Raw genomic sequence first — 72,089 nt, 5'->3', positions numbered from 1 at the left:
ATAGTTTCAATGTCTTTTGTACAACACTCTTCATCACCCATACTGCAAAGCTCCGCTTGAGCAAAAAAAGCAGAGACTGTGCACCTCCCCTCGAAGATCTCAGAATCCATACCTTGGAACAGCAAACAAACGGTTTGGTCTGAAGAGACTCTTGTGCTCAGAGTGCTCTCTACATGCAGTGGATTTGCAATCTGATTATCTGGTTACTCCTGTCAAGGCTCTGCCAAGCATCCCATGAGGAATTTACATTTGTCTATCAATTTACATTAGCTAAATCAGCTGTCCGTGTGAAGGATTTCAAGGTATTAAAATGAGGACCTACCCTCCAACACCAGTCAACTCTCCGAAATCCAGTGAAAACTGTGGCTCAATAGTGAACAAATTAAAAAAGCACATCCACCTTCCGGGTTTCCCTTATTGGGTTTGGTGATACATTTGTTTCAGCATACAGCAAACAAACTACTTAATTGAGCATTTGCTAAAATTTTTAAAAGTGCAAGAAAAAACCAAAATCAAATAACTTTTAATAATGCTTCACTGTCAGAGGAAAATAAAATCAGTGCTGTCCCTATAAAATAAAAAAAACAATTACCAACTTTTTTGGCTATTATTCCTATAACCATTTACCTTCAAGAAAGTGAGTTCAATGAAGCACAAGAGAAGAGAAGCCTTTCTGAAGCATTTCAACATAGCAGGCTCATGAAATAAGAAACTGGTTTTATTATCTGGCCTATCACAGAAAACTGCTTGTTGAAGTGCTTAGAAATTTTCCATCAGTTCTGGCCAGGGATAGTTGATATGCACACAGTGCAGTGATAAAGTATGGACCTGCTCAAGCCATGGATAAATACAAGTTCTGAAGAAACTAGCTTGGGAATTGGGAAAACCAGCTGCTTCCTGATAAGGACGGCAGAGCAAAATAGAGTCGTAGCAGTTTGAAAGCTACAGACCACCCTCAAAAGGATGGGGGAAAATATATTCTGGGCTGGTGCATGGCCAGAGTGCTGACAGAAGCAAAGGACAGCATGTGGTTGAGGTGGGGATAGGTCTACTGAGGAGCTCACTATCACTGGAGCCCCAGAGCCAAGCCATTGCCTTTCAGCCTTTCCTTGTGGGGAGCAACCCATGTACCAATGCCCCAGAGAAGAGACAATGACAGCAGGTTTCTCAGTGGCTCCTGGCAGGCTTCCTCTGTTTCTGCTCGGAATATCTCAGTACTTGCTTCTGAGCTATCTTCCTTGCCCTTGCCACGGCCACCTTCTAGCATTAAAATAATCAGGGTGCCAACAGCAGCCCAGTTGTGCCACATCTGCACAGTCTGCAAAAGCCACCTCAGAAGTAAGGTAAATACTCAATGAATTGTCCCATTTTGATTCCTCATTAGGCTGCTAGCAGTGTCTAGTCTAGCCAGTTTAAAGCTAGCGTGGCTATCTTTACACTACATTGCAGTCAAAACATTTACCTTAAGGGCAAGGAGAATGCCTACTACCAGTTTTATTAGGCTATACAAATTAAGCAACTTCCAGAACTGAAAAATTGGGTCTAAGTTTTATGTCAATAGCTTCTGGTTTATTTCACTCTGCAGGGCTCATGAGCTCAGATACAGCTCTGTGGCAAAGCCTCTGTACCGCTTGCTGCTCAGCAGCTTGATTCAGTGATCTGTGCATGAAGAAGTGTGTGGTGGGCCTATTGCTGTCGCTTATAATGGAAGACGGTCTCACAGGCACCAGGTTCTTCAGTCAAATCCCTACTGTTACAAAGACCAGACAATAACACAAATCATAATAATTTCCATGTTATTTTGCTCTTCCTGTCTTCGCTTAATGGTTTATTCTACAAGCTCTTCAGAGAAGGGACCCTCTTTTCATTATCATGCCTACATGATGAAGTCCTGATAACTGACTGTGGGTCTGAAGATACAAACATTAGCCTAACAATAAAGCCCTTAAAATTGAACTAATGACTAATTGGCCTTTGAAATAAACCTAGTGACCATCTACTGGAAAGGAGAGAGAACGGTAACCAACAGGAAGAGGTCCTGGTATTTGGATGGCAACTGCAGAGACATGAAAAAGAAGATACCAGCAAAACATTAATGCATTAGACAACAGGGTCAGGTGTGTGGAGCTGTAAAGACAGGAAAAAAAAACAAACCAGCCTGGCAGGAAAAGAAGCTCCATATTAATGGAAGAGTGGAGATTTGCAGACTTGGTTTTAACTTTCTTCCTATATCTGACTACAAAGTATTTTTAATGCCCTATTTTTTTTGTTATTATTAACAGTTTCCTCTTTTTTTTAAAGAACACATCCCCATGTACTGTGTTATGGGTCAGCATTCTTAGAGTTCAGTGTTGTCTTTCCTTCTTAACACAAAGCATATAGAAATTAAACGGTTTGCATTTGTTAATATCAATAAATTGACTTATTTTTGTTTAAGAGGTTCATAGAATAAAAAAACACCCACCCACATTAAGAATACATCTTGAAATTGTCGCTTTTCATGAGTTTTCAAGAGAAATATCTTGGTTTTGTCATACATTTTCATATGTTTTATCATAGGCGTATTTGCACTGGTTTAGTCCATCATTCAAGGACCATACAAAGACACTAACTGTATTCCCAGTCTGAAATATCCTGTCTCCATTGGTTATCCATGGTGGATGCTCAGGAAGAAGTCCAAGACGTAGGGTGTGCAAAGAGGATATCTGCACTAACTGTCCACCCAGTCTTATGCTGCTGCATTCAGCAGACAATGACATGAAAAGCTTTGGGACTCCAAAAGCTGTAGCAGCTCATTTTACTTCAATCTAACTAGAATCTTTAACTGTCCACAACGTGCTAGAGAGATCTGTGAAAAATTAGCTAATCATTTCATACGACTATCTTGATGGAGAAAGACATGTAATAACCAGTGAGTATTCTCCTTGCTTGCTGATAGCTCTGGAATGAGTGCTGCAATTTCAAAATGGAAACAAGTAAAAAGTTCAGACGAAAGGTATTTTCACTGTGCTTTTAGTACCCGCAGATCTCTTTTCCTCTAGTCCTTAAACAAGGACTATACTTTGGTAAAATACAAAATTTTATTACTACACAGGACTTAGTGTCTGTACCTTACATCACATAGTACCACAGAATGAATCACAGAATGGTTTGGGTTGGAAGGGGCTTTTTAATGATCATCTAGTCCACCCCCACCTGCCATGGCAGAGACATCTTTCACTAGACCAGCTTGCTCAAAGCCCTGTCTAACCTCACCTTGAACAGTTCCAGGGATGTGGCATCCACAACTTCTCTGGGCAACCTGTGCCAGTGTCTCACCATCCTTATTATAAAAGATTTCTTACTTGTAGCCAACCTAAATCTACCCTCTTTCAGGGTAGATTTCTACATCTAGAAGCAAGTTAAGCAAGTCATTAGTACTGTTAAACAACTTTGGTCCCTTTAAATAATATGCACATGGGTCTGACAAAATTTAAGGAGGGTTAGTAAGAAAAGAGTTTGTATAAATCAGCTGAAAATCAAAGATTGAGTGATGATGAACATCTGCAGCTTCCATTATGATCCACGGTAGCTATAGGTATGCAGCAAGTATTTAGTTGCTGTCTGGATTTGGCCCATACACAGTAAAGACACATTTCTCATTAGTGCACTATAGTTCATTAGTCTACAAATGGCAAATGCATAACAAATGTAGCAAATATGTGGTACATATTTGCTAAATTTGCTAAACAGCACAGCAGAGTCTTGCTTTGGTTCCTATTTTGATTTTTTGTTTTGGGTTTTGATGTTGCTCTCTGGTTTGTCATAAGAGCTAAATAATCTTGCCAATTGGGTGCTAATATATTCAGAGGAAATGTCAAGAATAATTGTCATTTTTTAAAATATCCCCCAAGCCACTGTATATACCTTTCTGGGCCTGTTAACAGGAACAGTTTTCAGACCGGCCTGCAACTGGAACACTTCCGTGCGTAAAGGTACTCAGGGCAGGCAGGTGGCAGGTTGTTAATTCACCCCCTGCTCATTCCTAGAGGTGGCGTGATAAAATGAGCCACATGCTTATGACTTTAATGTGCTTGGTGCTCAAAACCAAGACAATTTCAGGACAAAACAGCATCCTTGCTAGCAGTTGGCTGAGACATCAAGAACAAGAAGAAGAATTTCTAAGACCTTATTGGTGAACATATGGCAGACTCTGATTTCCTTACTAAATCAGATGATATTACTAGAACTGGGTCATTATGCACACATTGTAATCTATCGTTAAGCCCAACAAAGTAATATTTAGCTAGTGTTTTAATTGTACTACTGGGATTTATCTCTGCTTTTCAAAGAAAAAAAAAGTCCAGGAAGGAAGGAAGAGTGGTGAGCTTTCAATTTTAATAACAGGAGATTGCCAATTTTGACAAATGACACTAACAGCTTATTCAGATAATGTTTGTATATATACATATCTGCACATATTTTCAGTGTTATTTAGGAGATAGGAAATGTTTAAATTATTCCTTCTCTTCCATCTCGTCCCTGAAAAGCACATTTCTCCTCTCTGTATATGCTTTCAAAATGCAAGTTGGCATCATACATTTCAAATAATCTTCCAGTTTGTTCTACAAAGCCTACAGCCAAGCCATCATTACCTGCATTTCCAAATGACCACAAGGACAGTGTATTGCACGTGCACATGTTACAGAATGGATGACATACAGGAAGGAAATTAACCTCTTGGCCTAGAAATCAAGCAGTCCCTCGCAATGCCAATCCATATGGCTACAATCAATTAAAACAAAGATGCATCCTTCCCATCTAGGCTGCTGAGTGATCATACAGCAAGAGTTACAGGGTGGTAAAAACAGGGACTTCTAGTGTTTGGTTTTTTGTGGCTGTTTCTTGGTGTGTTTTTTTTCTTTACCAATCCTTCCTGCGTGATTTCTGAGACATACGCAGGCTGCTGCCACAGGTTCTGTTTAGCCAGGGTACGGGAGAGAAGGGAAAGGTGTGCAATTCAACTGCAGGCCAGCCACCCCAAATCTGTTAAACACATCCATTTTGCAACATGTTAAGCAAAACCACTCAGACACATCCCATATCTTTCTCCGACAGCTGGAGATAAAGAACCCTGTTTTCTTTTCTGTCAGGGTTAATAAAACAAGCAACTTATTAAATAGCATTTTGGCAAACACAATGGATAATGAATCCTATTCTATAGTTAAAGACTTTTAACAATTGAAAAGATTTATGAGCCGAGCACCGCAACACACGAGTGCTGGAGGAGCGAACCGGCTCCCGCCCAGCCACACGCGGCGCGGGCAAGCCGCACGTCCAGCCCATACCTGACGAGGACAGGCACCTTGAGAGGAGCCAGGAGAGTCGGGCAGGTAAACGTGCCGCTCAGGCCTGTGAGGACAGCAAGATGGACACCCCAGGAGCCTGGCCCTTTGATGGGGCTGGAACAGCCGGGTACGTCAGATACCGTGGCCCCCCAGCCCATTGTTCCCCATCAGCTACAGTACATGTCCAGCGTCTGGTTTGTCAATCATCGGATTCAATGGCTGTTTGCCTGGGAAGCTGCTGACAGGGGGCTAGGGGGGCTTGCCAGAGCTTAATTACCGTACCTCATTAAAGGGCTTCTCATTCATATTCAGTAAGGAATCATTCGAGCAGACAGATATGTCTTTGTTAGATGAACTGAAAAACATACTTTTAAAAAAATCCCTACCACTTACGTATTTACATTTGTTTGGTAAAGAACTCTTTTCATTCTGTTTAAGAGAGAGAGCGAAAAAAAAGGAGGGGGGGGGGGGCAAAAAGAACAGGAAAGAAATTAAATGAAAGGAAAATTAACTAGAAAGAGTTTGCGTTTATAACCTGACAGGCTTTTTTTTGAGGAAAAAATAAATTTCATTACATAGAGTCAAATTCTGCTTTCATTTCTACTTGGTTCACAAAGACACACTGATGTGTGCATGGGAGGCAAATCTAATTCTATGTATGAAGGCTGGAGGGGTTAAAATTAGCTACTTTTCTCCTGGCAAAGGCTTAGTTAAAAATGTCACTACTATTTTTCCTTGAAGAAAAAGGTTAGGAAAATTTTGTACCTAACTTTTTTGCGTGGGTTTTCTGTTGCTGTTAAAGTAAAAAACTGCAAAGCTAGAGCCTTAGCCAGCAAAGTTTAGTGCAGCCTCCCTGGCACTGTGTTGGCACTGGTAAGGTTGTGGATTGTAGTCTTGTGAACGCTGGTGATGTAGTTCCACCAAAGATAACACCGGCTTGTACTCATTGGCAAGCCTAACAACAACCCCATCCTTCTGTGGACAAATGGCCCAAAGAGGAAGAAAATACCTTAGTGCACAAAAGATTCCACCTGACAGGTCTCGGTGATATTTTTATAATCATTATTTTTAGCATGTATTTTCATTAAAATAGAGGTCCAAATCAGGATGGACCAAACCAGTGGTACAAACCTCAACAACTGAGCACTTCTGGCTCCCAAAGTAATATATTGGTGTCTTCCTGATTTCTGGTTACTAACGATATTGAGCTATTGAGTCTGAGAGGGCACAGTAAGCCTTTAGTCTGAGATACCTTGGTGCTAAGAAGATTGTCCTTATAAGATTTGTTTAAAAAATCATATAAAACTATATGTGTAATGCTGATACCACAGGAAGAATGACAATGTGAAAAGCCATTTGAGCTGGTGTAAGAGTGAGTCCTTAGTCCTGTTTACACGTGGCTGATTCGGGGTTAGAAGAATTAAAATTCCAAGGAAAAGAAGAGAGATGATATACACTCTCTTGTCCCAGGCTGCTGAACTGCACAAGGCCAAGGTTTTCAGTGCCCAGCAGTTTAGGCTGACTTTTTTTTGCCTTTGAGTCTGCACTTTTGGAAACGCAGCAAGACATGAAGAGAGAACTGTGAAGAGACCTTGTGTGGTTAATATAGTTTCCCCTTATTTCTTTCTCAGAAATGGTTTTAGAAGAAATTAAAAAGGACATTCGCCTAAAGGCAGACACAAGGCACAGGAAATTTAATCCTGCATGGCTAAAGTTTGGCCAAATTATGAGCATCTGATAACAGGGTCTGTTATATATAATGCAAAGGATTTGGCAACTTCAGCTACCAGCAGAGGAATACAGAAGTTGGGGACAACATATTTATTGCTGGTTTATGACAGGGAGCAGCCAATCAAACCACAGGATTTTCACAATGTATATTGACAGCTAACAACAGTCCAGCTCATTAGAGCCCCTCTGCCAGAAGAGTGCATCAATCCCATAATTGAGAAATAAGTGCATCACTCCAAGTCAGTAGTCCCTACACTCTGTTGCGCTGAAGCAATTCCATCTCAGTATAATAAGGCATGAAGCCTAACATCATGTACACTAATAAAAAATACTATCTTTTTATAATGTGATCAAATTTGAGTTCCTGTTGGGGCAATAACCTGGAGTTTCCTGATATCTCTGCATTTAAAACCTCAATTATAGCTCTATATTCTGCACAGTTTTGCCTTGAATACATAACAGATGTTTATATTGAGATGAATGCTTTGTGGACCCAGAACTGTCATCAGACTTTTCATAATCACATTTTCACCTATGCATATGGCGTACACCTGTGGCTTGTTGGAATCGTACTCAATTGCAGTGTGGGAGGTTTAAAGACGGCATTGTATTTTTACTCTTTTGTAATATTTTTCATTTACATTCTGTTATACTTTTTAATGCTCTTTTTTATGTTTAGTGTGTAAAGCAAATGCAGAAATACAAGAACAAGAAAGGTCTTTTTAACATGTGCATGCCTTTGTTTTGCATAGAAAAATTTAGGTTACTAATATAATATATAATAAAATATAATTTCAATACAGGCAAGATTTGAGTGTTCTGAGGAAACGTCACAAGACAGTGGTAGACTTCTCTGCTAAATATATAAAGAAGGATATTAAGAAAACCAGCCTAGAATACAAAGTAGAGGTGTATCATATACACATAGGTTTTGATGTTTATCTATTTTTGTAACACAAATACATCTTGAAATGTACTGCCGGGAAACCACCAGGATCTACTTTTCATTCTCCTATCTCTTTACAGATACATCTACTTCCCTGTGAAAGGTCTACAGTGGTGTGTTTCAACAGTGGTTTCCACACACCAAAACCACCCAACATTACAACAGCAAGGAATGGGATTTAGACTGCTGTAGTCCACCACTGCCCTCACAAAGGTGAAACACGAGATGTTTTTGGGAACTGGATCTGTATCATTTCAGAACTTAGTATGAAACACAGGGCAACTGCTGGGATGTGTGTGTTTGACTGTGAAGACCATTCTCACAAATGAAAAGCTTGACGCACAAAGAAACCAGCTACTACTAGTGGGGCAAAAGGACCAACACAGCCCTAAACACAAGGGTGGCTTCTCTTTGTTGCAGGCTTTTGTTATCAAGTATCTGTTTAATTGTGCATCAGGTGTCTGCCTAGTATAGTCAACTGAGCAAAGAGTTGACAAAAAGAAGAAAATGGAGTAAGAGAAGGAAAATACAAAAAGATACACCTAGTAGGCAGCTTCATTAAGGCCTTCACGTGAGAAGAACATTGAGAACATGGAGAACAGGCTGTTAGTGGAAAATAGTAAATTCCCTTGGATTCTGGATATTATTTTTGAAACTGTGTCCTGTGATTTTGCATTCGTGGTCTTACTATTGGCTTAACCCAACACCTAATGAAGCTGATGGGACTCCTTCCTTCAAAGTCAATGGGTCTGCAAGTAGTGCTCAAACCAAGCATTTTTAAATTTGTATGCAATTGAAGATAAAAGCAATTAGAGTAGTTTCCTTGGTTTGCAATTCCAATAGAAAAATCCTTCTTTGAATTAATTAAAATCCCAATGAAGAATCTATGGTAGCCCATCTTATCTAGCCCTTCTGCGTAAACTGAATATTAAATTATTTACAGGCCAAAATGTATGGCAGGTTCTTTAAAATATTCTACATTGTAGGGTTGTAATATCAAAAATTCACAATCCATACAATGAAGAAGCACTGGGGAAACCTGAATGATAAAAATTGCTCTTTTTCTTTATCATATGCTCAACTGTGTCTTCCTACAGTACAATTATACATGGAACAAAATCAACAGTGAAATCATGTGTAAGAGACATATGCTATAAACTTAATATTAGCCTTAGTAGGTCCACATCCATTTTCTGCAATAGGATTTTCAGGTGTGTATAAGCAAGAGATATGTTTCCCTGAACTGTATGGAATGCACCTCTGTAAGGCAAATGGGTTCAAGAGTACTCTAAAAGTTTTAAATGATTATACTGTGTGGCTAGTTCGTCAAGATCAGCTAGCAAATTGCTTTCTGTGCTCCTAGGCTTCTTTTGTGTGCAGACAGTTGTGCTAAGGAAAAAAAGACCCTAAAAACCAAAACCCCCAACAATATACATTTATTAAAGCCATCTCTTTAAAAAGGAAATATAACAATGATGTCTTAATAGCAGAGTTTTATATATAGTTTTATATTGAAGAGCAAAATTGGCCTATCCCTAGAGGCATAACAAAATTTGATATGCTTAGGCTTTTTCCTGCTGGTGCTTCTCTCTCTGGTATTTAATTTGCAACTTGTTAGCCATTACTCATGCTGTTTGCCATCTTCTCCTGTCTTTCATATACAGCCAAATTAACCCCTTTTTTTTTTTTACTATATGAAACATGAAAAAGAAGTAAATTGTTGTAAAATCTTCTCTCACTCAGAAGCATGAACTTTGGACTTAACCAGATGAGCAAGGGACTTACGATAGACAATAACAGATTCCAAGCATCCTTTTCAACAATAAACAAGGATAAAAATCCATAGCTGGGGATGTGGAGGACGGTTGTATACAACAGTTTCAGCGTTCAGTGGAATCTGCTCTGTGAGCTACCGACATATAAAGCCTTGCAAGCAAAACAGTTTCATGAATAAATTAGTTCAGTAATAAGAAGGATCTCATGACGTGTTCTGAGATTTTTGGAATAGTGATATATAACAGTATATTACATAAGTGAAGAAGTAAAGATGAGAAAGTTTTAGAAAAAGTACTGGGAAGGACCTTGAAATGATAAGCATTTAGTATCTCAATAACAAAAGTAGAAAAGGAAACGACCTTCATCATCTATTAAGCATGACATTTTGCAGGGGTTGCTAAATGAACATTGTATATGAATGAGTACCAAAAGGAAGTCTTCTGATTCAATCTACTGGTCATTTTGCTTTGTGAGTTCCCCAGTTAATGATCTCCTTAATGGTTAATGGTCTCCATCTGATTGGCAACTTCTGTAAGGTAGGAAGCACAAATAAACACTGCCTCCAGTCAGGCTCCAGAACTGCTAACTGAGCATGAATATGCGGATAGTCTCCAGTTTTGAGCAGAGTTTTATTACTTGATTTTACAGTGGTTCATTAGGTGGATGTCTGCATGTGGATACAAAACTTTTCCCTTTGCTCCAAACATCACAATTTGGTGCTACAACTCTCTATTGCCTGCATCAAAAGTAAGCGGCTTCTTGAATGCACTATCACTATACACAGTGTAGCCATTGCTCCTGTAAGTACCTAACTTTTGCGGCAAAAGGTCTTCTCCATGAGGTCATGAAATAGTAGCCTTGTTTAAGTTCAATAACACAATGAATTGGTATCTTCCTTCATTACCTTAAATCTTTTGTGGCCACTGCTACTTAAAAAGCACTATGCTAAATGGGTTTATTAGAGGACATTGTTATATGGTGTGTGCTGTAAGAATAACCCCTAATCCAGCAAAGCTTTGCTCACAGAGAGTTAAAGGAGTGATTACTGGAGTAAGTAATAATTTCTATTATCAATCTAGAAAACTGTTTTTCAATGTGAGATGCATAATTGTTTTAAATAAGTCCATCCTTTGAAAGAGATAAAGATCATACAATACGTAAAGAGATGCAAGTAATAATTATTTATCATCCGTCATTAATTTATTTTCTTCTTAAGGTCATTATTTTGTTTTTATAATAAAAGATGCTAATATTATATTACCATGTAATAATCTCATATATAATAACTTGGAATTAAAACCTCATTGCATCTAAAGGGCTGAGAGGATCTGAACTTCTGTTGCAGTTCATTATCATTAAGCATCTATCCAAGAGGAAAATTAATACCCAGACTGACTCAAAGTTTGTGGCATCCCAGCTAGTCACTTTGGAATAGCATCTTCCCAAATGGCTGAGCAGAAATATAAACTGGGAGAGGAGTGGCTGGAGGGCAGCCTGGAGAAAGGGATCTGGGGGTGCTCGATGCCAGCAAGCTCAACAGGAGTCAGCAGTGTGCCCTGGAAGCCAAAAGGGCAAACAGCATTCTGGGGTGCATCAAACACAGCATAACCAGCTGCTCAAGGGAGGTGATTATCCTACAGTATTTAGCGTTGGTGTGGTCTCACCCTGAATACTGTGTGCAGTTCTGGGCCTCACGATTTCAAAAAGATGTGAAGGTCCTTGAATGCATCCAGAGGAGGACAGGAAAGCTGGTGAAGCGGCTGGAAGGCATGTCCTCTGAGGAGCACTTGAGGACACTGCATTTGTCTAGTTTGGAGAGAAGGGGACTGAGGGATAACCTCATTGCTCTCTGCAGCTTCCTGAGGAGCAGAAGTGGAGATGGAGGTGCTGATCTCTTCTCCCTGGGATCCAGTAGCAGGGTGCTTGGGAATGGCTCAAAGCTGCATCCCTCAGGGGAGGTTTGGACTTGACATGAGGAAACATTTCTTTCCTGAGAAGGTACACAAACCCTGGAACAGGCTTCCTAGAGAGGTGGTCAATGCCCCATGATAGTCAGTTGCAAGAGGCATTTGGACAATGCCCTGAATAACATGCTTTAAGTTTCAGTCAGTCCTGAAGTGGTCAGGCAGTTGGAACTGATCATTGCTGTAGGTTCCTTCCAAACAACTCCCCTGTTTGATTAGATTCAATTAAACTCAATTTGATTCGATTCTTCTTCCTCCTTCCTTCTTTCCCTACCAGTACAGGTGAGGAAATATTCCCAGCCCTGCACTAGCGGAAGGGATTGAATGGGTAATCATGCCCCATTCTAGGCATTGGCTCTGTCACTTTGTGGGAAGGAGGCATGTACCTTCTGATGGAGGTGAGAGCTGTAGATCATCTCGAGATCATTTGACCAGCTGAACAAATTTGCTAAAAGCAGGTGTGAACTGTGGGTTTTGAAAGTCTTCTATGTTCATCCAGTTTAGCTGGGTTTCTAGAGGATGGCAAAACCCCATATCTCTGACCCTAGTGAGGCTCAAAGATCAAGCCCTCAGTTGGAAGCAGAAAGTGTACTGAAACTAAATGTTTGCAACCCTTTTTGATGTGAGCAATACTTGTTTATTTTCCTGTGGACGCTATTTTTCCCTGTACTCATTTTTAGAAATGCCTGAGCTGTTTCTCTTGGAAAAACGTGCTAAAACAAAAGAGCTAGAGAACAACAGTACGCCATCAGAGTGAAGGTCCATCTGGCTCAATAAGTCCTGTCTCCAAAGTGTCCAACCATAAACGCCTAAAGGAGAGCATATGAGCAGTGCAGGTCTGCTTCTGACAGGGTCCTGGGATGCTCATAGGCCTCAATGGCTGGGACCGGCCTCCCCTGGGCCCCCACCTCCACTGTCTCCTTCCTGCCAAGGGCTCAGGGGACGTGGTGTCTCAGCTCAACCTGGGGCCTTCAGTCCCTGCCAGAGCGATATTGTAGGTGTGCCTGTCTCTGACCCTCTCTCCTGGATGGGCCTGGGACCTGCACTGCAGAGAGAGCTGCTCTCCTGGATGGACCCCTCGGGCCTAGGTCATAGCTTGTCATGCATAAGAATATGCATAACATAGCATAACTATCCTACCCCACCTTACCCTACCTTACCCTACCTTACCCTACCTTACCCTACCTTACCCTACCTTACCCTACCCTATCCTATTCCCTGCATTCACCATGAGTCAAATAACGATGAGACTCTTATTTGTCTAAAATGCCAGGTGTTTTTCAGCTCCAAAAATACTTTTAAGGACGTAGAATCATAGAATGGTTTAGGTTGGAAGGGACCTTAAAGATTATCTCGTTCCAACCCCCTGCCATGGCCAGGGACACCTTCCACTAGAAGGTGGGGTTGGGACTCAAAGCCCCATCCAACCTGGCCTTGAACACTTCCAATAATGGGGCCTCCACAACTTCCCTGGGTAACCTGTTCCAGTGCCTCACCACCCTCATAGTGAAAAATTTCTTCCTAATATCTAATCTAAATCTACCCTCTTCCAGTTTGAAGCCATTACCCTTGGTCCTATCACTACATGCCCTTGTAAAAAGTCCCGCTCCAGCTTTCTTGTAGGCCCCCTTCAGGTACTGGAAGGCTGCTAGAAGGTCTTCCAAACCACTGTAAGGTCTTCAAAACCGCTATAAGGCCGATATAAGGTCTGCAAAACTATAAGCAATCTCATCATCAGTCTTCCTCTACAGGAGAGGACAAGAAAAAAAGTACCAAGAAGGATTAAAATTTCAAGTATGTTTTCCTTTCTACGTTTATTTTGCAAATATATCTTCTCTATTTGGGTACAGAGCTGCTTTTAACCTTCCACCTGCTAGATTAAAATCAGTGAACTTGCTGTATTACATTTTTTGCCTGTAAATCAGGAAAGATATTTGCTTACCTTAATACTAGCCATCCAGAGTCTGCTATGTGAAAGAGTGTGAAATAAATAAACACTTGCACTTACCTTTACCCGAATTCACAACTCATTGCTACTGTTTTCTGCAGTTCCACGATTACTGAAACTCCTATTACTGAAGGAATGTGTGCAAGAAACCCAAAAGGATTTTATTTACCTCCAGACTATGATGTCTTACTCTTAGGTATATATAGTTAGGTCTCAGATTGATTTATTCTGCTTCAGCTGTAGCCACCTAGGACCTTCTTTGTAAATACTGTATGATAAAAAACATCCCACCTGCAGCCTTACTAATATCTACTTGTTTTTGTATCATTGGTGTAATGCAACTTTGAAGTTGTCATTGTTGGTTTTTTATACCGCAGGAAAAAAGTAAGAGCAGGGGAGAGAGGGGGAAATACAGTAATGGATGTTGCAGCAGGTTCATTTTTCCTGTATCACATCAGACATACTTTTGGAGTCACAGTGATATCTTGGAAAGAAAAGAGTATCTTAATAGTATCTTTTCTTTTTCCTTAGCTAATTATTTAACAGTTAGTGCTACCCTGAAGGTAATTCTCTCTGAAATACTTTCTTACATGAAGGGAAGACCAAGGTATCCCACCAAAACAGGCTGACTTTCAAATTCTGAATGTCAAACTCAAAACAATGTTCTCTTTGAAGAATAACAGAATGTCAAACTCAAAACAAAGTTCTCTTTGAAGAATCACAGATCAGATCACTTTAGTTCAGTGAGTAACTTCAATTTACTGTGAATGATGCAGCAAAAAATTTAAAACCTTTTTTTGGCAATCTGGGAAAATTAATTAATCAGTAATAAAATTAATCCTTATTTGATGCTTTCCCAAATATGTCGTCATTCTGACATGATGGAGACATTCCTGGACTTCTCGTCAAAGCTCATCCTTTGAGGAGCAGTCTGCCATTATGACTGATGCTGAGTCTTATTTTACTGTTTAGTAACATTTTATTTTAAAGTAGCCTTTTTAAAAAAAAAAAAAATTCTGCTATGGAGCTACAGTGGAATTTCAGGCATATTGTCAATGTGAAGAAAGTTATCATACTGCCACATTGGAGATATGACAACATTGTTAGAAAAGACCACAGGATTTTGAGAAATCTACTTATATGTATATTTATTTTGCAGATCAGTGTATACCTGAAGTGGCCCAGACATGCATTCCATGTCATTTGTACATCAGTCAGAAATAGTCTATGTAGTACACAGGAGACTTTATGTTTTCAATATTGCCTGTCTTCTTGATAACTTTCTCAATACTGAACAGCTGGGTTGGTTTTTTTATGAGCTTTGCTTTTGGTGTTATCATATTCAGTCTTGATGTTTTTGCGATCCAGAAAGAGTAGATTCACAGAAAGCTCTTCTCAGCTAGGGGACAGCTATCTGGTAAGCATAGTGCAACTTTTACTTTTCCTCAATGTTTTTGTGTCCCATAAAATTGTCTTTAAAATGCACAAAACATGCCTCTGCTTGCTAGGTAATTTTGCACCCTCTTCTGGCCAAGACTTTCCTTTTTTAGGCATAAATCCTCTGATATAGGTGGATTCAACATGAAGTTATTCAGCATTAATACCAACTGTTCACACTGAAAAGCGTATGTTGCATATAGGCAACTCCTCTTTACTAGAAGAATACCTAATCACAAGCATTCAGATCCTGAAGGTCAGCCATTTTCTGACCTGTTGTATTCAAATGCTTCATAGCTACATCTAAGAAAGAAAAAATGGTATGTTGGAATAAACACTTCTCATGAAACTGTCTTCTAGATTATCCAGCAGTCCTCTTATCATGAAGATAAAAGCCTTCTCTTTTCCTACGGTGAGGGACAAGGTCCTTCCAAACTAGGCAAGCTTCTACACTGATTTTTTATCACCACATATATATCTTCAGCATGTATGGAAAAAAGAGAAAGTGCCATTTAAGCAAGTGACCCCCCCCCCCGCACTGTGGTTCTGTAACTCGTACACATATTTGAATAAACCAGTACCTGCTCCTATATTTCCCCTTGAGTCCTCCAACACTCACTGTATAAATATGAAAATAGCTGTAGCTCTGATGGCATAAGCACATAAGCAGGAAAAGGTCTGTAGCTACGTACTACCTTGAGCAATAAATCTTGGTTTGAAAACAGCTGAACAGTTTGACTACTAGCCCTTACACGTGTACTGCACCAGGATCTAAAGCAGCTGATGCTCAACTGTGGATTTCGTGACGCTGCACTCACTGAACGTCTACCAAATCTTTTTTAACTACAGGCATTTCTTTTCCTCTTTTGAAAGGCCACTGTTATTTTACATTGCTGTCAGCTGAGAGATCTCCAATTTTTGCTCCCAGCTCATTATCTCTAACAGTTTTCAAAAGATGCTCAATAATTACAGGTCATATTCAGTGCTAATAGTGGCCTCTCATTTTTACTTGAACAGAAAGATATTTTGTGAATTTTGGGGTTTTTTTATAGATCGTGCATGGCCTATGTTGACATTTGTGACTCAGCATGTTCCAAACATGCCTTAAAGCTCTTCTAATTTTGATGTTTCTGTTTCAATGCTGATCTGTATTTACTAGATGGTTCATGTTCTTCAACTCTTTTTCTGCTGCACTGCATATGGATGACTTACTTAAAATTAGAAACCAAACAGAACCTTGGAGTCTCCTTATCTAATGACCTACAAATACAGAAAATCCTTTGGAAGTATTTGTGGAAACTGCACCTCCGTTTCGTGGGCAATCAGGGAGGTGTTATTTGCTCTGCTGATTTTGCAGTTGAATTTAACACTAAAAAGGAATTATTCACATGGCCAGTGCACAAGACAAAATATAAGTAGAAAACACATTCAGAATCCAGGCCAGCACTGTTGGACAGGCATTTGAAAAACTCCACTGGTCATTGCTAAAATTTCCTGAAAGCAATACTAGTTTTTTTTCTGTCCGTTTCCCCCCTTTTTCCAAAGGCAGAAAATGCAGTAGACACTAAACAGTAATTTTATCCACCAGTCAAACTTTATACCCTAGTAAATTATTCCCTAATTCTTTTCTATTCTTTCTCTAGACTGCAGGTTTTAAAAATCAGGGGTCACCCCTAATAACTTGGAACTGAATTGCCGTCCTATCTTCCAGCTAGTCCAATGGCCTAAGGTGCTACTCAGCTGGATTAAAACTGGCAGCATCTGGCCTTAATCAGTGGCATCAGATCTTGCTTTTTTTCTTTCTGGAAAATCTTAATCTTTGATTAATAGCAATCTTCTCATGGAAGTGCTGAGGCAGGATTCAGGGTTTCACAAATGGCGGATACCTGGGTGAAAAACAATCATAGTACGGTACTGGGTTTTGAAATAGGGGGCTTTGTAGATTAAGCTAAGAGAAGCTCTAGTCCTCTGATCTGTTGTTATCAGGTAGAATTGGTCACCAACGCATGCTTTTAAAGAGAAAGGGTTTTATGATATTTCTACTTTTTAATTTACTGTATGTTTATATGGGAAAATCTATAATAAAATCATCTACACCAAAATCTGTATTTTTCCTCTAAAAGATCTTAATTTTGTTTTTTATTATCAGAAGAAATATGTGGCCAACACCACTCCAAGCTCCCGGCTAATCTGTATTTTAGGTATACTGTAGTTTACTGTTGAGTCACTGGGGGTTCTCACAAAAAGTAGACTGCCCGGGACTACAGCGCTCAGAAGTTACGGATGCTTTCCAAAGCCTCAATAAACTTTATACAGAAACTGTTTTTCTGCTATTCTGGATGACGGGGGCAGGGGCTAGAGGCTTGCACAGGATCAAAATGCCATCATTTTCACAACAGTAAATTTCACTGGTTCCAAGCTTGCTGCACTTCCCTTTTTATTGCAAATACATCAAACTGTCTCTGATATATCTAGCATGTCAAGGCTGAAAAAGGTTCACACATCAGATGCTGACTTTGAGGGGGTGTTTAGAGGCGGGGGGGAAGCTGACATAAGGTACAAGCAGTCTTTCAGATGCATTTAAAACATGCCATTTTTATGATCCTTTTTTTTATTTTTATTTTTTTAACAGACAAAGGGGGATAGGATAGCACTGTCAAGAAAGGTGGCAGTGTGCTCCTCTCACACAGGATCCATTGATTTCAAAGGACCTAGACATCTCTCCCTGAGCATACATCTTTTTCTTCCATTACGCATAAGCAGATTCTGCTGCCGGGTAAATCAACTTGTAGTTAATGATTACATTTCCATTACCGTTACTAATATTTTTAAGTGAGAATTTGATTTTTGATCACAATTTTTTTTCTCTTCAACAAAACTGTAGACTCAGCTATGATAGAAACTTTTCCATGTTTTTGAGAAGTCTAACTTTCTCTGTGCAGAAAAATGTTCTGTAATTTCATAACATTGCATATACAAATAGCATCTTTACCCCTTTAATGTACAGTCCTTTCATTCACACCTCATTTTCCTTCATTTGTCAACCTGACTGCAGGTTTTGTTCAGAAAGAAATATCTAGCAAAAAAATTTAAATTCATAAAAATATAATGACTTGATGATATGAACCTCTCTTTATCCATTAACATGTGCTTCTGAAACACCTGTGGTTTCTGCCTCTTATAGATAAAGTCTGTGCTATTAATTTATTTGTTAAATTCATCCTCCCTCTTTGTCACACCTAAATAACACTATGTACATTCAGGCAGACAATGAAAAGTAAACTGATGGCTGTGACTCACAGACAGAAGTCACTGGCAAGCTGTCATGATAACATTTGGAGTAACACATGGAAAGTTCTTCTCTGTCTTACTGTAATTCTTTTTGTGAGCTTCCTATATAATTTGATTTACATTTGTCAAAGGATATTGAGAAACCAAGCCCACAAATAGCAACAAAAAGTCACCAGCCTAAAGCAGCTTTGACACAAAGCCAGGACAGATACTTGCAGCTGTATTTTCTATATCTAGCTTGTAATGGTGGGCATATCTGAAGTTCAGACCTTCAAGGAAAAATATGATTGTTCCACTCTCAGATATGAATCCATCTTTTCTTCACACTACTTCTCTTTCCTTTTGTAAATAGGAAGATGTACCTCCAAAATGAAGATTTATCTGATGGTATGGGTAAAACAGTGAACAAAATATAGTCATTTTCATGGAAAACCTGCCCTATTAAACACAGATGACATGACAACAACCATTTTTTCCCCCTCTCTCTTTATTAATCTATTCATTAACTATATTCTTCTCCAGAAGGCAACGTCCCTAAAGGGAAGGAAATATTTATGAGAGGTCCAGCTGACAACATTAGCAGGTGAATCAGTTAATCATATGTTCTGGGTTAAACAGCATTACTGTTATATAGATGCTAGATCTCTGTTCTGGGGCACATATGCTGAAGAGAAGGAAAAGACAGCACCCCAGAGAAGAATGAAAGGTACCATTATTATAACTTGTATGACAGTACAATCTCATTGATTATTCTCAGTATCTTATTTCAGTTTCTATTTTAATTTCATTTAACAAAAATGCCAGCATATTTTCTGGGCTGACTGTCATTTATAGGATTTACCAATAGATGCAGAGTAATACTTAATTACTTCTGACTTCTTGCTATCTATAAATCTGAAGTTCATGAAACCAAATTTTTCAGTGTCTTTTCCCTCTCCTCTACTGTCACTTCACACCCATTACAAGCTAGTAACTTTAAAGCTTGGGAGGTCAGATTTCCTATTTTACCTAGGCTCTCTCCACTTGATTAAAGTAATCTGAATGGAATAAAGCAGTAAAGACATTTCTAAGTAGAACACGGGGGGCTAAGGGAGGAAAACAAACATGTAATGTTGGCTTGATATGAAGCATAGATTCAAAGAGTTTAAGGCTAGAAAGAATCATTTGATGATCTTATATGACTTTATATCTCAGGGCAGTAAATTTCACCCCATTGTCCCTATATTGACTCTATTAACTTCCAATTGCCTAAAACCAACCTGCCGAAATGACAACAAGAAATAGGGCAACCCCATCTCCACTGGTATTCTTTTTCACTGTGCAAACATCTTCACTGTTATTACACTTCATTTCATATTCAAATTCTGTGGTGTCATCTTCCAGCCACTGGATAATGCTGCATCCCTTTCTGCTAGATTACAGAGCCTCTCAATACCTGCCATTCATAAGTACAGAAATATATAAAAAATTATAAAGGTAAGCAATTAGCAACAAGGGCCTAACAGTTAATTAACCAAGCTCCATTTTAGGATCTTTATAGACCTAACTTCATGCTTGGTTTAAGATAGAGTTCCACTAAACACCTAAAATTAAACCTGAACAACATGAAACCTGCCTAGTTTCAGGTCACACAACTAACTCGTAACTCAGACTAGGTCACTGTTTCCCATATAAGCTCAACATCAGGTGAATGGTCATTGGCCTCATTTGTAAAAAGGCACTAAAAACTGGGGTGCCATATGCTTTCAGAGTTATGGTCAAGTAACACTACACAAGTACATACCTTGCACTTGCATCCTACGATCGTTGAAATAAAAGAACAGGAGACACTCTGTGTATTAACCTTGTTCATCTACCTCTTGATTTGTGGAATGATACACAATGAATCCCCTGATTTGGAGACTTAAAGGCCACAAAATTCCTTTAGATCATGCAGCATGGCCTCATATATATCAGAGATCACAGAATCATAGAATGGTTTGGGATGGAAGGGACCTTAAAGATCATCTGGTTCCAACCCCCCTGCTATGGCCTGGGACATCTTCCACTAGACCAGGCCGCTCAAAGCCCCATCCAGCCTGGCCTCGAACACTTCCAGGGATGGGGCATCCACAGCTTCTCTGGGCAACCTGTTCCAGTGCCTCACCACCCTCATAGTGAAAAATTTCTTCCTGATATCTAATCTAAACCCACCCTCTTCCAGTTTGAAGCCATTACCTCTGGTCCTATCACTACATGCCCTTGTAAAAAGTCCCGCTCCAGCTTTCTTGTAGGCCCCCTTCAGGTACTGGAAGGCCGCTAGAAGGTCTCTCCAGAACCTTCACCCAATTACCACTGTATTAAGTGCAGTAATGTATGTTTGACAAATGCATAATTTTGAGAAGTAACATGTCTTAATCTGGAGAAATCAAAAGACAGAATATCCAGCATTTCCCCTGATAGTTCCAGCTTTTAGTCATTTCACTCTTATTAACGCATGCCATACTTTTAATTCAAATTTGCCTTCTTTTAGCTTTCATCCATTAGCTTTTGTCATGCTCTTATTCATTAGGTTAAAAAACTTTTATTCAGCATTTTCTCCCTCTCTGTCTTATGCCCTGTAATTGAGTCACCTCTCAATTTCTCTTTTGATGAACTAAGTGGAACCAATTCTTAAGTTTCTCACTGTCAGGTATATTCTGCTAATCTCAACAACCTTTTTGTTTTGAAGTGAACCTCAAATTCACTTGTCCTTGGTGATTTGTCACTAATACTTTACCACAGCATTTGTCTCCAACATGGTTTCTTACAGTAAGCACCACAGTGCAGCTAACCTCATCTAGTCCTTTGCAACTGCAATATGCACATTAAATTATAGCGGGGGGAGGAAGATATAAACATCTAAGGCATTTTGAAAATCATAACAATGCAAAAATAGGCTACATATTTTTTAAAAAATAAAATTGGATAATTAATTTGCCTCAGCCTGCTCAGCTGCAAGTCTTCCAGAAGGAAGTGGTTATCTTCCCACTGGCCACAGAATGACATGAATAGGAGGTAAATACAATGTATTGCCAGGAAAGCACATTCCCACTTTATGTACAGAGATCTCTCTACTATGTGGGTGGAATACAACACTTCCTGTCTTTACTGAAAAATCAATTTCAGTATAAGGGCCACAGATTTAAGACCCTGCTTGTGTACATGATGAGTAACAGAGCTACAGAACGACACAGCCATGAGGAACTTCCTAGAGAAAATTCCACCTTCTATTAGACACCAGAGGAAGGAAAACTTCATCTTTGACTGTGAGAACTTGACAAGAGATCAGATGTAGCATGTGTTCAAGACCTATTTCTTCACAGTGACTCTATATCTGACCTCCTTGGCAGCCAATCAGTCATATGTTTTCCAAAGCTACTTCAGCTCAGTGGATAGCATCAGAATGTTTCAAGTTCAAGTTTGTGTCTTAAAGTCATTCAGTAGGAACTCAAATGCAGACAAAACCAGCAGGAGCAGAACTAGAGAATTTCTCCACGTATTATGTTTCCATCCTCCTGCAACAGCAGTGCAATCAACTGTCTATGTTATAATGAACATATGATGCAATGCAATCACTTATATGGTATGTTCTAAGGTCGTCTTCCACAAGCTTCTGAGAAAAAAAACCCATCAGGCTGAACGTGCAGAGAACAAAGAGATCAGAGGTCTGCATAGTACTAAATAAGCGTTCTTAGCTATCATTAATTCACCTCATGAGTGCTCCTCAGCATAGCTTCAAAAATCAGGCAAAGAAACACTGGAAAGTCGTCTCTGGACTTGCAACTCTTTGTGCCAGTTTCCTGCCAGTTTCCTGTTGCATTCACCTAGTTTTAGTCAATTAAGTTACACTTGATTTCCACATTTTTAAAAAGATCAGTAAGATCAGCTGCCGTATAAAATCACAGGGCCTGGAATGACAAAGAGAGTCTCAGAACATTAACCATTGCCAGATGATAAAATGTTGGCTTGAAATATGGATAACTGTGCACTACCTGTTGTAACACCATGCATACTTATTCACACAAGCAATGCCAGTTATTAAATATGCTCCTTCTATGCAAAAAACCACTGCTATTAAGAAAGAAGAAAATGAGGTGTTTTGTCAATTGTAGTTCTCTGGTTTCATTCTTCACATAGTCAGGTGTATGAAAGCCAGTACAACAGATCTATATCTTTATGTGCTAGTTTGACAGAAGAGAAAATCAGGTAGGTAGCTCAGGACCAGATAGGACTATGCTTTAAGTAACTAAAGAAAAATACTTCATATCTGAAAAAAAAAAAAAAGGACACCCAAATTGAAAACATCCTCTCCTCCTCCAGAAAAAAAAATAAAAATAAGTCATCATCATCATCTTTGATGGTCCTTTGTAGTGACACTGGAAACTGCAGGTGTTCAGTTTATTTTCTGCGTAAGATATTTAGCGTAGTAGTAATTTCTAAAGGCATTGACAACTACGTATCCTTTCAATAATGTATATATTTTGGTCTTCAAAATTAACTGTTTGCTTTCCCTTTAATTATCTGCTTTAATGTTTCCAGTGGTGGTATTTGTAATTATTTTGGATGATTTCATCTGCATCACAAAGTTTCTACTGCAGCTTGACATTGTGGAAATAAAAAAGTGTCAAATTCTCCAGAAAAATATGACAAACGCATATGTAAATGGATTTAAACAGTCACCCAGAGAAACAGGAGGAGATACTATATTTTCCACTAGCTGTATTTCCATTGCTTTCCCCTTGGAAAGCTTTCTGTTTTAATGTCTTCAAAGGAACCGACTAAGAGGTCCTAAGAGCTCCCATCCATTTACTAACTCCCTTTCCCAACCCAGTCAGCACAATTTTCCTTACCTGAGCTAAATTCACAGCGTTAGCTTCAAAATGCCTTTCCCAAACAGCAGATTTCCACAAGACTGCCAATGTTTGTACTGACAATCAGCAACAACACTGTAAAAGTTACCAAAAAAGAGCTTCTTAACCCACTGATTTCAAGCTTGTAGCTAAATTTTCTTCTCCTGCATTCAAGCCTTGTTCCATAAATGTCACATGTATTATGTTTGTTTGTTGAAATGTATCACTTCTGCAGATTTTGGTCAAAATTATTTAACAAAAATACCAGTCTTCATATTTTGAGATATGTTTAAAGCATCCAGTGGAATGATATTAAATATATTTTCTTTCTATTAGCTATTACAGACCTTCTTCCGTAAAGAAGTAATCAACACAAACCCCAGATCTAACCTAGCTCTGAAACAGGGCTGTTTAGTCCTGTTCTTTACTAAAGACCTGATCTTTGGTAATACTACAAGATTTGCCAGAACAGATGAGACTAAGTGTCAGTTTGCCCTAGTATTCCCTTTCCTGCAGAGGCAAGTGCCTGTGCTGCAGGAGAGGATGAAAATCTTTTTAGGTATTTGACTTCTTGTACAGTACTTCCAATGGCATGCCTTAATTTCTGATCCCCAAAGGCAAATGTTTGATCCCCTGAAGTGCTGGATTTGACTATCACTAGTTTGGATTACACAGTCGCAAATGTTGTTGGTAGTCACAACATGATGCCGTCCTTCTCTCCAGTCAGTTCCAGTAAATTGTCTCAGTGACCTCCACTGACAGAAGATACCACGATGACTAAACTCTGTGTAAATAAATGTTTCCTTTCATTGGCTTTAAATATAACAACCTGTGATGAGAGAGTCCAAAAGCAGAGCTGCATGAACTGCATCACGGAAGAAATGTATTACAAGAAGAGTCAGCAAGAATCTGAAGCTGAGTCCTGTGATTCCTCAATCAAGTTTTCCTTCATATTAACTGTTGTGTGGTTTTTTCTCTTCTAGGTCTAGAGTGGACCATGAACAGAAACATATCTGTCCTGATAAGATTTTGTGCCTATTGTTAAGAGACTGGAAATTAACAGAGAAGCAGGACACAGCTTGTCTGAGCCTCAGACCCTCTCAATTCTCACTCACCGTTACAAGGAAATGACACCGAATCATTTCTGCTGTGCTGCTCCCACCAGCAAATCATATAACAAAGAACATTTGGTCATACAAAACACATTTGGGGTCTAATGGTTATGTAGCAGAGGATGTCCATCTACCATATAGTTGTTAAGACTGTAAAGTTACTCAGAATAATCAGTCATCATTCATTTAAAGGGATGTTGCCCACACAAAACCTAAACCAGAAAAAAGCTGGCCCCACCACCCTCGAAAGTGTTTGGCATAACACCTTCAGATTATAACATAAGATTATTAACATACCTGATGTATTTTAAGTGTTTGAAATATATGTTTCTGCTTTGCTACTTCTCTAGGCCTCCAAATTGATAAATCCACGTTTAAGAACTTCCCCTGGTGAAATCCTCATCTAGATTGGACAATTTTATTAAACTAGGATGAATTGTTTTGCCATGAGGTTTTGGTTTGTTTCACCTTCAGCTTTTCATAAACAACAAAAAAGCAAACAAAAAATGTGTGATTCATTTTTTCCCAACTAATAAATTAGAGAAATATTCACTGAAAAGTTTATGTTTATTCCTGCTGGTGTGGAATCCTCTTTTAAAAGCACACTAAAGTTAGGACTACAGGAGTATCACAGGATTCCTTTAACACACAGAATTGGTCTAATAAAACTCAGTGTAACTCCTGGTTACAGTAAATGTCTTCAGGGATACCTTGTTTTAAGAGTTAACATCAGCTATTTATCCCTGTAATAAATGTACTGACCTTTTCCCAATTTCTAAGAAGAAGCAGGCCTGAAGTTTCAAAGTTATTTTAAGAATAAACAGTTAGGTAACCTCTGCAACAGAGGATCTTCACTTTGAAATGTCACAGCAATGGCTGGGTGCAGGCAGAGAGCACCCAGGAAGAGAGAACTAACTGTTCTGTGAGTTTTACTGCCATCTGAAGTCTTTCCGTGGATGATCTGAGGCATAAACTGAGACTCTTTTTCTCTTCCTTTCTTTCTTTCTTTTGCTTTTTATTTAAATTAGGATTGTAGAAAACAGGAATTCTGGGCCTCAGTGAAACTCACTTCAGTTCATCAGGAGAAAAAGTTATCAATTGATTTAAATTATTTAATTTTATTTCTACAGAGAATCTGGCGAGTTCTATGCAAGTAAAAAAATATAGAGGGAACAGTGTTTAGCTTCAAAGAGCATGGAGGTTGAGAGGGTGAAATGCAGTTTACTGTATGGAACCCTTTTTTTTTTTTTTAATTTGCCTTGATGGAAGTTGACAGCTCAGCCTGTATTTCAGCTCTGTCCACAGGCAGTGAAATGTGTGAGAAACCAATACTCTGAAAATTCTCATATGCATATGAAAAATCATGGTATGAAAAGGGGCCAAGGGATTAGGACAAGATAAATTTATACTAAGCTTTACACATTCCATTGACAAATTTGCTGTTTTTGCGTTGTTGCCTCCGACCTCCTGGTTACCGAGGGGATGACATTAAACTGGGAGAAAATGGCTTATTATGTGTGATAAATTCAAACAAAGATGACGCACTTTACCCACCAAGTATATCTAAGAAATTGTGAGGAAATGTCAAGCATTTCAAAAGAAAGCTGCCGTAAATTCTGATGCCGGAGACTTTAACGAATTTCTGCCAGAGTAGAAAGGTCTCTTTGTTTGGACTCAGCTGACACTCAGCGTGTGGAATATTATGAGCTCGGGGGTCACATAAAAGCTACGGGAGAAAGAAAGAAAACTGTGGATGTGACAAAACTCAGGCACTAGAGGGCTAAGAACTGGCACGAAGACTTTGCATTGACTCAGTGCAAACAGTACATGGGAATCAGCACTCGCGCAGCAAAAAAGGTTCAAAACACAAACATCCCTCCCCTTCTGCTCACTCTTGCTCATTCCCACTGCCCCCAGTATGTGCACTTGGTCTTTAGGCAAGGCTTGATTTGTCCCAATTTTCTTTTTCCTTTTGTTACAGTAAAGTTTTAGGAGAGAGGAAAGATTGGGGGGAAAGGGCGGGGGGATCCAGACCCCAGAAAACCTCCTGTCCTGCTGATGTTACATAATTGATGAACAAATGATCACACGTTGTGTCCCTGATTCAGGTCAGGAGGTGGCAGGAGGAGGAAGTGCTGTCAAATGTTTGAAAGAAAAAGGAGGTAGAGGAGTAGCAATGAGACCCCCTGCCACTGTGGCAAATTAGCTATTTCACAGTGATGTTTACACTATATAGTGCTTTTCACATTCTGACCCCTTGGGTACAGGCAAGATGGAAAGGGCAAAAATGACAAAAATGATAAGCTAAGGCAGTGAAGAAGAGCAAGTGAAACAAATTTGGAGCTCCCTTGCTCTCTTCCTGCTCCTGTACACCCAGCACTACTGGGTGTCATGGAGGAGAGCTGGTGGTAGCCTCCTTCACCTCCAAAAACACTTCAGCAAATGGCCTTTGTATGTGGCTTTGGAGGGCTTTTTGGTAACGTTACCTTCAAGCAGTGGAGCAGCATGACAAGACACACTTAATTTGAAATGTTTACAGACTGTGTAGCTAAAAAAATCAATAAGTAACTGACAATTCATTATGGAGAGAGGTTGTTTTAAATTTACAACTTTGTTTTAAATCTAAAATATCCTCCTTCTTATTTATTTATTTCAAGAAAAAAAAAGAAAAAGAAGGGCAAAATAATCCCAGCACAACAGCAGCACTGCGCTTCTGCCCCCTGGATATCCCTCAGTCAGTTCCAGAGACGTAAAATAGCCTGTGCCTGCCAGAGTAAGACACCTCAGTTTGGAGGTGGCATAATTTTTCCCAGCCGCTTTGACAACAGACTATTCATTACACTGTGAAAAGGGGACGTACGTACTGTGTAAAACAGCAGATTCCACCTCTCCTCGGGATTTAGCTTTATGAACGAACAAATAATAAACAGAACAATGCAAATTGCAGCTGAGGCTTTGCCATCCGCAAGATCTTTTGGGAGGGTCTCTCTGCTCCAGCCAATGGGTGCCTCTGCCCAGAGAGCCACATCTGCTTCTTTCCTATCCACAGTGTGTCAATAACAATCAGTCAGCGGCTTAACTTGGGCATCTAACACTTGTGAAGAAAGAGGATCAATGGGAGAGCCTATAGCCCTGTGCCACCCATGCATTTTGCACAGCTCTGAACCCTGTTGTACAAATCCTTTCTAAAAAAATGGTACTCAAAATTTAAATAACTTGCATATTGGCCTGGAAAGGCATTTTTAGTCTTTGTCATTACAATGGTTGTTAGATACCATTATAACGGCATTCATACACAACTAGGCTGTGCAAATTATGCATGACTGCATACTTTGTTATTAATAGGTGTATATTGCAGTATTCATGCCTGACACTTTGAGTCTGTAGGTAGTCTTAAAATGGGCATGTGAAAAGGATAAAAAATGATGGGCCTGAATCAACCTGTCTCCTGCAAAAGCAAAGGCAGTTGGTGAGACCCACTCTGGCTGACAAGCATTGATGACAATGGCAGCATTAGCCCAAGGCTGAAGTGTTTTGATAATCCCACCTATAATGACTGACTGGAAAGTTGCCAGAATTCATGAAAATGGGTTCATAATTTTCTTTTCTGCTTTATCAGCCTAGAGTTTTGATTCATAAACTGACTATATTAATAGCATTAATAAAATAATGAATGGCCATCTTACTGTTTACTTTGACACGAGGTTAAATATAACCCTTCCCTTACTTATGGAAAACCCATTAGCTTTTACAGACATTGTGCATTTTATGTGTGATCATTTAGCAGAACACAATTTGAATGTTGGGATAGAAAGCCCAAGTATCTCCACTTGAACTGACCAATCTTCCAGCTTAATTTGACAGGAACAGAGTCCTGTTCATTTGCTACTTTATTACACTGGAACAAATCCTCTTCATCCCCTGCTAAAGAACACTTTATATAGAAGACATTCTGTTTGCCAACCTCTTTTTAGGCATTTAAATATTATTTTTAATTCTCCAGGTCAATCCTTCCTCAACAACTGCAAGAGCTGAAACATCTGTCATTTCTCAATTCAGCAGTCCCTAAAGAGTCTTGTCCTTAAATAAAGAAACACAAAGGCTGATTTTTATCAGTGTGTTTGGCAAGATGTGACCACAATGTTTTCCACAAGACAGAAGTCTTCACATTCCTTCAGCGAATCTCTGTTAAGCCACAAATTGCACCCCTCTGTAGAGCAGGTACCATTGAGAACATTTCCCCATCTATTTTTACATAGACACACACTTGCATACAGAGAATTTACAGGATCACTGACAATTTCCTTGTCCAAAGACTTCAACTTGTTTTCCTAAAACAAGCATTATTTTTTTTTATTAATAATGATGAAGTAATGACAGGTTTCAGAAATCAAAGTTTTGGTGCTCCATTTAACTCCAGAATTTCAGTATTAAAAACACTGCAGATTGAGAATATTCTGGGCTAGATGAGGAGGGGGATGTACTGCTATCTTGTCCTTCCTAAATACATGCAAGAACAAAAGTCAGCAGTTTATCCCTCCCAATACCCATTGCTGTGCGTTGGGATAGTACTGATAGGAGAAAGACAACCTTTGTATGTGGTTAAGAGCAGTCAGAGACAAAACAGCAGGGAGATCATTAGAGAGGATGGAGCTGGAATGGCAGTGAGAAAAAAATGAGGACAAAATACTTCTGCAATTTTCCAGTAAGCAAGAAAAGTGGCTTTAATTAATGACTTGCGCCTGCAATCCCTTCTTTTATATATACTTTTGTAGATACATTATTCACATTTAATTTCTTTACATTACTGTGATAACTCTACAAAGGATCACTGCTGTGCTCTGGGTGACTGTATCAGAAACTAAAATCATAAATCATAAAATCATTCATACCTGCCTTGTCCTTCCCCTTCCCAACAGCCTTCCATTAAGAAAAACCACACCAGCGGACCAGGGAAGATGCTGCTCGCCTCAACTTTGCCCTGCTTTCAGTCACAGTCTCCATCTCCCCCTTGCCAGCAGCTCGTTACAACATCCCCCCAACTGTTCCCCTCCAGTTGGGTCTGGCTTCCTGATCTGCTTTCTCTTTTCTAGTCCGGTGCTTGTTTAGGTCCAGCAACTGGGCAATTGAGGGTACAGGAGAGGCAAATTCCATCCTCATTTCTGCTGCCCAGACCCATTCTCAGCCACAGGAACCAAAACAGCCTTTAGGGATCTAGTTTTCCTTATACAAATGCTATAGTAATTTTCTTCATCTGCTTCAGAAAAAAAGTCCAGTTTGAGAAAGGACGTAAGTATCAACAAAGAGCTTTAGTGCAGAAAGCATCAAATACTCCTTAATAATCAACAATGCTACCAGACCTACCTATAATATTTTAATTGGAATGACACAAAGGTGGTTCAGCTTCTTTTAATTGAAAAAGAACATTTCTTTCTGACTTTTTTTGGTTAATATTTTCCATTTTAACTCGTTCTACTCTAAATATCATTGTCAAGTCACAGATGGGTAATTAAATATCCAATAGAAACTGAAGGAGGGTGATATTCTAATTATAAAATTGAAATATATCTCCAAAAGGGGAACTGGCTCCTGAAAAAAAGGGCCTTAAACTTTGGGTGTAGTGGAATATCCATATTACTTGTCATCAATGCTTTGGAAGCAAAGCTATTGTTTACAAATAAACTAAAAGGAGGCCTCAGTTATTGACCTATCAGTCCCTATATTGTAAAATTTCCTCAATACAAAGAAGAAAATATAGAAACCAACTGTTCAGCGCTTGTACTGGAAGCAAGAAGGGTCAATACATTTATTCTCATCTTTCATAGAAGGAACTGAGGAAGACTAAGGAGGGATGAGAGTCTCATGTTTATTCAGTTGCATTTTATTTAACAAAAGTCCCTGATGTTGCAGAACACCAAGTCCTTGATTTGTTAAATAATTAAGGCTGTCTAGGAATCTGTTTCACAAGCCAGGTGCAAAATTAAAAAGTTCCAGCAGGAAACAGGAGATCACTGTACTCTTGAAAGCAAGTAGATACCAAGTAAAGATTACGTAGCAGTACTTACTAAATTTTTTAATGCCTTCCAACCAAAGCTGAAGCAATGAAACAAGGCAATTACACAAGAGCAACACAGAACAAGAGACGTCAGCGGTCATGCCCTGCCAATAATGTTCTGGGGATGAGGTGAAGTTCCCGATAAGGTGGAATAATTTAGAAAAATTTTAAATCATCACCTGCATAGCTACAGTTTCATTTTAAATCAATTCTCTTGAAGTGCCCCTCCTCCCTTATCTGATTGTGGCTCACTTTCCACCAACAGACATGTGACCAAGATTTATTAGAGGAAAAGTCTTATGAAAGCACATTTCAAAGTCTCCTGGGTGAGCTATCATAGAAGCTTCATTTTCAAGTCTTTCTGCCAGTATGCGATGTAATAAAGATGATGAGTCAAAAGCCTTTATGTGAAACTCAAATAGTAATTGTGTACTGGTTGCTTAACAGTGAAGCATTAAATAAAAAGATACGATATTAATATACACAGCACCTACTGAGCGTATTCAGAAACATTGGAGACACTCTCCAGCTACTCCTTGATACCACTTGAGCAAAACTGAGGCTTCATATAGATTTAGGTATTCATATGGAAAATTACAGCTATTTTGGGAGGTGTTCTGTAGTGAGACATTTGGTTTCACCTATTGCAGATTCAGTTTCAGTCCTTCTCTTGACTATAACGTGCATTGTACTTGGCCCCGTTTGAGTAACTGTGATTTTATTTGTCTTTCATAGAATCATCACAGAATCATCATAGAATCATCATAGAATGTGCTGGGTTGGAAAGGACCTTTAAAGATCATCTAGTCCAACCCCCCTGCAGTAAGCAGGGACATGTTCAACTAGATCAGGTTGCTCAGAGCCTCATCAAGCCTGGCCTTGAATGTCTCCAGGGATGGGGCCTCCACCACCTCTCTGCGCAACCTGTGCCAGTGTCTGACCACCTTCATTGTAAAGAACTTCCTAATGTCTAATCTAAACCTACCCTGCTCTAGTTTAAAACCATTGCCCCTTGTCCTATTGCTACATCCCCTTGCAAACAGCCCCTCCCCAACTTTCTTATAGGCCCCCTTCAGGTACTGGAAGGTCGCTATAAGGTCTCCTCTGAGCCTTCTCTTCTCCAGGCTGAACAATCCCAGTTCTCTCAGCCTGTCTTCATAGGAGGGGTGCTCCAGCGCTTGGATGATCTTTGTGGCCCTCCTCTGGACCTGCTCCAACAGGTCCATGTCTTTCTTGTGCTGAGGGTTCCAGAGCTGGATACAGTACTCCAGGTGGGGTTTCATGAGAGCAGAGTAGAGGGCAAGAATCACCTCTCTCGATCTGCTGGCCACAGTTCTTTTGATACAGGAAGGATGGGGAGGGACTCTTTATCAGGGAGTGTAATGACAGGACACGGGCTAATGGCCTCAAACTGAAAGAGGGTAGATTTATATTGGATATTAGGAAGAAATTCATTACTGTGAGGGTGGTGAGGCACTAGAACAGGTTGCCCAGGGAAGCTGTGGAGGCCCCATCCCTGGAAGTGTTCAAGGCCAGGCTGGATGAGGCTTTGAGCAGCCTGGTCTAGTGGGAGGTGTCCCTGCCCAGGGCAGGGGGTTGGAACTAGGTGATCTTTAAGGTCCCTTCCAACCCGAACCATTCTATGATTCTATGATTCTATGAATGGTTTATGTACTGTTGATTCTGCTTTGGGTATGAGAGATGGGGCAGGTGACCTACTGGGGTCTTCTCCAGCCCCTATTTTTCATGATTCCATGTGTGTTGAATAGGAAATAAGGATTATATTCCAGTACAAATACAAGCAGCAGCAAATCCACCACAATCTGTACATTAAAGTAGATGAGTGATGTTTCCTGCTCCTTCCAATAAAGGGAGATGGTAGAGTCATTTATAACTTCATCCTCCCTGTTTTCCCACCTCTCCTCCCTGCAGTGAAGAGACTGAAATCAGTTAAGAACTATGGCTTTCTCAGACATCAAAACATAACTGATATTTGATCAGACTCAAGACATGGAAATTACTTCATTTTTCCCCATGGACAACTATCCATAATCTCGACTTAGAATTAAAAGCATTAAAGGTGGTCAGCCTTTTTTCTTGATTAAAAAAGAAAAAAAATAAAGAAAACACTAATTCTGCCTTGATGGTATTTTATGATTTTTCTATAGGTAAAATTTAAATTGGAATCCTCAGTATCTAACTTTTCTGTCACTTCAGAAGACAATATCCTGAATTCTTTTGATGAACTTTCAATCACGTTGTGCAAAATAATACGTATATCTCACAGTTAAAGATTTGTCCTAGGGCTGATAAAATCTTCTGGTCAACCATAATCACCAAAATGACGGTCAGAGTAAATATTATAAACATTTTCATAAAACAATGTCTCTATTTTAAAGCAGATGTGCAGATGTCATAATTTATTAAAAAAGGATGCATAGATCCTGGCATGTTCTTGCATGTCAAGCCATTAAGACCTATACAGAAATAGTTCAATCCTTATGTTACATATTCAGTAGCAAGAACAGATTTACAAAATAATACAGTTGTACTATTACGCTATATAAAGCCTTTAGCTCAAATGAAAGTTCTGAGTAGTGACTTTCGTTTAAATTTTTAACTGTCCATATATAATTTTTCCCTAACATTTAAATTTAGTAATGAGTTTCACAAAGAAAATAAAATTTATTTGCTACTGTCTGATTAGCAAGTTCAAACAGGGCTTCCTACACCCTAATCAGTCAGTGTATAATGACTGTTGACAGATACCTAAATGAATTGTGTTTTTTTTTGAAACCTGTCCCTAAAGACATTAATCCAAAGTATTAATCATAAAGTATTAATCCAAATAAAAATTTACTAATATACAGCATATCACTCTTCATACACTGTCTTACTCAACATCATCTGTAAGTTAACAAGCTTTCTTATTATTGTTCCAGGTCCTTTCAGTGATGAATCCTTTCTTAGAATACAGACTTTCATAGAAGTTATTTCTGCAGTATTCAAATTCCGAAGTATAGGTGACAAAGAACAGAACACTTACAAGCAATGCAACCTGTAACAGAATTGAATTTGGGCTTTGAATCTTTGTCTCATTTCTCTCTGTAATTAGGTTTCAAAATTCCATTGAACTTGTATATATCCTTATTAAGTTGTTTAGAAAAAGTAAACACTAGTGTGTAGTCATAGTGCTCTTTCAAAATTTCTGTGAATATTTATGTACAATTTTTTTTTAAAACGCTTTCTACCTACTATCATTTAAAATTCCTCTGATTCTTTTATGTGAATCTCAACTGATTTCACCAGGCTAAAAAATATTATATCAACACACGGCTATCTCAGAATGAACATGAATATGACAGTGGGTTTGGAAAAGGAAGTAAGACAGAATTTTGCATAGTTTCTTTAAAATCTGTAGTAGGAATGCTAGTAAGAAGTTCCTGAAGAAAGCTTCTTTTCACAATGATTCAGAAACAAAACCGCATTATACTGATTCCTAGGAAAGTTCTAATTTCTGTCAAGATCCAGATACCATTGTTTACATTCATTCCCTAAAACAGATCTCAACTGAAGCAATTTCTAAACAGTTGTAAAACCAGCTGACATGCTACGAATCATATATCTTGCATTACAGCATTACATTTTTGATAGTCACGGTCTGCTGTGGAGTTTTAATTCACTCTAGTGGCTCAAATCCCTTGGTTACACCAGGTCATCGTGACCAAACTGCCCCTGTTCCCTTGCAAGTTCCTTATCTCCAGTATCATCAAGAGCTAAATCTCCAAAGCCAGACTTCTTAAAGAAGGTCTATCATCTTTTTGGCAACAGCCTTTGCTCCTTTCCATGTCACCTTCTCCTCAGAAAGAGGAGTGAACATCATGGGTCTAAGTGATGTTCACTCGTGAACATCCAATGACACTTCACCCATGAGCTGGGTAAGGAATTTCTTTTTGTGTTTTCTTGTTGTCTTCCATAATGGAGAATAGCTATGAGGGGGATGGATGCCAAAAGCAACGGACCTGATGCAGAGAGAGAAACTAGTTAAAACTTGAAGTTTAAGAGACTTCATTAATGTGAAAGTAACCAAGGCCCATCCACTAACTGGATGAAGCTGAAGTTGGAAGGGTGTTACATTCTGCTGTCAGGCACTATTTGGGGAGATTTTTTTCAAAATGGCAGTCTACTTCTAGACATTTGATGTTCCTCCAATACAACCGTTGGATCTTCACTGACTATAGCAGAATTATTGCTGAGTTTTTCCCTAACAGGACTATAAAGTTTCATTTGTCCTGCAAAATGATTACTTGATTCTCAATTATTTGGTAACAGGACTTTCAAAGAAGAAAAGAAAATTACTTTTGAAATATCAAGAACATCACTCTGCTCTTCAGCTATTATTGTATCCATAGACAAATTTTTGGTAAGCATAAGAAGAGAGATATAGGAAATCAAACCAGTGTTTTAAAATGGGAAATTTTGTTGAGGTTGTGTAGATAGTGAAAAGGAGATGTGAGCTATGGCTGTTGCAATCTCCTTGTGCAACTCAGAGTACCGTTGTCGACACTTCTTTACCCTTCCTGCTAAAGCTAGCAGCCATTTGTCGCTTCCAGCTTCCGCTTGCCGTATTTATTTTAGTAAAACAAAGCCCATTTTAAAATGTCGTAAGAAATGATTATATTTTCTTCTGTTAATGTTTTGTGAATAATTTATTCCACAGTCAAGACCCTGTGTACCTAGTTTCAGCCTGGGAGGAATTTTTATCAGATGTATAGGCTCTGGAAAATAAGAGGTTTTAGTGGAAATGCTATCTTTAAATTAATTATAGCAGTGCTAGCAGGCACCATTATACTGTAATAGTTTATGAAAATTCCCAGATAGCAGTAGATTACATCAATTGTAATATGACTCTTTATGTTATGTTCTACAAATACTCATAATTTTTAATGGTTTCAATGTGACTTACATAAGAATCAGCACAGAGGACACCAGAAGGCAACTTGCGAGAAAGTATCAGCAGCCACCACAGACTGATTTGGGTTCAGTGGTACTTTCTGAACTGTGTTGCATTTAGTCATGCTTTTTAATTTTTTTTTTTAGTTTTTCTTCTCGTCCCACTCCCCCTCTCCCTGCAAGTGACATGCCAGGAAACAATTCTATTTCTCTAAAATCCACCTAGTCACAAAGGTAATATCACTGGCTGATTACTACTAAATGGTAATTAGTTTTCTTAAAAACAAACAAACCTTTTTTTTTTTTGTAGTGTGGAAACAAATGTTAAGACTAAACCTGGCTTTCTAGCATAGAATAGAATAATTTCATTTGTAAGGGACCTTTGGAGATATCTATTCCAACTCCAGCTCAAAGCAGCTTCAATTAGATCGGGTTGCTAAGGACATTGTCCAGACAAGTTTTGAGTATCTTCAAGGATGGAGATTCCACGGCCTCTCTTGGGCACCTGTACCAGCCTCATGGTGAAGAATTTTTTCTGATTGCTAACCAGAATTTCCCTTGTTGCAACATGTGACCATTGCATCTTGTCCTATCAGTGTGCACTTCCAAGAAGAGTTTATTTCTGTCTTTTCTATGTCCTCCCATTAAGCAGCTGTAGCCAGCAAAACGATCCCCCTCAGCTTTCCCTTCCTAACGCTGAACAAACTCATTTCTCTCAGCATCTTCTCATACAGCATGTCCTTCAGGTCCTTGACCATCTATATGTCAATGCTTTACTTGTATTAGAAATCCTCAAACTGGACACAACTGCCACAGAGAGAGGAAAGGTCACTTCCCTCAACCTACTGGTTGCACTCTTGCTAATACAGCCCACTATGCAGTTGCCCTTCTTTGCTGCAACGGCACACAGCTGACTCACGTTCAACCTGTCCACCAGGACCTCCAGGTTATTTTCTGCTATTGTCTGAAAAGCAGCCCTGTCCTGCAACTTATCAGTCACTTTACTTAACTAGGTATGGCCCACAAACTTTAGTTAAACAGTATTGCTCCAGCTACAATCCCTGATGGATGTCACTCTTAACTGGCTATCAGCTGGAGTTTCTATCACTGATCAAAACCCTTCAACCACAAGGTCCAGCCAACTCACCTTAATGTCCACTTACCCAGGCCATGTGTCACCAATTTGACTATAAGGATTTTGTGGAAGACTGTGCATGTACTTCATGTGTTTAAAAATTACTTTCAAGAGATTCACCTTACAGAGGTGAAGTTCATTTAATTTGAGTGTAGAAGGCACAGATCAGAGATTTACCTTAGAAAGAGATGAACTGTAGATTAGAAGTGACAATTCCACACCACTGGCTGCAGAGCTAATTTGCATAAGGACATCTACAGGCGGACAGATTCCACCTCATGTACCCTATTGCCCTGCGTTCCTATTCTTTCTGTGTATAAGCAAGTGTGATTTGGCCTATTTTCTTATGCAAAAACCAGAACCATTTCAGAAATACCCAATATGTGTAATAACATTCACATCTTGCTCAAGATTACTCTTCTTTGGACAGGTTCACTGCTTACACTAGCAGGCATAATCCCAATACCTGTACAAATGCTAAGGCAATATCCATGGCTATACCCTTTTCCTGGGTAAAGCGTGTTTTTCTTCCTGTGCCACTGCAGCTGACTACTTCAGAAGAAAAATAGGTCCTGCTTGGATTTATAGCACAATTAGATGCTCAATATAAAATTTTGACCCAGGGGATGTCAATGGAAAAAGTCTACCTCCTCAGCCCCAACACCCCAGTTTGTCCTTGAGTTTACAAAGCTGAAGGAATGAAGAGAAAGAAACTTCTACTGATCTCCCACACAGACATACATAAAAAATTAGTATAATCAACACGTGTACCTAGAAAAAACCCCTTTACATTCTTTAGCTTACTTAAGAACAGTTAAAGGTTATAGTTTGTTAACATCAGTCCCACAAATTTTGAACAATGTCATACAAACATCTTCACAAAAAAGCATAAAGCATTTTTTAATACGAATATTCACAATAAATATTCCCATCCTTTCAAATCTTCCATATGTCTGCTACTCTAAATTTTAATAAGTCTGTGAAAATATCTTTGCATAACTTTCTTTTTCCTTTATTCCAAAAAAGAGAGAGAGATGGCTTCAGTACTTGCCAAAAACATCAGCAGTGGTATTACATCTCAGTGTAAAGGTTTGTCAGGCTACACTTCACAAAAAAAAGCTCTTTGAAATTCACTTATTTTCTTTCCCCTTTCAATGCATTAGAACAAAAAATGGTTTAAAGCAGCATGCCATTATTTTAGAGCTAAACAGTTAAATGTTTTATACAGGAACATCAAAACCATATATGCTTCAAACACACAACATTTTTTTAATGGCTTTCAGATAAAACAATTTATTTATGCAATTAACAACAACATGCAATTTCTAATAATTAGCCGATAATAGTTATCCACAAAGTACTTTATAGAATTGCCTTCTGAACTGCATTCATTCTGTAGGGAACCACTGAAAATTAGACTATAAAATTGCCAGAAAATGTACTGCATTAACAAGAATTTTCTGTATTTTGTTTTCCCTACAGATTTATGGGCTTGAATATTCGTAAACATTTGTTTTCAGGGAAAGACACCAGGTCCAATCACCTCACATTTATACAAAAAAAAATTAATATTGCAGCAGCATTTTCTGAAAGATTATATTTAAACTAACTTTTTCAGAAAAAATATGTGATAGAGTCTCTTAATTTTGCTGTTTTGTAAACTGTACATTTAAAAAAATAGACATTAGTTTGTTCTCAAATGGTAGTAAGTTTGGGGCATTTTAATGGCCTTATGACTATTGAACGCTTTGAGACTGCACTTTTGAGCTTTCCCTGACTAAAAGTGTCTAGAAACAGTATTTATGTGAAAGTTCAAGCTTGCACCTGATTTGAGACTTCTGGACCTTAGAGCTGAAGCACCTTGCCAGTTTATGATAAAGCCAAGAAAAGTTGGGAGCAGGTTTAGGTGGGACAGTTGGGTGCCCTCAGTTCACTTTAAACAGCTTCGTTTAAAATAACAGTCAAATGTTCCATTTTACGAAGTCCAGGCACACAAGCCTGCTACAATCTCTTTCCTCTTTTACGCATAAGTTACAGAAGAATTAGGCTATTCCTCTGACTTCTGTTGGCACAAGGACATTTCTGAGAAAAACAAAAGACCTTTTTTGTGGTTCTTCTTTTAGGTATGGCTAATGGTCTGAATAAACTCTAGAAGGAAAGGGCCAGAGGGCCATTATCTGACCTTGATAAGCTATTATCATTAAAGCACAGAAACATTTTGAAAATTACATTGAAGTATTTATCTATATGTGGATAAACAGATTTTGTTTTCTGTGCTTTCAGATACCTACGTCTCTGATCTATCTGGACTTTTGTAACTTACGTCTAAGCAGAGCTCTGAGTGTTGCCTGTTATACAACTGGGCGTACTGTAGACCAGCCACAACACAGGGGGCATGTGACAAATAATTGTTCTACCAACATGTTTTCTTGGTTTTAAAGGATATGCGAATCCAATAACATTGCAGACTTTGAAGAACATACTTTATTTATTTATATTAGTACAAAAGAAAATATTCTTTAAGCGCTTGTGCTGTTGTGCGCCTGCCAGCTCAGGAAGGTGGTGAAATACCATCCAGCCTTAGAAAAAACAGCTCAGATAAAGCCAATAAAAGCAGGTTAATAATGTAAAATTGAAAGTTAAGCTTTACTTTGAAGACAACAGGGAATACTGATGACCTGAGGTAGCTATTAGGAACAAGTCCTGAAGTGGTTCCAATTAATGCAAACTTTCTCTGCCTTAGAAGATGTGGCTTCTGACTGGATGACAAAGATTCTCAGAATGGCTGATGTAAAAAGTAACAGCTATGAAGCAGGACTTGAGGGGAAAAAGATGGGACAATGAGAAGCAGATACATTTAATCAGAAAGACAAAAAAAAGGGGAAAAATGAAATGAAAATCTTTGAAAAATCATAGTGAGAGTATTTTAAAGTTTAAGAATGAGCTGACAAATGTAGAGACAAAAGTAAAAAGGCAAATGGTATTTAGTCAGTAAAATTATAGCTTATAAGCATACATGCATTCATCTTGTGGACTATTAATTTTGAAGATATCTTCTTTGTGCATTGACAATATTTGTGGCTCTTCTGACAATGATCAGGACTAATCTGGCTTTGAGCAAGGGGAATGAAAGTCAGGATATTCTGAAGAGGAAGTTCCCCCACTAGTCTGGGAGTTGCCATCATTTCCTCTCACTTGAACCATATAAACATGCTTTGCATGATAACCTTCACATTCTTCCAACAACTGCTCTATTTTCCTAGTTGATATCACAGCTGGGAAAGTCACAATGTGTCTGTGAGTTCTTGGGACTCCCAGAGCTTGTGCAGATTCCTTCTGAAAGTATTTCTGAATAACTCCTGTGTCATTCAAGTGTATTTACTTTTTCATTTTCTAAAAATAAAGGTCAATTACAATACAAAAAGGTAGTATTCAAGTTCTTTTTAGACTTTGGCCAATAACTGACAAACTGAAAAAAGTCCTGAAACCAGAAATCTGTTTGCATGATATGCACCATATTTCGTTCCTAATCACTACACCAATGCTATCATCTACTACCACTAACCAAACAGGATGAACTAAATGCTCAGGCCTTCTACCTGTGTAGTAAGTCTTCCTTGTGTTGGTAACTCTAAAACGCTCCTGTATTCTCCCAATTATCTTTCATAGAAGGTGGAATCCACAGTGATTACTTAGGGGCCTAATTTAAGATCCTTGCTCCTATAAAACACACCAACAAAATGGTTAGCTCAAAGGAGAGTGACTTTCAGCATATAACCAAGGTGCCAGTAGCTGCTCTTTCACAACATGTACTTTCCTCATTACCTAAGCAAGGAGTTTAATATTCTAATTTAGGCATCTGAGTACTTGTCTAAATGAGGCAATATAAATATTCTTTAATCATCTATGCAGCCATAGTTCTGTCATTGCTCTAAGTTTCAGCAGAAGCTGGGACACCATATTTTACACTCTCATATAGTCCAGCCAGGACAGATGCAAATCAGCTAATTCTGTACATCTGAAGTTTAGCTTCAAAACTTCCTGTGGAACCCAAGAGTGAGAGAGGAAGTCAAGGGTTTTACATTTGGTCCAGTCTGAGCTCACAAGACCTCTCAGTATCGATTCCCCTTCCAAAGTCAGTTGCTTAAAAATCCCCCAAATATGGAAATCACTTCACACCTTGTAAAAAAGCCATTGTGATCACTTATCTATGCCACAGATCTATGGCATATTTTCTCTCTGACCTAAATTGGGGATAAGATTACTTGATAAGGCAGAAACAATGTAGGAAAAAAAATGGTGGGACTTCTGAGCTCTTTTGTTTCTATTTGCAGACATATGTATGTGTTAGCATACAGTACTCTCACAACAAGACAAGAGAGAAGGGTAGCGATGAAGCACCATGCAGATTAACTTGGCTACCACTTATCTTTTCCAGAGCTGTCCCCTTTATTTCATTAAGAAATATTCAGAGAACATCCCATTTTGCCTAGCCTGATAAAACGCCTTCAACTTTTTTACTGACAGCTTTTAAAAGCATTTATTTAGTTAGTAATTATTCCTGTTTCTAGTCTCATATTTATGTATAAAACTTTGTTTTTTCTGGTTCTCCTTGAAAAAATAACTAGGCAGCTGATCCAATATAAATAGTTTGAGCAGCCAAATACACTATCCATTTTGGCAGATATAGTAAATGAATGACTGATAATTTTACTCATATGCATAATGTTTTCTTCTTCTAAAGTAGATTTTTTCAGACTTCTTACCCCCATATTAAAGTTGGCATGCCTTGAGTAAAAACTAGACACACATCCCTCTTCCCATTCTGAATAATATCTTTCAGCAGGAAGAATCTGTTGATCAAGGTAAAAACTATCTTTCCTGACAGAGCTATCATCACACAGTGGCATTTCTATCATTCCAAGTTATGCTTGGCCTTATGACAGACAAAGAAGTCAAACAAGTAGCGGATGCTGCTTATCTCTATACTCTGCACCAGAATTCAAGCCATAATATAAAGCATTAATTTCTAATGAGTTCAGGAACAGTATTTTTAATCAGACTAACTAGTATAGCAATTTATACTAACTAGTATAGTAACTGCTAGTGGAAGAGCATATGTAGGTGAAAAAAACCTCACTAAATACATGGATCTGCTTTCTTTGTCTTCCCCTTAAAACAGTCTTGCACTGAACCCCAGTGCTATCAGGTATTATCTGGAATGTTACACAATATGATAGCAAGATATCTTGCCTGCTTCTGGATTAGTAGACATATCCTAGAACGACAAAAAAGGGTAGAGATCTTCTCTTTCCCCAAACAATTTACATTTCTTAGAATCTCTTTTGGTTCCCAAACAATATATTCTTTCATCACAATGCAACATGGCAGAGAATCCAAAACCCCCTACTCCTTATTGATAACTGCTTTGATTCACCTCATGTGAATTAATCTGTTCTGATTTTAGTTACTACAGCTCTTCATTCCTATGTCATCTGAATCTGAATATAAGGAAGATAGCAATATAGTTTCTTTCAAAACTCACATACTATTGAAAATGAACTTCTGTGCTCAGATAACCACAGTTACACAGAACACTTCAAATTAAAACTGTTGCTCATGATCAGCAAATTGCAGGACATGAGTTTTTAGAGATTCAGTACTCACTTAGGCCCTAATCCTTTTAAACAGATGCACACAAGTTTGACTTTACGAAGGTGACACACTTCAGCCCTAGTACAATACTGTTTATGATAACACACTTTGACATTTGAGCCTGATTTACCAGGTCCAGCAGAGAATAAATAACTGTTCAAGTTGGTCTCTTGTACAGTCACACTACTTTGTGAAGCAGCTGATCTTTAATGTATCTGTTGAAGAAATGACATGTGAATATGCTGAAGAACAGATGATGATCTTCCATTATATGGAGTTTCTAACACAAAGTGATAAAATTTCCACTTTAGGTAAAATAAATAAATGACATCCGTAGTTTTAAAAGTAAGTACAGTTCATGATAAGAAAATCTAAATCAATGACTTATGGCTTATGGGCTACTAATTGAGATTTGTAATTTAAAAAAAAAGATGGGGAAAGCAGTAGATAGAAGTTGGGCTACAAATGCAATTAAACTCTTCTTAATTAATATTTTCTTTTAATTCCCTTCTATCCTCCTCCATAAAGAAAAGCAGCCTTTCTCCAAGCCTTGCTCCAGCCAAAATGAAAAATCTTAGACAAAACTGAATTATCAGATTAGTCTTTGGGTGTTTCAGTTACAGTAGCCTGAGGCAGGGAGGGAATAGCTCACTCCTTTCTATAGAGCAGTTCTGCCTTCAGCATGAATATAGCTTTCCATGTGACACTGTTGTTCCTAGTTCTTAGACACAGTCATGTACAGTGAGAGCCTCAAAAAGGGAAAAAACCTGTTACTTCAAGTCTCTGTATCTAGCTACTTTGTACAAGGTAGCTGTATTTTCATTTCCAAGATGACCTCTGCAATATCAATCTGATAGCCTTTCATGACAAGAAAAGTGGCTGGGCAGATGAGGGAAGAGTGTGGACGTTTGTTTATATTGACTTTAGCAAGGCTTTGAATACTGTCTTCCATAACACCCTCATTGACAAACTGATGAATTACAGAGCAGATAAGTAGGACAGCGACGTTGACTGAGAACAGGTTGAACTGCTGGGCTTGAAGGGTTGTGATCATTTGCATGAAGTCCAGTTGTAGGCCAGTCACTAGTGGTGTACCCCAGGGGTAGATACTGGGGCCAGTACTATTCATATCTTCATTAATGACCTGAATAATGGGTCTGAATGCACCCTCAGTACTGATGATACAAAACTGAAAGGAGTCGCTGATATGCCGGAGGGTTGTACTGTCATTCAGAGGGACTTTGACATGCTGGAGAAATGGGCAAACATGAATCTCATGAAGTTCAACAAAAGGAAATGAAAACTATTCCCCTGGTGAGGAATAACCCCATATACCAGTACATGGTGGGGCCAACAAACCGGAAATCAGCTTTTCAGAGTAGGACTTGGAGACCCTGGTGCACAGGTTGACTAGCAAAGTGCCCTTACAGGAAAGAAGGCTAACAGCCTTCTGGGATGCATTAGGAGGAGTGTTGGGAGCAGGCTGAAGGAGATGACCTTCACCTCTACTCAGCTCTAGTGTGAAAGAAACATCTGGAGTGCTGTCCCAGTTCTGGGCTCCCCAGTAAAAGAGACATGGACATACTAGAGGAAGTAATGTGAAGGGCAACTAAAATGATTAAGGGCTCCAAGCACCTGCTACATGAGGAGAGTGTGAGACAGCTCGGACTGTTTAGACTACAGAAGCTTCTGAGGGGATTTTATAAATATCTGTTAATACCTGAAGGGCAAGGGGCGGGGAAGAAGACAGGGCCACACTCTTCTCAGTGGTACCCACTGAAAGAGCCAGGGGTATTGGGCAAAAATTGAAATATATGAAATTATACTTGAACATAAGGGGGAAAAAAATATTTTTTTTTTATTATGAGAGTAGTCAAACACTGGACCAAGGTGCCCAGAGAGGTTGTGGAAATATCCTTTGATATATTCAACACCTAACTGGACAAGATCCTGACTAGCTCTAGCTGACCCTGCTTTGAACTGGAGGGTTGGACTAGACCTTCCCACCTCAACTATTCTGTGGTTAGGTATGGGAAGCTAGATATGGTCTTAAATGCATCTTGTTCCTCTGTCATAGGAGACATGCTCATGGACTTTTATTTTCAATCACATGATGTCTTTTATTCACATGACTTTCCCTTATTTTCAATCACATGATCTACCTGGACTTGTACAAAGCATTTTACACTGTCCCACATGACAACCTTGTCTCTAAATTAGAGAGACATGGATTTGACAGGTGGACCACTCAGTGGAAAAAGAACTGGCTGGATGGCTGCACTCAAAGAGTTGTGCTCAATGGATCGATGTCCAGGGTAACCAGTGACAAATGGCATTCCTCAAGTGTCGGTACTGGGACCGGTGCTGTTTAACATCTTTGTTGGTGACATGGACAGTGGGATTGAGTGCACCCTCAGCAAGTTTGCCGACGACACCAAGCTGTGTGGTATGGTCGACACGCTGGAGGGAAGCGATGCCATCCAGAGGGACCTGGACAGGCTTGAGAGGTAGGTCCGTGCAAACCTCATGAAGTTCAACAAGGCCAAGTGCAAAGTCCTGCATGTGGGTCGGAGCGATCAATTCTCAGTTTCTGACACAAATCTGGAGTAAATGAGTTTACTCATAATTTTTCCAAATAATTAAAATTATAGAATATATTTAAGACTTACTCCTTGCTAGTGCCTTCAGATACACAGCACAAATCATCATCTAGTAGCAGATTTTTAAATATGCACAGAGATGTGCACTATGATTCAAAGATAGAAATCTGTCCCTTACTGTTCCTGGATTGTTTATTACTATCTTTGTTGAATTTAATGAAAAAGCCAGTAAATAATGCTGTAACTGCAATTACTTCGTTGTTCAGCTCATCTTTGACATTAGAAAAATTAGTTAGAGGCTTTGTTTTTTATCTTCTACCACAGCTGCTGTTGTTTATGCCTGGTAATGTCACTGTGCACTTAAGCATCTAACACTTTTGGGCCTGACAGAAATGTGGAAGAAGAAGAAATGCAATGTAATATGCTACTGTTACTTTAACAACTGCACTTAACATAATGTTTCTTTTAGAAATGGATATTCACCTTTATATTAAGACAAGGGAAAATCTCTGACTTTGCAAAAACATTAGGACTAAAAGAAGAAAACACTCACAGAAAATGCAGCATTTCACAAAACACAAGAAACACAGACAGAAAATTACATACAACCCACAATACCTTCATAAGAAACCACAATAGCCTGTGTAAGAAATAGATATTTAAGGCTCCAATCATTATCATGATGACACACTAATGAATGCCATAGAAATGGAGTTCAAATAGGGTAATTTGGATGGCTGGCATTGTATACACTGAGCTGCAAAGCTAGGATTCAAGGATACCTGGGTGAATTCTCGACGTGGCCACTAAGCGCTCATCTGTGTAATATCAGTCTCTGCCCCAGTTACCCGCCCTGAATACAAAAAGTGGAAAAGTATAATTCAGTCTTGTTGACTGTCAGATTCAATAAGATTAGGTTGTTTGTATTTGGCAAAATTGAAAATTCCTCACTGCAACCAAAAACCCCAGTTTTTATGGGCATTGAAGACTATACCTGGAAAGAACTATATTTGTGCAGGTGTTACCTGAGGGCTCCACTAAACTGACACTCTACTGGGAACAAAACTGTAAGATTGCAGAGAACCAACTTGTAGAAACACATGATTGAGCATGCAGCATTCTTCCATGTCCGTTCATCATCCTGTCTGAGTTTCTCCTTTCTAGCAGGATAGGCAATGCTTTTAGTAAAGTAAAAAGTGGAGCTGGTTTTTCATCAGTATGGAATTAGCCTCTTTGATAAAGGAAAAGAGGTCAACTAGGAATGGAATGTGGAAAAGCTCCAAAAATGTAATGTGTCATAAAACTACTTAGTACAGAATTGAGATATACATGTGTTTCCAGATTTTTTTAAAAGATCAGGGCTAAGAAGTAAGAAATAGAGCAGTAATTTTATGAAAAATGTTCTCTCACTAGTAATCTGTTCTTTCTGCCCTTACCAGTTGCCTATGGGAATTATTTTAGTGCATAATGGATGTTGGATTTCCCTCACTAGAAATAACAGGTTTGTCACCTGCAGTTCTCACTGTGCATATCTTTAAAAAGATTGTATTTGCAATGGTATTAATATACCATCAATTAATATACCTTCAATGTTTAAGAAATCAGATTAGGAATTAGGCTCCTAAATACACTTGTAGAACATGTGCTTATTTCTTAAAATAAACCAAAGACAATTTATTGATAAAGCAGTAGTCGTGGCAGTAATGATGATGATGATGATGATGATAATAAAAAACAGTGTAAACATTGTTTTCTATGACCTGAGGAAAAAAAGTTACATTAGAAAAAATAGTTGTTAATTTTGATTTTTTAAAAATTTATTTAATCAAAGCTGCCAGAATAGAAAAATTATATAATAAAGGAAAAGATGAGTCCTGGTGTTACATCTATTAATTACCTATGAAATATTTTTTCTGATGTCCATTTCATTGTACAGTTAGTCAGTTTGCAATATAGAAATGTTTGTTAGTGAAGTGCTAGCATCTTTCTGCTACCTGTTGGTACAATATTAAGGGATCACTATCAAAGGGAAATTTAAGCCCATTGTTTATTCATGAGTTATAAATGTTCAGCTTGGATGACAAGAACTATCAAGCATCTGGAAATAATGCCCAGGGTCTTCTGGAGGAAGAGCTATGACTTATGAAACTATCGTTCTTGATTCACCGGCATTCATGATGCAATATCACGCATTCTATGTCAGATTATCCTTTCTTTTTTGATAAGTTTCTTTATCCTCTCTCTCTTCTTCAGAAAAAAAAAAAAAATTTCAGTTCTTCATTTAGTTCCCCTATCTAAAATTAACCTGCCACAATATAAAACATAAAAGGAAAAAAAAGAGTAGTTTGTGTACTAGTACACCTTACTAGCACATGTAAAATCAGGGTATAAAAGAGAAGAATAAACACTAAAATTATCAGTTATACATGTTTGCTCTCATGAAAGAAATAAAATTGTATAGATATGCACATCTCAGAAAAGCAAATCTGTCCTTTCACAAGCCTAGCAAGAATGTATCAGATAGAACTAAAATGGTTTTATATTATCATATTTTCCTGTATATAGCCTACTACCCAGATAACCCACACCTCTTTTTGAAAATAAATTCTCATACATCCTCATACAACCCACACCCTCAGATAACCCACAACTGTCTCCTCCTTTTTCTTCCAAGGCATCCTTGTATTTAGCAAATTCCCCTGGAGGCTTCCTGTTGTGGTGAAAAGAAAACAGAGAGGGAAAGTAGTAGAGGAAAAGATGATGGTTTTTAAAATGAATAATATGTGGTGAACCAGAGGCTTAGGGAGTACTGGGAAAGAAGGAACTCTGAAAACAGTTTTTCATAATATTACCCGCACTTACAGACAACCCTAATTCTGAAAATGACAAATGTGACTTTTGGTTTTTTATTATAATTACTATTAACAGCTTATGCATGGGTTCTAGCACTTTATAATAAAAAAATTGTTTGCCAGCTAAACTGCATTTCAAACTTCAGTCACACTTTCAAACTTGAAGGTGAAACTGATCATCTAAGTACGCAAAATCAAATAAAAGTCCTCTATAGTTAGTGAAACAAAATATTAAAGTCAAACACTGAAAGAAGACACCACCACCCTCTGTTGGTAGTGGAGCTCACAGGTATAAAGTAGACCATGGGTTAACACTGATTTCTTCATTATGTAGAGCACATGCAAGGTCCAGTCCTACAACAACTTGCAAATGTGGAGACAGAGGGATTTTCTTACCAGGCAAAATTGCTAACACCTGGGAAATGGGGAGGTATGGAGAAGAGAAAAGGAGAGGTAGTGGAAAGAGAGAAAGACAAACATAAGTTTAATGAGAACATCAGGGCATGCAATAAAAGTAAGACATCCAGTGATGTTCTTCCCCATAACCTTTTCCTGTCCCTGTGCATCCCCCCATTATGTGCTCTTCACGTTACCATAGAATCATAGAATTGCTGAGGTTGGAAGGGACCTTTAAGATCATCAAGTCCAACCTTTAACCTACCCTGACAAAAGCCACTTCTAAACCATGTCCCTAAGTGCCCCATCTACCCTTTTTTTAAACACCTCCAGGGTGCACTATCACTAGGCTGCAAGCAAGTAAGCTCTTTCAGTTTATTCTATGCTTGTAAATATATATAATAATACGACATAAATGCAACAACAAACTGATAAACTGAATAACCATAAGAAAAACAGCCTGCAGCTTCTACCACAAGCTCTGAAAAGTAGTGGGCACATCTCTCCAAACTCAACTGAAGGTATCTGCTATGTTGCTGAAGTTAAGCATTGATTATGTACTGCCTATGTCTCATGTCAGCCTTACTTTACAGTTTTACTGGTAAGTAAATTGTTGCTGTGTGAGCCATACAACTATTTATCTTTCAGACACTAAATTAAATGGTGCACTCTCCTATACCAATTTACATCAGTTCTAACCCCAGTAAAAGCAATGATCTGACTTTTGTAGGAGGACAGAGTCAGACCTCTTCTTTTCTTTTCCGGTTCAAAAGAGAAAGTTGCATGGCCTTCCCAGCACAGCAATAGTTTCTGGCATGTTGCTAGTCTACTAATTTCATCTCTGGTACAGCAGAAATGCTTCCCTTAAACTTGAAGCCAGTGTGTCAATAATCTCAAATTTCTTAATAATAAATGGATTCCAGAACTGGATCTGTAACATCTACAACATATATAGTGGTGTGGAAGACCCTTAAGTGGTTCAAATGATACCAAGGCTAATAGAGTGATTTCAGTTCTGCTCAGGAAGTGACCACAGTAGCTTGTAGTTGTGAGTCAAGACCTCTCATATATGCTCAGTTTACAACTACAGTGTTGTACATTCTGACTACCAGTACTTCAGTCTGAATTTCCACGTTTTCACATCCTCACAAACAATAAAGCTTCCAGATGCCAAACCAGGTCTCTTGCTCCAGCTGTGCAAATCCATCAGCTACACTTGGGCAACTTAAATTGCCTTTAATGGCAGTGTAATGTAAACAATGCTATTGCCAATGAATAAGAAAAAAAAACACACACACACAAAAAAAACCCCCACCAAGTCCAATGTCTCTTAGGCACATTGTCTGTGTATGGGTTAAATATTTTTCTTACTGAAGAAGAGATAACTAAATAAATGGACAATAGAAATACTTCACTTTGATACCACATACCACATCAACTTGCTATAGAAAAGAACCAAATGAAATTAAACTACGTTGGTTTTACAACATAGTACTGAATTTCACTCTCAATATAAATAGCCAGCTTATTACATTATGTAGTATTTCCTCAGTATGTCTACTGAAGAATCTCCAGCCAAGGATAATGCATCTGTACACTTCATCATACAAGAGGATTTATTTCCAAACTAATTAGAAGCCATACATTATCCATTTAGTAAGTGGCAATACATTTTTAATTATTATTTTGTAGTGTTGTATTCATTGTGATGGAAAACATTGCTTTTTCTATAATAATGGAAAGGTTTGGGCTGTGTATGTATGATACTTACATTATTCCAGTGTAATTTAACATTAGTTCAATGAACAGCATTGCTGTCTTTGCACTTACTGTTTGGATTTTATTGTTGAAGAATGTCTCCATGTGAATATGGGAATGGCAGGAGACTTTGATGTTATTGTATTGTCTTGGGAATATACCTAGAAAAACTGCAGGTGTTTTTGTGCCTTGTGGTATCAACAGCCCTGAACTTGGCATCTAAAAATGAAAAACAATTCCTTCCCAGATGGGAATAAATAACCTTTGGGTCCCCTATCCAGGCTGAGTACTCTGAATTGTGATACACAATACATTGTATGTGTGGAGGATAAACAGTAGAGGGAAGGATAAATACAATAACTAACGGATTTCTTCAATGCCTAGTAACTTGACTAGTAAAAGCTTTAATGATGAAAAATTTTAAAAAACCCAGGTGCTGACCAAGAAGCCATGAAACTCTACATTTGGAATTTGCATGTCTTCCAAGCTAACTTCTTAATTCCCTATCACATTGTCAATACCTAAGCCTCTTGCGGATCTAACTCTAGAATTGACACATACAAAGGGAACTGGCTACTCCAAGACTCCATGTCACAATGTCTGAGGGGGTACAACAACCCTAAGTTAAAATCCCTTGTCTATGCCTGCACATCTCCTAATGGATATTTCTTTAACCTGTTCTTAAGCAAGCAAAGTTCTGATGATTCATATATCAAGTATGAGGCAAATTCACAGAGGCATTCATAAAAGATAGGGTAATAAAGAAGAAACTGTCGGAGACAGCAAGTAGTACATTCTGAGAACAAGAATGTGACAGCACACTGTCACTCTAGTCAGTGCGTCCCTCTTTTTGAGTTTCCTAGATATTGTTCTTTTCCCTGGAGGCAGCTAACCAAAACACCAAAACATTTATTTCCAAAACTGAGTGGGAATAATTTGTTTATTTTACACTAGTGGTACTGTAAAATACATAATAGAAAACAGAAAACAGTCCACTGTAGCAAAGGGCAGAATAACATGGGCCTACAGCATCCCTCACTTCTCTGTCACCTCATGAGAATTTATCAAAGCTATCCTTAAAAGATCAACACAAAAATTTTGCACTAACTTAAATCTCATATCACTGAATTTTACATCTTTTGTTTCATTTCTATCCATGTATGCAAAGGTTTTTTATATAACCAAGGGTTGCTGGCAGTTTTCCCTCTGCTCTTTCCTTGAGACGAAACAAGCCAAAAGCTTTCCATCTTTTCTCAAAGTACAAATTTCCTAGCAATTGAGACAATCTTGTTGCAAACTAGTTTGTCTAGTCTGATTTTGTCTAGTCTGTGTATGTCTTTTGTGCAATACTCAAAACTACACATATATCAGCTAAGGCATTTTTTTCCAGTTCTGAGAAGGGTGAAGGAACTACTGCACATCATGTTTTTTAGAAGCCAGTATTATATTTGTTTTTCTGCAAACTATATGACATTGATGAGTTGGATTCAGCTTATCTTTATCTGATCCCTAAGACTCTTTTGCCATTGCTACTCATTAACCAGTCCTCTTCCATTCTGTCATTTCTACTGCAGATTATCCCAAAATGCATTACTTCCCTTGAATCACTTTTGAACTGCATCCTGTTTTTTTGTCACACAATTTTGCAAAACCAATTCTGAATTCTAACACCATTCTCCAATGTAGTTAAGAATGTCTAGGAGATTGATTTCAATTTCATGTTTAACAAGTACTTTTCATAGTGGCAGTCATAGAGGAACTGGTGAAATAGAGTAACCCAGGTGATGCTATCTGCAGATGAAATACGGTATCACAAGTCTATCACAAGGACAGGAAGTCCTCTTCCGCTTGTCTTTTGAAGGAGCTGTGGTGGTAATTTAGGCCACTGCCAGAGTGAGATACTTGTAAGCGGGCCTCTTTCACCACCTCCAAAACCTAGGCTTTGAAAATCTAGGTGTCTATTCTCCTTTCTTGCCCCTGACCAGAGAATTTGCCTTTTTACTTAAGTGCTCCTCCTTGTACTTTGATGTCTGTGTTCTGCTGTTATAGTATTTACCATAGATGTCAGTTATCTTGAGGGGAAAAAAACCCAAGGGTATCTAGTTTAATTATGAGTAGATAGTTAATTTATTTGACCAGATATGCTGCACACCATTAATTACGTTATCATTGTGTGCAAATCCATGCTATTAAATATTCATTACTTCTAACAATTTACAGCATGCTAAGCTTCATATTTCAGTATAACTCATCAACTGAACAATAAGAACTTGCTTACTTTAAGCTACAAACACAATTCATATAAATAGATACAAGCATGAGAATTCATTAATAGAACAAGAGTTTCTGAACCATATGAAAATTAAAAATAGCTGTTTCTTGAAGTCAGCACCTGATGTGGAAGTATTCATGACTTTGTAAGGCTATGTACTGAGCTGAAATTCCATTAATTTTTAAATAACAGGGTCAAATTATTTCCTGACTCCACTGAAGTCAATGAAGCTAACTGTATATATCTGAATGTGGCAGAATTTGACTCCATTGGATGAAGCAATTTATATAAACACAGATTCTTTAGTGCTAGTCCAATATCATCGTGGCAAATTCTTCACTGGCGCTTTTTATAGTCAGAAGAAATTAACACTGATAAGCAGTAATGCAGGTATTGATATGCCCAATATACAACATAAACAAACATCAGTTTGAACAAAGTGCAGTGAGAGAGTCTGCCACAGTTGGAAGTTTCCCTTTGCTGATAAGTTCTTAAAATAAACATGAGAGAAGAAGCAGGTTTTTACTGTGACTGATAATGTATTTTTTCTGGATGCACTGCTAAACATAGCAATTGGAGTTAATAGGTAACTCATACCCATCCCCTCTAGTGCTAATTATCAATGGAGGAAAGAAAATAACTAATTTAGGCTAGTGTATTTGTCTTACTAACCATTACTAGTAGAACAAAGATGCCTAATTCAAAGAATTTTATGATGCCACACTCACCTCCATGTTTTATAAATACAATGGCAAAGAAATATAGTATATATGAATACGAACACTCTGTAAATAGTGAATAGGTACATTATGTAAATCACAATATTGTAATGATAAATGCTGATTACTAGATCCCACACAATAGTAGTAGCAGTGCCTTAGAAGCTAGAGTAACAAAATGTTGCAAATAAATAACTGAATCAGTTGCAACAGGATTGATTTTAAGGTGAGACCTGGGTATGAGATATTAATTAAGATAAACCCCCAAGTACCAGCTGAGATTCTTGTTTTGCCCACAGGAACAAAATGTAAGCAATCCAAAGCCTTGTTCTATGACCTCTGCATACACATTACACAGAAATTACACCCTTACCTAAGTATAAACTTAGCAGCTACAAATACCCTAGCAATTCTGCAATTATTGTAAAGGAGGGAACACTTGATAAATTCAATGCTTTCAAGCAGACACTTAAACCACATGCTAATTCAGTTACTTCACTTCTAAAAAAAGATAAATCCTTCACATTGTAGTGAAGCTGGTAAGGCTAAATATCAAACAGAAATAAGAGTGTTCTGTAACTGGTATTAATTTATTCAGGATAATCTGGTATTGTGCTCTTCCCTCAGGTGGATTTTATCTTGGGAACATCCTGATGGAGTTACACGAAGCAGGGAAGGTTTAGCTGCCCCACCCCAATAACCTCATATACTCTAAAGAAACATACAGAAAAGCAGGCTTTAGGTTCACAGGAAAAGGTAGTTTTTGAAAGCTGAAAAGGAAAATGGGAAGAGCAATCCATTTCTCTAATAAGATTTATTATCATTCCAAACGTTAGGAGGAGGTAAAAAAAATCTCTTCGTCATCTCTGACATGACACCTTTTGGAGTTTATCTTATTTTATAAATAGCTTACCTGATTCAGTCCAGCTTCAGTTCAGTTTTATGGTTGTTTTCTTTTTCCACGAGAAACATAGGGTCTAGAATGGAAAACAGTCTTTGAGTCATCACATCCATCCATTTGCCATGGCTATCAACTCTAATACATTAAAATTTTACATAGCTCCCTCTAAAAATCAGTTTGATTTCTTTATCTCACCGCTCTAGCTAGAAATAATGCTACTTGTTTTATGGTTAGAATCTCCTTTCTTATTTCTGGACTGTATTTATTTATGGGCATTCTACATCCCATACCTATTTTGTAACATGATAGTACTTTTGCTTAACTAACTCTTCTCCCTTCTTTGTGTTGACTGACACAAAATATTTATAGATGACAGTCTGTATTTTTTCAACCTCCTTATTAACACATGGAATGTCTTTTAGTTTACATATATTGTGCTTCTCATGACAATGCTAGTAGTAGCATATCTACACCTTTTCAGTTTGAATTCTTTTTCCTGAGCATGAATAATCACTGCTTTAAGCATTATTCCAGATGAAGTTGTATCCAAACTTTGTTGCATGTTAACATTTCTCCATCTCAAATGGATAAAGCTCCAGTCGTGTTTTAAAGTAATACTTGTCTTTTTTTTTTCAACCTCATTATGATTATCTCATACCTAGAACATCCGGAAAATGAAGTTTAATTCTGTGTTGCTGAAAATCACCTCATTTTGACTATTCAATTCCCAACCCCTGGCTTTTTCTGCATAATCGTCTTTGAGATTGACAGTGTCTCACAACACTTTGCTCTCTGCAGACTTGATTAGTACAATCTCAGTATTTTCTCTATGTCACACATGAAAATATTAAATAAATTCAGCCCCAAGATCAATCCTTGCTTCCACTAGGGGATCCCTTCTTTTCACAGTTGTCCATTTAGGACAACTTCTGGTAGACTTCCCTGTAACCAGATCCTTAGCTATCTTACATTTCTTGCATTTTCCATCTTCTCTATCTCTACCATTATGTTCACACATAGTTCTGCATTTCTAATTTTTTTTTATGTTTTAAAAGCTCCAAAAGGTTCACTTATTTTATCAAAATGGTTAGTTAGGCAAAATCTGTCTTTGATAAATCTGTGCTTCATTTTATTCTGTTCTAATTTCTTTTTATTTCATAGTTTAACTCACTATTCCTTAAAATTTCTTACAATCGCACACTTTCTGACAATAAGAAGCTCAGAACCAGCATTGCAAAGCCCTCCTCCAGACAACGGCTAACATAAACAAGAACCTAGAAGAATATCTTCCTCCTTTAAATCTTTCCCTATATTTTTTCCTGGGAAACATAACTGATCTTTCTATTCCATGAATTCTTTCTTTTTGCAAGATAGGCCATGATGTCGTTGATGTGCAATGTTAACAGAACACTTATTTGTACTTCTTCTGAACAAAGTGTGCCCTTGCATATCCCTGTACCAGCTGTCTGCTAATCCATTATGCTTACAGTACTTATATTATAATATTTAAGGTTCTGAACAATTGTTCTAATTTCTCTGGAGTGGTTCCTTTTTTTCTCTCACTCTCCTTTTTTTACATTGCCCTACAAACATCTGTTTGACCTACTGAAATACAAAAGATTAATTTGTCAGAAATAACAATAACAAAGAGCCATAATTTGAAATTAAATTCATATTAACACATATCATTTCTTACCCCAGCCTTCATCTGAGATGGAAAACAACGAGTTTCTGCAATCTACTGTATCTATGTATATATATAATATAAATTTATATATTATATAAAATATATAATATTTTATACAGCATCAGATGAGTATTTTTGGCAGATTTAGTAACTGCTCTGTCATACCAAGCTTCCCACTCAGGCTTAGAATTTATCAATATTTTCTTTTCCTCCTCCAAGAAATTCCTGGCAGAAGCAAACCCTAGACCTGTTGCTATGACTCAGTGCTGATCCATAACTCTGAAAGATTTCCCATGACAGTTTGCCAATGAAAATATGTCAAAGCTTGGCTGTGCTGTCCATAATGTATGGTCAGAAATGATAGCAAAAGCAATTTTATTCACTTTGTAAAGAATAAACATTATTATATACTTAGTACACTTGAGTGATACAAAATCTCAATCAGAGAGAACATTTTAATTAAAAGTAAACCCATTATTTACTATTATTATTATTATTATTGATATTATTATCACTACTATTATTTTCCTCCAACTTGATATTGCTAATTGTTGCAGAAACTACGAACACATATAGAATATTATGCAGAAGTTCTGTCTATTGTTCTCATCGGTATTTGTTTGAACTGTAAAATAATGTTTGGAGAGAGAAACATCTCAGAATGGTCTTATTTCATGAAAGTACTTCAATTTTCATTGGTAGATGAAATCTCTTTTCTTTCTATTATTAAAAATTTTGAATTGATAAGCAAGTCTGGCCATAGTCAAGCTTTCTAATCTACAGCAATAATCACAATCATTAGTATCTAGCACTTCATAAATAGCCCTTTAAGATACTATTTGATATACCATATAGTCTTGTGGGAAACAATCGGGATACTACTGCTTCAAAAACAGCTAAATGTATTACAATAAATTTGCTTTCTCTGGGATGCTGAATTGGAAACCTATGAGATGTTGAATAAGAAAACTGATACCACTGCTTATCTGTCCAAAAGCTAGTGGTGTTAGGAAGCCCAGTAATTGAAAAATGGATAGCACTGATATTTGAACCTTTTTATATAACCTTTGAAGTGTAAGCCTTTTGGGGAATAAATTGCTTTTTGTAACAAGAACAATGTCAGATCCCATATTTAGAAACCACGCACTTAATTCATTTTCAGACAGAGAAACTCATGTTGTCTTGTTGGGAAAAACATTGCAAAATGGATTAAGCTTCACCCTGGAGAGATGATAACCTAATATAAATAACTGCAGGCTGATCTTTATTAGTTACTGAACAAATATTGCCAAATAGGACAGGCGACCTTCAATGATGATTGATCTAGGATAAGTCATCAACAGCCTTGGCTCCAGAGAGTAACTTTGGGGCATTTTGGAATTGTACTGCTCTTCTTATTTCAGGGTTGGCACTAACACTGAGTAAGAGTAAGTACATCTTCTTTAATAGCAAGGTCCAAAGCTAATACGGTGGCAGAGTAATGACAACTTATTCTATGGTGGGCAACTGCTAAGTATCTCCTAAAACTAATCAAACAAAATCGGGTCTGTGTTGGAGACCTGAATCAGCCACAACTTTCCATGTTCACAGGAGACAGCCTAAACTCTGCTATTTAGAACCACTGTGATTATGAATGATTTTTTTTTTTAACCCTACACTAGATGAATGAAGTATTATCATTATCTAGATGTCTACTTATCCTAGTGCACCAGAACTGGCATCACATGAACTGAAATACTATTGATTCATTCTGTAACTATTCTTTCCTCAGATTTTCCTTTTTACCAGGAAGTAAAATTTCATGGGTTTGAAAGTCAAGCCTCGGATATAATTGTATCCATATTGATTTGAAAAGCTATTGTGTTCCAATGAGGATCAGTAAGAAGTCCCATTTACAAATGGTCTTCCATTATATTTGCTGTAATAATATGTTGTGGTTTAACCCCAGCCAGCAACTGGGACCAGAGAGCCACTCGCTCACTCCCCCCAGTTGTGATGGGGGAGAGAGTCAGAAGAGTAAAAGTGAGAAAAAATGTGTGGGCTGAGATAAAGACAGTTTACTAAGTAAAGCAAATGCCGCACATGCAAGCAATGCAAAACAAGGAATTCATTCACTACTTCCCATCATCAGGCAGGTGTTCAGCCATCTCCAAGAAAGCAAGGTTCCATCACACATAACGGTTACTTGGGAAGACAAACACCATAAATCCGAATGTCCCCCCCTTCCCTCTTCTTCCCTCAGCTTCATATGCTGAGCATGACATCACATGGCATGGAATATCCCTTTGGTCAGTTGGGGTCGGGTGTCCTGGCTGTGTCACCTCCCAACTTTTTGTGCACTCCGACTGAGCCTACTCACTGTCAGGGCACTGTGAGGTGCAGAAAAGGCCTTGACTGCTTGGCAACAACCAAAAACATCAGTGTGCTACCAACACTATTCTCATCCCAAATCCAAAACATAGCACTACACCAAATGCTACCAAGAAAGTCAACACCCATCCCAGGCGAAACAATGTCATACTATTAACCAATAAACAATATTGATACTATGAAGAAGTAACACAAAACACTACTTGAGAACTCATATTAAAGAGCTATACTGATTGTGTATGGACATGACTGAAAAAAATGAAAAGATTAATATCTGCCAGTGGAATTGTGGAGCACATAGCATATGCTAATATACAAAGATTCAAATCAAAACAAAAAATCTTGAGTATTAGCAACAAAAAGACAGAGAATACTGGATTATAGGTTTTATCACACACGAGTACTTTCAATATTTGCACAAATAAACTATGCACAGCTTATCTGTGCAAAAAGATGTTTTGAAACCTGATGATCCCTGGTCAGCTGATGACAACCTTCAATAGACTGTGGTTTCTATATAAGGAGGATTAATTTAAAGGCAGGGAGCTATATTCTTAGGAATCCTTGCTTATGGAAGTGGGGTTTGATAGTTGGAAGAAGGAAAAATTAGAATTATTAGCTCTAATTACAAAGTGCCTCTGTATAAATATAAAACACCCCTGCATTGTTGAAGTACTCTTTACTTGCACAGCACTAGGCATATTCACAATTTTGTGCAGCTGCAGAGTAGCAGCAAAAAATCTGTTTTCCAGAAAGTAGTACGGTACTGATATGGGACCCTTTATGCTATATTCTACTCTAATCTGAATGCTTTGATTTTGTTTCAGTGAGTAAAGACCAATTTCACTTCCTTCCAGCATCAACACTTGCAGGCTTATTTCTTTTCATCAGTTATCCTCTTAAAATTTTTCTACCTTGCTCAGGTGATAAAAGTTTTTTCCTATGATTTTTTTTTTCTCATTTATGAAATAATTATTTCTGTTTTGAGATTTTAAAAATGACAGAACAAGGCTTTAATTGTCTCTGTTTTAAAAATCTAATTGTTTCTTCATACTCATATGAAACACAGTGTAAGAACCTTCAGTAATGTTTCTCTCACGTAATGTATGAATTATCCACAGAAGATGGAACACTAGAAAGACAAGATTATTTGCCTGCTGGTAATAAAGAAAAATATTTCCAGTAGAAGTTATTACTTCTAATGTAAAAAAGCCCCCTAGGAATTAGGAATCGTGAAGTAAAGAGCTTAATAATACCTCTTCCAGTGCCAAGTTCAAGCCCGGTGTTATTCCACCAAATAATTTATAACTTCTAGATGAGAACTATGACTAAAACAATTTCCTACTTTAAAGAAGCAGTTTGGGGTTTTTTTTGCATGTCTTTCTCGTGTATTTGTTTATCAAGAGACCTTTAAAATCTCCAAATCTGTTTACTTAATTTCTCCTCCGTCCAGTATTTTGTCATTGTCTTCCTTTACCAATATTCAGCCCAATGATTTTGATTAGTATCCTTTTTTCCTTTTATGTGCACTGCTTTATATTCCATGTTGTCTTTTGTGTACTAGTACCATCCATGCTCTTCTACATTCCCTTCGTCCTTTAGACATGAGTATGCCATACGAATCCCTCTGTGTTTGCTTGCTTCTTCAAGAACTGTTACTGTGAAGTTAGTGAAAAAGGTCAGGGTGATTATTTAGTGGGAAAAATCGAATCTGCTGGAACTTTATTGCTTTCCTCTAAGAAATCTGACTTATTTATGACATAAGGCATTTTAGGGCACCTGATAGGACTTGCTTCTTTTTTTATGATACTTCTGCCTTTGTGCAAAATTGTGCTATAAATGATATTGACAGTGTCATACAGTACTACTGTATTGTTTTTAAGTTGCATTGTTTCAGCAATTTATAGTCAAACAAACCAAAGTTGTGACTGACTGCCCTACTTGCAAAGTTGCAGGGACTTGTCTTAAATTTTTCAAAATATGTTAGAGAAACATTTAGCAGAGGAAAGTTTAGCATGGCTCAAGGAAAGGTGCACTTTCTCTTCCAGCTTGAATCCATAGCTCTTAGAATAGATGTAATATAGACAGGCGTATAACTATGTAGGGGATAATCTTATGATTGGGATATTTTTCTAAATAGACTTAGTAGACAAGCCCATTGGCCACACTACCCCAAAGAGTTGCCTGACAAGCACAATAAACTAGACACTCTTCCCAAAAAAGAGATGAGAACATGTGAATTGTCCACTCCATAAAAGGTATTAGATAAAAAGTAGAGGCTGGTTCTCTGACTCCAAAAGAAATAATCACGTAACAGCTACTCGGACGTTACTGGAAAGGATAATTTGTAGTGCCTCTAGAGGCAGTAATGAGATAAGAGGGTCCTTTAAGGCTCTGTTGGTCAGAATTATCTTCGGATTCTTTTCTCAAGCAGGATTTTTTTTAACCTGTAACAATGAAATTGATGAAGATCCTTTTCACTGTATCCCTCAAAGCTAAACAAGTCAGCTTTCTCCCTTGACATTTGCACCTGTCAAACTTCCCCAAATGCCTTTCATTGTACAGCCCCAGATTTTTAATCCCCATAACAGATCCTCAAGCAAACTGTCCAGAGGTTTCATATGTTCTCTTGTGCTCTTGATGGTTAGTGCTCTTCAATAGTACACACTTTGAGAACTTACTTAAGTTACAGTTCATCGTACTGTTGGATGCCCTGTACATCTAGATCTGGAGAAAAAACCCACCCGCTACCAAGTTTGACAAAACTGGGGAAGGATTTTATGACCCAAAAGAACCATGCAGGTTGCTTGCAGCATAACTGAGTGATCCCTTTTAAGCAATCCTCAGAATTGATTGCTTGGAGAAGTATTTTTCATATGCTAGTCTTCTGGTTAAATCCAAGTGACTCCCCCATCATTGTTAAAATCAAGATAAACATTTTCAAAGGCAATGCTTTTTTGAATAGGTGAGAATAAGACTTTTTTTTTTATTTGTTTGTTTGTTTAAGTGGTTAGGCTCCCTTCAGTTTTTTAAGTGACTGAAAATATATTACACATTCCACATTTACTGCTACTCAGTATCTTCCAGATAAAACTAATCATGTTTTCCCTATAAACAGTTGGGGACTTTTCAACTGCCAAGCCTACAGAAAGAGCTTGTGATCCAAGCATTAAGCTGGTTGTTTTACATATAACAACTGATACTCACTTTTTTTGCATATCAGACAGCCTTTGGCTCTGCAAAGTTGGGGGCTCACTGGGACAAGTGTAGCCTTTACAGTAGCAACCTTGGGTGCATGCTGTGTATGATGGGATGAGGAAGATGCTACACTATTTAGCAATTTGTTCATTTGTGTATCACCACTGCAGCTATATCCAGTCTCATATCCTTCTGGTTTTAGTGATACTGCACTGGATTATATAGACCTTAATTGTCTAAAAATTTCCTTCTGGCTAATGTTACTACAAGTGGAATCCAAGAATAAACAAGCCTAACCACTATTTTTTTACCATTGCATTGTTCTAACATGTGCTTGAGAGAGCTGTGGCTTCAGGAAGAGTTGAGAAAAATGTGCAAGATACTTCTACTAGACACAAAGCCTATTTTGAAGAGGTTGTAAGAAAAAAAAGAAACAAAAACAAACCACCAAACCAACAACTGGCCAGGCAACTGTTAATTAGCTATAAGTTGTCTGCAGAAAAGTCAGTGCGCTGAGCTCTGTCTCCTATAGTAATTTCCAAGATAGTACAGCTGGATTTTGGATTCTGAGAATTACCACACACTGTAAAGTTATAAGAGAATGGGGATTTGCAGCATCTCAAAAGGAGAAACTCAGACCCTGATAGGATTACACCTTGTAAGTTAGCTAGGCTATGCTGGATGCAGCTTTTTTTATAGGCATCTAACCTGAATGTTATGGCTTTCATGTAAAATTACTGGTTTCATAGTTCCATGGGTTTTTTCTTTAAAGATGGAAGAGACTGAGTTATTTAATATTAAAAAGTAGTTTCTCTGCATGCTAAGCTTAATTGACTCCGTACTCATTATTATAACTGGATTATCATTGGCTCAATGATAATTTTTGAAGGGGTAGCTGCATAAATGCTTGATCATCTTTTCAAGCCATTAAACACTCTGGGCATCAGCCTCTTAGCAGTAATTCTGACATGTTTATCTCAGCTGGGTTTGTAATTCTTCTTTGTTCAGGGTTTGTGATCTGTATATACAGTAGATTTAAAAAAAACCAAAAAAACAAAAAACAAAACAACCCAACAAAACATGGTTATCACCTTCCAAAGACAGAAATAAAGAAAGAGGGGAAGAAAGACAGACTTTTCCATCACAGGATAATCCTCGGTGACTAACAAATAAAATATTCTCCTTAAAAAGCAATTACGCTTCTGTCCATTAAGTCTGGACACCTGGAGTAAATATTTGTTTCAGATTTGCAGGCACCTTATTGCATTTATTTTTAAAGGTTAGATAAGACTGTTCCTCTTGGTTACCCTTTGTATAATTAACCTCAGTTTACTTTCAAACTTGATTTTTAAAGAAAGTATCTTACACACTCCACATCATGAAAAACACTGATAACTAAGGGCGCTCTTTTCATTGTGTCTTTAGGTGAACAAACAGAATGCAACATCAGAGTTACAATTTCCCACCAAATTCGGTGAATAAGTTTTAACATTCCAAATGACAAATACCTACGAGTGCTTCCGGACTGCAGAAACCTACTGAATTGCCCTTAGCTTGCTTTGGAGTTTTTTTGTTTGTTTTTCCTTAAGATTCCACATGTTTATTCCCTCCACAAGCAGTTAAACAGCAGCTAAAGTTTGATCATTTACGTCTAAGCTCATCAGGCTGAATTAATGCTGAACTTTTTCTAGCCCCCCGCCCTTCCTGAAGGGATCGGACGGAGCGATCGGACATCCCTCCTCTCCCCGCCAACGGGACGAGAAGTAAGCGGTATTTCCCGAGGCGGCGGGAAGTATTTGTTCTAGAGCTTGGCTGTCCCCCCGCCCCGAGGAAAAAAGTTGAACTATTTTCCCCGGCGGTGCCTCCTCCCTCCCTCCCCGCCTGCCCTGCCTTGCTGTGCCCCGCGGCGTGGCTGGGGGCGGCTCGCCTCGTCCCTTCCCGCCGCCGGGGGAGGCCAGGCCGGCCGGGCGCTCCAGCGCTGCGCCCGGGCGAGCAGCGCCGAGCCGAGCCGAGCCAGCAGTGGCATAATCTACTAATGGCTTCTTTTCATTTCATCCCTCCCTGAGAGACTCAGTGGCAGATTGTAGACTCAATTACTCTCATGTCAGGTGATTATCCTAGGTCTTAATGTAATCTTCCATTCACACATACCATATTTCAATTACGGCAGCTATGAAACAAGCTGTGTATTCAAATCACCAATCACCTTATCACTGCTGAACAATGTCAACTGTAAAAAACGCCAGCTGAAGGCAATTACACATGTGTTGAGAACCGATTATGATTACTCTCTGTGGTATTTGTGATGAGCTGGGGAATGTTCTGAAAATTTAATTTAATGACAATATGCTTGCTGTACAATCCATAATACCTCCTGAATCCAGCATGGGGCTATTAAAACTGATAGGAGCATATTATCGCCGAACTGAAAAGCTGGGTTGGGATGGTTGCTGGATGTCTCTACAGGGAATGATAGGTAATTTCTCCACATATTTCTAACGGCTGAGGCAGACAGCTTCCAGTTCCAGCTGCACTCTGAAGGTGGTCTCTTCCCCTCCCTCCTCCCTCCCAGAGCTGAGTTAAGGTGTTTTACTGTAGCCACTGCAGCGGGACGGGAAGGCGAGCAGAGTCGGGGAAGGGCGCAGGGGCAAAGGGATGGCCGGGCCGGACCAGGCCAGGCCGCTGCCTCAGGGCACAGCGCCATTTCCCCTGGGGAGCTTTCCTGACCTCGTTAAATCCTTTCTCTGAATTTATTTTTTTTTTTCTTACGCTCGTTTTGACCCCCTCTCCTCTGCGGGGACTTCGCAGAACCAAGGCGATTTAGCCGGAGGAGGCGGAACAGCCCGTTTCCAGAGGCACGGCGACGAAGGGGCACTGAGGAAGCCCGCCCCGCCGGTTCCATGAGGGGACCGGCACCCCCCAGCCCCGCCCCGCGGGGTCGCCTGTTGCCAGGCAACAACCCCGGCCAGCGCGGCCTACGCCGAGTTATGCAGGCAGGGCCCGCGCCCGCCTCCGGGATCGCTTATCCAAGAATACCCCAAATGTCCATGTGTCCATAAGGAAGGTGAAATTCAAATTGACCTGTCTGGAATGGCCCTTGCTTCCAACAGGTAGCCAGCCTGGGGGGCACGTCTCCTCCGGGCACATCCCAGCGCTGCTGGCCGGGATGAGGAGGAAACACACGTACGTCTATGTGCGAGGGGCTGGGGTGGGGAAAGGGGGGATGGGAAGCTAAAGCGCAAAGCTAATGCTGCTTATTGATCTGAATTGGTGCGATTCAGGATTAGGCTTGCAATTCATTTCAGAAAGCTGACGATCTCTGCTGCCTGGGCAAAACACAAAGGTTTCCTGTTCTTTTCAGGCTATGGCCTGACAGCGCTCTGCTGGGGACTACTTCTGTGAGCTACGTGGCTTCAGCGTATTGTCTGTAGCCCTCTTCGAAGGGCTGCCTTACGAACTCACAAGCCTTCAAACAAAACAAATCATCCCCAATGAAATCGAAAAACCCGTTCAACTTAAAGCATGTGATTCCATTCTCCTACATATAAGAAATTAATAGGTTTTAACGAGTATACACTGAAGAGATTTGTTTATCTGCACTCACATTTCATATACAGAGCATTTATTTTTGTAAACTGGTTTATTTTATAACAGATTTGCCCTTCAATTGCATACAGGAATTTTATTGTGGATTTATTAGTCTGAAAGTGTTTAAGTGGAATTCTGCACCACAACATGCTTTTTAAGCCAGGAAATCAAATAGTTCGCAAATAGTCCTAAATGTGTATGTTATAGGAATGAGGGTTACCTGATTTTTCTTTTTTTTTTTAAGTTGCTGTTCCACACATTGACAAGTATCCTCTTTTGCTTAACTCACCTGTACTGTCACTAGGACAAAAAAATCTGACCAGATGTGGCTGGGAAAGGATAACTGTAACCCACAACCTATAGTACCGCTTTTCTTTTAGGTACATTTACCTATGTGTCTGAGTATCACAGGCATGTGAAACACGAGGCCAGAAAATAAATAAATAAGGTTGATAAAAATGACAGAAAAACCAGAATGAGCAACTAAAAACATTTAAACAGTATACTTATTTGAATCCATTCTGAAAAACAGCTTCTGTTGATAAAGAGGTTTTAACAGTATAATTTACCTTTTAAAAAGCCAATTCTAAAAAAGAAAAGAGGTATAAATAGGACTGATGGAGAAAAGAGTAAATCACACGAGAAAAATATGCTAATAAAATAAGCAAAGCTTTAGGAAACTTAACTCACACCAGCTTTTGGGTACGTGAAAGGAAACGGTCTACCAGACACTATAGCAATTTTCTTGGTTTGCAGTATTTACATGTGTTCATGTAACACAATGTGGTGATTAGTATTATTATAGCAACAGTAGTAATAACAATGACAATATTAACAGCAATGATAGTAATAACAAAGAAAATGGCAAAACCAAAACAGAAACAAATGGAGCAAATGAATAAGGAACCTTTAGTCTAAGATGCAAAACAGCTGTTTCTCTGAACGAAGTGGTGCATCTTTATTCTGGATTAGTCTACAACTAATGAATCACTGACCTGTGAGCGTTCTGAATCTGAATTCCAGCTAGAAGCAGAGAGTACAGGGTACCTCTGCTCTTTTCTGCGGGCATACAGAATTCACATCGCATGCATCTAGCACTTGCAAGGAAAGCTTTCTTTTTACGTGTAGTAAAACGGCAGCATGCAAGCTGATTTGTGACATTACTGTTCATATCTCAAAGCAAAGAGAAAGCCAAGAAATAAAGAAAAACCCCTCAAGTCTCCTGTTAATCATGGAATTTAATATTGTTACTGGCCTGTTTCTTGCATGAAGAGAACAATATTCTGTAAATTAAGGGAGCGACAGCACACTAGCATAGCTACAAACTTCTTTCCAATTACTAGGTCACTGTCTGACTTACGTTTCATATAGAGAACAGCATCCCAGCATCTATATTACAGTGAAATTCAAGATTTTTTTCTTAATCAGGTTGTTGAGGGTTTCTTTTTTTCTTAATTTGGTTGCACTTTTTCTGTTTTTTTCTAGGAATGCTCGTCAAACTCCACAAGGAAACGTCTTCATCCACCTTACACATGCTGTGTGTACATATATGATAGAATCACACCAAGAAAGAACTAAAAAAATTAAAATTATGCCTAAAATCTGTTATTCTGGGCAACTGAAATTTCCCCTTAAATTGAAGGAAGCATCAACTGAGCAAAGGTGTCATGACAGAGATCATTCAGGTTAACGGTTTTTTGATTCAATAGGTAAGCTTGTGTTATTTAGAAAGCTTTTTTTAAAAAAAAAAATCTCTCTAAACACATTTTAAAAAATGCTTTGAGGGTTTACAAGTAAAATGTTATTAGGTAAATACCCAACACAATGAAGGACTTTACTGATTTTTCAGCAAAATAAAGCTACTGTACTTATTTTAAAGATCAATTTTATCACCTGAGCTCAGGCATGCTGGACTTCAAACAAAGAAAGAAAGAGGACAATCCTTCATAACCTCCTCCATGACCCTAAACAGCCAGAAAATCAAAAGGCCAACCCATTTTGTTAGCTGAATTACATTTCTTCTTTCCCTCTTTGATCCTTCTTAATGTATAATTCTCTGCCAAAAAAGTAAGCTATCTGATTACAAATTGTGCTACTTTTATTGCCCAAGGCAGTTGTTAATTTTTGCCATAGGTCAGACAGGACAGAGCCCTAAAGAACCAAGAGCTTCTTAATTGCATGGTGTACCACTAGCTGTTGCCACATCTCAGAGGAGTTATTGCACCTTGCAGATAATGCCCTTTTCCCCTGCAAGCCATGAAATAGGTTTTCCCTACATCGATGTATTAATTAGATTTCAAGACTGTTTCAAAAATTATAGCTGAAGCTGCAGTTCAAATATTTCAGAAGTTATTAGAAAGATTGTCTGTTGTGGCTTGGTTTGTTGTTTGGGGTTTTTTTAATTGAAAAAGAGGAGGAACTAACCTTGAAGACTCTCTTTCTTTTTTTCTTTTTTTTTTTTTTTAAGGATAAGGTAGGGGAAGTAGCCCAACCTGTAAACCTTGTCACATTAAAAGAATATATAAGTTTTGATAGAATTCCAGGTTAAGTTTGTCAATTCTGATGTTGTAAAAAGTGAATGAATTGGCATGACCTGTAGAAATCTCAGGAAACATTTGAAATTTCTTCAGCTGGCTGTATATCAAGCATACAGTGAAAAAAGGAAATAGAAGGAAAGTAGAAAAGAAGGGCAAAAGGCGAAATGGTTTGTGTCCATTTAAGAAAAAATCAATAATAGCATAAAATTGATTTAGTGCTTGTCATAAAACATAAGTAAGTGCTGGAAAATAGAGAAAATTGAGTCTCAATTTAATCTGCACAAAAGCCACACTGTACTGATGAAGTGATCTGAGGAGAGAGCTACATAAAACCTAAAGACAGATACTTAATTGTCATATTAAAGACTCTCTTTTCTGCCTGCTGGAGTCGAGGGGTAAGACCCATTAATCATGTGGATAAGGGGCATTGAAATCAAATCTCAATTAAAATCTGTTCAATAATGTCTCTAATATGTTTTTCAAGCATTAATTTTTTCCCATCGATTCTACACCCCATAAATCAGATATGTTGCAGTGCATGTAATAGTTTATGGAGGAGAGGATTATGGTTTTATGAAGTTAATGCAGCAGAACCATTTAATTTACGCAGGCTAAAGTTTTATGTCTGTTGATCATTTCTATTGTTTTCTGTGGCTAAAAATTCTTTGGGATATAAACCTAAAACATTTTTTTTCCATTTTCCTGTATGGGGGGGGGTGTGTGTCTGCGTACAAACATACTCACACAAAATATCAATGTATACGTATGCCCTGACTTACATGGCCCTATTTGCAAAGATGATTGCTGAAGAAGATACACTTTTTAAATTTTTTATTAAAGACTGTGGTTTTGGAGGGTGAAGATAACAGTCTATCAGGAAAAAAGACAACCATATTTTGTACTATTACACTGTGCAATGTCTGGTGAAACACAGACAACAACATGGATATCAGGAGCTCAACCTTGGGCTTTTAAAGGCACCAAAGACGCTTTCAAGTTGTCCTAATGAGAAGTTTTGTATGAAATGTAAAATTAGTTTGTGAGCAGTTTAGGATGGAAAAGACCTTAGTCTTTTTGCACTTGGAGAAGTGTTAACCATTGCTAAATTCTCGTTTCAGCAACTATATTCTTCACCCGCATTTCCTGACAGGTCCAATTGGCTATATCCTTCTTCATTTCCTGTCTTAAGGTCTTGTGTGGGTGTTGGTGTATACTGTTTCAAAACTGACAAGTTCTGCCTAAGAGTCAGTTGCATTTTGCTGGTTGGGTGAATATTGTTTCTTGACCAAATCCACTCTTACTGAAACAAAAATCAAAACTCATTTTTATTTCAGTGGTGCTGTATTTAGGCCACGGTTCATAAACACGTTTTGAGACTGCTGGACAGGCAAGCAGTCCAACATATTCTCGTCTTCCAGAAATATGAGGTGCAACTTCTCATAATCATTTTAAATACTCTTGGTGAGTAGCTTATTCCAGCAAACTGAGTCTGGCTGAAAGGTGCACAAGAGCTAAGACAGCTAAATTCCTGACATCTGGAGGTTGGTTTTGCTGAACTAGTGAAGACTAGGACTGCTGGTGATGACTAATAGGTGTCACTAGGGAGCATCCTTTGGCCTTACCAGGCCTTTGCTTTTCTCAGCAGGGACAGTGAGAGGGACAGTTACCTCACCAACACAGTCCTACATTCCTTTCCTCGCACTTCCTCTGCTGAACGGCTAGATTGAAAGCTTCTGATCAAACAAACATTAAGCAAATGTTCATCATTTTATAAGACATGGTCATATTTAGTGCATTTACGACTTCTTCAATTTTACCTTTTTTAAGTACACCTTTAATTGCAAACACTGGGCTAGCTATGATTGTGTCATGTATTTAATTCCACTTGTCACAAGCCCCACTTCTGAACTTTCACACAATCAGTGGCCAAAAATCCTCAGAGTTTCAGTGAGTTTTGGCTCAAGACTGTCAGTTCAGAATAGTTAAACTGTTTGATGGAGGTTTGGTGCAAGGTGCAATTCACGATAAGACAAAAGTGGCATTAAACTATGTGCCTGCAACATTCTGAGTGAGGACCTCTGAATCACTTAGAGAGGCACCACAAAGACAACTATTAGCTATAAAGTTGCCATATGGCCCAAAATAGTCATGGAATTGCATTTTAGTAACATTATTGTCTCCTGATGCTTCTTCCTGTCCTAAACCATTCCTGCACCAGGAGCTATAAGGAGACGCAAAGCCGTATAAAGCCTGTCTGCTGTCTTACACCCCTTCAGGATCTCTCTTCATATATAATAGTTAATAACCGAAGAGTCAATTAATAGTTAATGACACAGGAGTGTAATGCAGGCAGTGTTGGGGGCTATGGACAATGCATTGTTTAAAAATTAAAACAGAATTTCATTTTAATAAAAAATTGTGTCTTCTCTGTTGGTAGTGTGGTTACACAAACAAAGGAAACACACTAATGCTGAAAGATGAAGTCAAAAATAATGAGACAGAAAATTAAATTGCAAACATGCTACTCCACTCTATCCTAATAATACATTTCTCTTACACAAATATAGGGAAAAAGTCACTCCTAAATTGCACAGTAGTTAGGCACACTGTTTTACTGCAGAAGACTGTACATGACAAGACTTAAGCATTGCTACTGAGCATTGCTACTGTTAAATACATTTTTGTTATTTTTACCAAATGTTTTGTGTTATTTTTACCACTATGTTAAACAAGAAAATAAGATGGGATACTAGTTTGCATTATAGCCTAAAGTTTCGCCAGCATAGCTGTGTCAGAAAAGAGTATGGAAACTTGAAGATTTTCCCGCAAAACAAATTGACACACAGTTCTACTAGAGTAAAATTCCTTTTGTTGATACTACCTGTGTCACTCCTTCAAGTTTTCATAACATAATTCCTACAGGGTAGCTTTACAGGGAAATGCTTTTTGGTGTAGAGACAACTATAATTAAAAAATATTTGCATTTTAGAGAGTATGTACTTTGGGGGTTCCTGCTTATCATTTTTAGTAACAGAAGACCAAAATGTTCAGTTCCAAATGTGCCTTTGTGTGTCTAGTAAAGGATGTATTTTAACATGGTACAAAATTAGCCTGTGGAAGGAACTCATTGCTACAAAATGACATGAGTTGAAGAGGCTAAAAAGAAGACTGTAGATTTATCTCAATCATAAAAAGCTTCCACAGTTGCATCAGATAGGATAAAACATTTTTAAAGGGGATATAAACCCTCATGCTTCAGGTCACAAGCAACAGAGAAGATTTAGAAATACACCTACAGCCTATGAGCAGATTATTCTGCTAAGGTGTGCCATACCTATTCCTGAAAAGTCTGGTGCTGGCCGTGCTCAGGATGCTCTATCTTTTGTGCACCACAGTCCTAGGGCATATCTGTATGGACGCTTGAAACTTCTAGTTACCCTCACAGTTCAGGGAAGTTTCCCACGTGTTTTGCCTGCCAAAAATTTCTGGCTAATCTTTCTAGTGGTGAATCCACTAGAAGACGTCTCTTCCAAGCTGATACCCTGTATTATCGGCTTTAATTTCCTCTGTGCAGTTTACTGGGAAAGCTACTTCATGAGACTTCAGCTGGGCTGCTGAGTGTCATGAAAATGGTACCACTGGTCTGCAGGCCGCAGTTCTCCTGCCTGTATAGTGTCTGTTTGCCAGCCACCTTAGTGCTGTTTTTAACACTAGCCACGTGTAGAAGTAAGAAGTAAAAAAATATTTTTCCTGTAATTCAAAGAAGAGAACCCCTGCACCTGTTAATGTTCAAAGATGGACTAAACAAAGCTGTATTTTATCTTAATAAATCTTAGTATTATATTGTATCTTAATTCAATTGTAACAGATTCTGTTTCCTTCAGCTAAAAAGCTGTCAGGAATCCTACACAGATGGGAAGATTAGCATAGGCTGGATCACAACTCAGGGTCCAGGCTGTTCTCAGTTACATTCCGAAATTCCATTCAGATCCATAACTTTGCCCTGGTAATTTCCAGCAATTCTACAACTAAATTCTTAATTAAGATGTCAAACTTTAGCACTGTTCCCAAAGGATTAGTGACTGTCACCTGCTAATTTTAGAAGTATTGATGTCCCTGGAGCATGGCTACGTGAAACTGTCTCTTGATAGACCCAAAAAAAAAAATTAGTAATGAATAGCACACTACTTAGGTAAATACATTGTTTATCCATTATGTCAACTAGCAGGCAGGGATCAAACTGCAACATCTAGCTCTTTATAAATTAAAAATACAATCCCTGCAAACACATAAATGGATTCTATACTAATATAATAAGAAGCACAATGAATATAGACTATTTCTAATTGCTCACTGAAATAAAACTATAATCACACAGTTTGGGGAAGTGGACTTGGGATAAGTGATTCCTAATCTGGTTTTGAAGGACACCATGACAATATGATAGCTTTTTCTGTTATCATATTACACAGTTCCAGAGACTACATTACGTATTATTAAATAGAAACAACAGTTTCTATGTCAATACACACAATACAACTAATAAGGATAGTTCCTCTGTTTTGTGTTTCACTATTTCTTCTTATATCCTAGTCCTTTTATCTTTTTTGCATCTGACATTTTTAAGAGGAAGCAGAAGATTTGCTGAAAGATCAGCAGCACCTTGTAAGGAATGAGGAATGGTGTTGTTTAAGATGTAGGAGACACTGGGATCAGGTACGTGGCTGGAAGAAGGTGGCTGAGGCAGGAATGGCGATGGACAAAGATGAGGATAGAGCTACACTAACCACACTCTAATCAAGCTAGAAATTGAGGGGAAAATAAGCAACTACCTCCTTTTCAGGCAGCACCGCATGTCTGGTAGGAGTGGCTGAACTCAGTCTAAGTCCTCATGATAATTAGAGGTGAAGGCAGAATGGTCTGAAGGGGTTTTAGCAGATACAAGCTTAAATTTTTTTCTACTCTCTCATCAGCCCAGCTTCTTCCCTCTTCTCTAAACAGGAATTTCTT

The sequence above is a fragment of the Rissa tridactyla genome, chromosome 2, assembly GCF_028500815.1.
Source record: "Rissa tridactyla isolate bRisTri1 chromosome 2, bRisTri1.patW.cur.20221130, whole genome shotgun sequence".
Classification (NCBI taxonomy): Eukaryota; Metazoa; Chordata; class Aves; order Charadriiformes; family Laridae; genus Rissa; species Rissa tridactyla.
This window is presented reverse-complemented; position numbering follows the sequence as displayed.